This window comes from Glycine max, chromosome 2 (genome assembly GCF_000004515.6).
Source record: "Glycine max cultivar Williams 82 chromosome 2, Glycine_max_v4.0, whole genome shotgun sequence".
Classification (NCBI taxonomy): domain Eukaryota; kingdom Viridiplantae; phylum Streptophyta; class Magnoliopsida; order Fabales; family Fabaceae; genus Glycine; species Glycine max.
This window is the reverse complement of record NC_016089.4, coordinates 33,049,230-33,121,318: the sequence shown is the minus strand read 5'-3', so window position 1 is coordinate 33,121,318 and position 72,089 is coordinate 33,049,230. Positions and strand designations below refer to the sequence as shown.

General features: G+C 33.6%; 2 protein-coding genes and 1 pseudogene across 2 annotated transcripts; 1 reads left to right on the top strand and 2 right to left on the bottom strand.

Annotated features, from left to right (window-relative positions):
* Positions 1–26,723: 26,723 nt before the first annotated feature.
* Positions 26,724–28,189, bottom strand: LOC113000591 (uncharacterized). Its single transcript, XM_026127253.1, has 2 exons — positions 28,132–28,189; positions 26,724–27,619 (listed from the first exon to the last, which is right to left on the bottom strand). Exons 1-2 carry the CDS (start codon positions 28,187–28,189, stop codon positions 26,724–26,726), a joined length of 954 nt encoding a protein of 317 aa, XP_025983038.1.
* A 12,326-nt stretch (positions 28,190–40,515) lies between these two features.
* LOC100813196 (NAD(P)H-dependent 6'-deoxychalcone synthase-like) lies at positions 40,516–51,250 on the bottom strand (annotated as a pseudogene).
* Positions 51,251–54,816: 3,566 nt separating this feature from the next.
* LOC100812658 (guanylate kinase 2) lies at positions 54,817–58,268 on the top strand. Its single transcript, XM_026125884.2, has 11 exons — positions 54,817–54,834; positions 55,222–55,250; positions 55,371–55,478; positions 55,596–55,672; positions 55,758–55,884; positions 56,017–56,379; positions 57,009–57,130; positions 57,225–57,360; positions 57,440–57,482; positions 57,581–57,686; positions 57,946–58,268. The coding sequence occupies exons 2-11, from the start codon at positions 55,248–55,250 to the stop codon at positions 58,058–58,060; spliced, it is 1,200 nt and encodes a 399-aa protein (XP_025981669.1). The 5' UTR covers positions 54,817–54,834; positions 55,222–55,247; the 3' UTR covers positions 58,061–58,268.
* The last annotated feature ends 13,821 nt before the right edge of the window (positions 58,269–72,089 follow it).

Genomic DNA, 72,089 nt, shown 5'->3' with positions numbered 1-72,089 from the left:
ATAAATAGAGTTTTAGAAAAATGATGAGGTTTTTATAAATAAATATATTAAATAAAATAATGGTTTGAAAGAAAAGAAAAAAAAAATATTTTATTTATTCATTTGATAGGAAATAAAATAGAGTCATTGTTATAAAACAAATAAATAAATAAATAGAGTAAATAATATGTTGTGAGTACCCTAGCGATAAATAGAGACATATTAGGTCAGGTTTCAGATTGACAATACATCTCTATGCTTTCTCTTCCTGTCAAATTTCGTTTTCCCTTCTTCCTCTCCCAAAACCCTTTATTTTTCCCGCATACACCCAGACCCGTCTCAGTGAAATGACGATCCCAGACTCGTTAATCGTTGCATCGTCGTGAAATTTAAGCACTAGGTTTGGAACTCACTTTCAAACATCCTTGCCATTGGAATTTTCAAAAAAAATGTCTAAGGTAAGATAAATGCCACTTGTATCGTAGCTTTCATTTTTTCCACATACACCCAAATCTATTCCAATAAAACTACGATCCCAAACTCGTTAACCGTTGGATCTTCGTCAAATTTGGATACCAGGTTCACAATTTATTTCTGCACATATTCACCGTTGGTATTTTCAAAATTAATGTCCGGGGAGGCAGAAATACTCATCGCACTTAGACAATGGAATGAAGGCTTCAATCTCTTCTCCTTCTCTCTAACGCTTGAAAACCCTAGCAGAGCAACCAAAGGAAAAGCTTGAGAAATCTTAGGAAACCGCTACAAATACTGCTATCACTGTCGAAATACACACGTGAGCCTACTTAGAGGTAATGGGTGGGTTTATCGCAATTAGGGTTAGAATAAACATGTGTAGGAATCCTTAGAGGATTAAATTGGGGTTTATTTTGGGATGTTTATTGAAGTATAATTTTCCTTTACAATTATAAATACAATATTGTTGTGTTTGACGAACCAATTGATGTTCTGATGCAAATTGGTTGATAAACTTGAGTGCTCTTGATGTTTTCGTGTTTTTGACCTACGATTTTGATTCATTGACTTTAATATGATTGTATGGAATTGTTTGAGGGCTTTTGATCCCCATGTTGTGAGAAACATTTTGTATAAATTGTTACATTGAGATTATGAAATTGTGATTCAAATTATAAGTGACAAATTGAACCTGTGATGAATGGTGAAATACATGTGTATTGAAATGTGTGTATTGAGTTGTGAGCTATGAACTGTGCAATCACACAATTGTAAGACCCTTTAAGGGGCGACGAGAATTGTGATGGAATCCACTATGGGAACCCGACGAGTTGAATCACTTTGAGGCACAACGAGTTAAAATGATTTTGAAAACAATTGAGTAGTTGTCTATATTGCATAGTTCATAGGTAAAGTATATATGATTCATGAGGTGTGATAACATGTTAAATTGGAATTATAACATTGTGATTGAGACCGAGTGTATGTGATAAATTGAGTACTCATTGACTTGTAATATATATGTACATTGAGATGTTGTGTGCATTGAGTTGTGAGCTATAAATCGTACAATCACACAAATATAAGATCCTTTAAGGGCGACTAGTTAATGCGTGATGAGTATTGTGATAAGAACTACTGTGGGGACCCGACGAGTTTAATCACAAGTACGACGAGATAAAATTATTTTGAGAACAATTGAGGAGTCGTGTGTTTTGTACAGTTCATAGATAGAGTCTGTGTGATAAAATGTTTTTTGGGTTGGACCTGAATCAGGAGGGAAAGGCCTTGACAGACTCTTCAGAGTCTAGGCCTTGGGGGTAAGTACACCTGGTTAGAGTGCTCCTTTAAGCCTGTGCCGATCCTACATGGTTGGAGCATTCTTGCAAAACAGTGTGACCTTGACTGGTCTCCCTATGATTTTACCTAGTGAGAGTGACCTGACTTACTAGTGTGTGGTTTGTCTTATCATGTACTCCTTGGCGCCTGACGAGGTTTTTCACTAACATGGTACCACATTGCATATAAGATTGAGTCTTAGTGTATCTGTTGCATAACGCTTGTGTATTGATCGATATTGATTGATTTAGTGATATTGTGTTTTAATCATTTAGTACGTGAATGATGTGAAAATGAATGAGACGTGTTGTATTGTGATGTGATGTTACGCGATAAAGTGGTGGAATAATGTGAGCTATGTTTAAGTAAGTTGTATTTCGTTTATGTGATATGTATATCTACATGTTGTCTTGTTTCTCTCTATTAGTTAGGAATGTGACAATTCACTCCCAGTGTGTTGTTTGTATTTGGATCTTGTGATAATCTCAAACTTTGTGTTCGTGGAAGCAGATGACTAGGTGAATTGTTTTAAGGAACCTTGTGCTAAAGGACATCGAGACACAATGCTCTGGTAGGATGTGACATTAGGGCTTGAGTTTTGTTTAATTACATGATGTTTTGAGCCAAAAATGTTTTTGACAAGTTTTATTTGGTAATAGTGATATGAATGTGAGCCTTTTACCCTTTTGAAATGGTTTTATTTAAATGTGTTTTAAATTTTTTTAATTAATTCTGATTTCTTATTCTTTTATTATTAGTACATATATGTGTGGGATAGAGGGTATCACAATGACCAATCAAATAAAAACATTAAGTACAAAAACAAATAAAGAACTCAAGATGAAGTATTGAATTGATGGAATTAAAGCGAAATAAGGTTCATCCTCTCCTCTCCTAGGTGGAAGGAATTGTACTCATAAAAATAATATAGTGAAATCTAGAGTGTCTAATGGAATAATGGAAGCATCTAGTAGGTGAAAGTCTAAAATATAATTCTAAGAATTGCTCGGGACTTCTACACCGTTACAATGAATGCCTAGCCTTCTATTTGTAGAATTATAGTTGGGTTTAATTAAGAATATAATCACTATAAATTACAAACAAATAATATCTCTAATTAATTCAAGTAATTATCTTCTTCTTCAGCTGATTTATCATTAGAAAAATATCTTGCTCTTGATTTTCTTAGATTTTATCTTCAATTTTCGTAATTTCTCCTTCCAAAACTTTTTGCTGATTTTAGGCCTCTAGAGATCTTGCCAGAATGACTTGTTTTTCCTACAAAATTATCAAAAGTTCATTAAAAATAACTAAAAGATAAAATTCTACCTAAGATAAAGTAAAAACTAAATTTAAAGCTAATTTATTTCAAAACAAGGTCTAAAGTTAACTAAAATGTCAAATAAACATCACAAAATGCATATGAAAATTCGGTAAATTTGACATTTATCACATAGTTTTGTCTCACTATGTAGGTCAACTTGATAAACTTTCTTAGGTGCTACATAGTATCTGCATAGGCAGCACTACTGAATAGGTTGTGCTCTAGCATTTGTAAGAAAGAATCCATGCTGGAAGTCAAAAGTGACTACTTCTGGTAGCCCAAGCTATAAGATGGGATTAATGTCCCCCATGGTAGGGGTAAGGTAACCCCACGATTTTGTCTCTCTTCACAGAATTTTGCACGAAGTTTTCAGATTAGCTTGTCAATATCAGGTTTGTATGGTAGTGGTGGATTTTGGGACCTAGTTTGCATGCATTACAAAATAGAGTAGAAGATCAAGTGTAATGGGAAATAAAAGAGTAAAATAAAAATAACAGAAAACTAAATAAATAATAAATGAATCTCTATAAGCAAAACTGTTTGGTTTAATCATATTAAACTAGTTGGGAATTCCACTTCTAATCCTTGGCAATGACGTCAAAAAATTGATGCATAAAATATGTTAGGCTCCCATAAGAGCAAGTGTATCCTACGCAATAGTAACAATGGACTCAAATTCTAGATATCGAATCCAATGGGCAAGTTGTATTCCCAATTAGTTAAGTTTATTAAACTAACAATAGAGATGATTAAAATAAGGATTTAAATATTTTTGTGATTTTTATTTTTATAAGAAAACAATTAAATGAATATAAAGAAATGTTTGAGTTATGATAAGAGTGACTAGGGGTTATGATTCACTAGTACCAATTTTCTCCCAATCCTAGTCCAAATGAAATTCCTTCCCCAGTTAATGACCAATTCCCAAAATATTTTTATAAGAAAGCAATTAAATGAATATAAAGAAATGTTTGAGTTATGATAAGAGTGACTAGGGGTTATGATTCCCTAGTATCAATTTTCTCCCAATCCTAGTCCTAATGAAATTCCTTCCCCAACTAATTACCAATTCCCAAAATCAACTAAAGCCTATGATCCAGGTCAGAAGATGCTCTTTGCCTTAAATCAATACTCTAATGATCATGGATCTATCAATTTAAGTTAAAGGATAAGATTAATTATTTAGGTGATGATGTTTTACTTATGTTTGTGTGTGTTTAGTGAGTTTTGGTGAGTTTAGACCTAAGCAAATGGACCTTGGTGTATGCTAAGGGGTGGGTGTGCTTAGAGAAAACCTAGGAGTAGAAAAGGGAATTCTGAGGCCATTAATCATTCCTTAAACCCTCACAATTCATATTTCATTTGCAAGGAGCTCTCTTTCTCTTCTCTTCTTGTTCTCCAATAGAGATCCAAATCCTAGAAGTTTGAGGTTTGGTATTGGTGATCAAAGGGGAACTTTTCCTCCTCCCTACTACAATTTTTATTTGGTTGAACCATGGAACGATAAGCACATCTTCTTCCTCCCTTGGGTTTCATTTTCGTTTTTCTCATAAAGCACCCATAGGAGCTCATGAAAAAGCTTTTTTTTTTTGGTTTTGATTCTGTTTATGGTCGTTTTTGGGTTTGGGGTGAGGTTGTTGTAATTGGCTTGTTGTTGGAGTGGAGGAAAGCTCCTTTTTGGACTCAAAGTTCATTCCTTTCTCCTCCTTCACAAAGTGCTCTTTATGGTTCTATAGAGGAAATGGAGCTTTAATTTGGGTTGTTTAATGCTTTGATGTTTTGCTGTTGTTATATGTTGGATTTGATGGAAAACTATTTGGGTTTGAAGTGAGATTAATGGGCTTTTGAAAAAACTTCAAAAATGGAAGCTTAGGGGGAAGAAGATTAACCAATTAGAAAATATGTTTTGCATAATTCTAGCTAGTGCAACTTTGGCTCGCTGAGCTAGAATTTAGTTTTTGAAAATGTTGTTTCTAGAGCATTTTGGTTGGGCCGCACATTTGTGGGCTCGTTGGCCTAAAGGTTCTAGGTGGGCCGCAATTTTGTTTGGCTGGGCTAGAATCTAGTTATTTTGAAAGTTCTCTTAAAACTCTTCCTTTTTTTATGATTCAATGACTTTAAAATGCTTATGCAAATGTAGTGTGCTTATTTATATGATGATTATGTTATTCTTAAGGTGATTGCATTGTTAAAGTGGTGATATATGCATATGTCTTAATTATTGTAGTAAGAAATACCCTTAATTTTGTATTGATGAATGTCCTGTGTTGTGTTGGTTGATTTCTTGATGATGACATAATTATATTAATTGATGAATGTCCTTAGTTGTGTTGGTTGATTTCTTGATGATCATATGGACATTGTTTGATGAGGTGAATGTGGTGATGTTGATAAGATTATGATAATGGATAATAATCTTGGCTTGTAACCATCCATATTTATTGGAAGGGTTAGAGATGGCCTTTGGGAAGGTTTTGATTGAAATGAAAATTGTATACTTGGGAGGATGAGTTCAATACTAGAACTCTCTGCCTCACTAAAGCAACCCATAGGTCTCGGCTAGTGGGATATCTCGCCAAGTACCACCTCTAGGTTTTGACTTCGAATGGAGTGTAGGAGTGATGAGAACTACTTCTTAAGAGGTTTAGTGACATTTTAGTGTATATGGAATGAATTGTTGTTGATGGTGAAAATTGGATCTTTGAGATAGTCCATGAGCGAGATGGTGAGTACGAAGGTGTCGTACCGCAAACCTCAAGAAATCTAAGTTTAGTTGTTGTTTATGAGTAGGCATGTAAGTTGAGGGTGCTAGGAAGACTCTCAACCTAGTGCTAAAGGTTTTTGTCGTGGCTAATTTCTAAGGGGCTTATAGAATAGATGGGCGGGTGAACTCCTAAAGAGGTTAAGGTTAATGTATACTTTATTGAGGTAAGCCACTACTCACACTCATCTATTTTTGATAAACCACAAATCCTCCACAGGATTAATCTAGGTCTTCCTGAGGAAAGGACTAAACCAAAGTCTAGCTGAGGGAAGGACTAAGAAAATACAGATTGGTCTGAAAGGCAAAGGAGCCGAAGCCGCTTAAGGGAGAGAGATGAGAGACCTCTCGACAAACCGAGACAGGTCATAAACACCATCGCAGAAGGTTTCACTAGGGGATGGGCAACTTCCTTTGCACGAAAAATGCACCTACAACAAGTTTGGTCTATCAATATAGTCTCCTGGCACCGAGTACCCAACATCCTGCCCATAACCTTCACGACAGATGACTTCAAGGCAATCGAACCAGTGCAAGAAGATCCCATGGTTATTAGTGTTGAGATAGCCAAGTGCATAGTCAAGAAGACCCTTGTAGACCCACATGATGACCCACTATTTAGATTTGCTAGAGAATAGGCAGGGACGGAGAGCTATATTTGGCTTTACACCAAGTTCAGGCATGAGGGGCCACTGTAAAAAATTCTAAAAATACGACATGTGATAGAGCATGCTCACATGTCGTACAATATACTCCTCAGACATCCCTCACTCAACACCCTGGGCGTAGTAGTTTCAACCTCTCACCCTGCAATGAAATTCCCCTCGAATGTCAAGACCATCATAACCGTGCACGCTGACTAGAGGACGGCCAGAGAATGCTACATGGCCAGCCTTAAGTTACGTTTGCATGCAGTGGAGGAAGCCCTAGTAGTCGTCCACTGTGTGGAGGCTAGGACGAGAACTGAAGAAGTGGAGGAATTAGACCTCAATTCGAGAACTAACGATGACAACCAGGTGAAGCCAATAAAAAGGACATCTACTTTCAGGCTCAGACGTAAGGAAGGATAGGTCACTTAGTTGGGAAACCAAGTCGTCAATGATGACTGTAGCTAGAAACAACGGATTATCCAAGAGCACGTTGACTTATTTGCATGGTTGTTCAGCTTCCGGCAAGTGCACCGGATCGCACAAATAGTATAAAACGGTAAGAACTGAGTATCGAACACTAGGGGAACTTGTGTTATTTGGTAAGCTATTTCAGCAAATAGGTGTCTGGTGTGTAAAGGTAAGTGTGAATATGAACATGTGTATAAACTATCTGTGCAAAAAGAAAGAAAATCACGTGAGAGAAATGATGTGTAAAAACAAGTAGAGAACACGTTGGCCTTCCTAATAGGTGCCTGATGCTAAAAAGATATTCTTTATCTAACAATGATCATGTGTTCTTATGGTGTCTCCTGAGATACTAAATCTCGATTCCTCATGATAGTTTAGCCTAATCCTAATCAAGCATCATCTGCAGATTCCTCTTGTAAGACTAAACTCAACCAGGACCGCATTAAGACACACATACACAACTAAATTATCGCACCCCGATTCCTCGTGAAAGCACGACAACTCAGCCCTGTACTATCAAGGACTTTAGAGTCAGACCAGTTTCTGCTGTTGAATGACCCTAACACACAGCAAAGTCTTTCAAAACTCTCTGGAACTTGGACCTTTCTCTCTCTAGAAACCCTAGACATTCAAAGCTCTGAATCCTAGTCCAAACTCTCTTCACAAAATCTGATTTCAGGCTTAAATAGGTGGCCTTGTTTGTGCTCGTGCGCTTAGCGCACTTATGGACCGCTTAGCGCGTGCCTTTCTCACTTAGTGGATGAATTGAAGCGGTGCGCTTAGTGAGATGAAGCAGTGCGCTTAACAAACTTGTACAGCTCATCTTCTTCCAGAGTCTTCCTTGCGCTTAGCTCATGAGTGTTGCACTTAGCGGACGCTCGCTAAGCCAGCATATTGGCTTAGCAAGAAGGTGAAAAACATCACTTTCCAAAGCTTTCCTAATTAACCTGAAATTGAGAGAAAATGATTATTAAACACACAAAATGGAAGTACTAAGTATTTATTACCTATACTTAACAAAAAATACTTATAACACTACAAAAAAACCATAAATTGGGAGAGTTTGATACAATTTATACAAGTTTTATACACAAAAGTTAGTCATTTTCACCGACTAACAATGGTCCGCGGCGGACATGCCCGGGATCGATCCAAGCTTTCATTGTCACAAGTTAGTTATATGTAAAGATGCAAAGCCCATTGTTTAGAGAAAAAGAAAGATGGGGAAAGAGAGGTGTCAAATTGTACAACAAGGAGTGGCCAAATTGATGGCCGCCCAGTTCATTAGGGAAATTGACTATTCCACTTGGCTTTCTAACGTGGTTATGGTCAAGAAACCAAATGGAAAGTGGAGGACATATATGAACTACATGGATCAGAATCAAACATGCCCGAAGAATGCCTATCCATTCCTGAACATCGATAACCTTATCAATGGAGTAGCCAGACACAAGTTGAGTTTTCTGGATGCACATTCCGACTAAAATAAGATAATGATGGATCCCAGGGACAAAAAGAAGATGACATTCATCACCAAATCCTCAAACTTTTGTTACAAAGTTATGCGATTTAGACTGAAAATGCCAGAGCAACGTATCAATGTTTGATAGACAAGGTGTTCAAGGGTAAGCTTGTATGAAACCTGGAAGTTTACATAGATGATATGGTGGTTAAATAACGATTTGGCAACCTATGTTGAAGATTTAAAAGAAGTTTTTGGCCAATTCAGAAAGTATAACATGAGGTTGAACTCCAAAAATATGTGTCTTTGGTTGTAAAGAGGGGGAAGCTTTTGGGTTTCATGCTCACCCACCAGGGAATACATGCCAACTTGGACAAGTGTTAGGCCATCCTGGACATGAGGAGTCCCTAGAATGTGAAAGAAACTCAAAGGCTAACCAACATGATAGCCTTCTTGTCGAGATTTTTGCCAAGAATCGTTGAGAGGGCCAGACCCATCATGAACCTCTTCCAAAAGACCAAAAACTTTGTTTGGAATGATGGGTGCAAAGATTCCTTTCAGCAATTAAAAATAATGTTAGCGACACCTCCCGTCCTGTCGAAACCAAATACTAGTAAAAAGTCGGTTGTCTACCTTTCAATCTCGATTGAGCCCATAAGCATAGTACTGGTACAGGAAAAGGGGAGTGAGTTAAGACCAATGTACTTTGTAAGTTGAGTACTATAGGATCTAGAAACGAGGTGCCATATGATGGAAAGGGTAAGCCTCACACTTGTTAATGTTGCTCGCCGTCTCCGTCAATATTTTCAAAGCATAGGCTCATTATTCAAACTAATTGCCATATAGCTAAAATACATGGCAAGCTCGAGCTGGCAGGGCGGACGATGACATGGTCAATCTAGCTTTTAGAATATGAAATTGTCAATGAGCCGAGAGAAACTATTCGGGCTCAAGTGCTGGCCGACTTCATCAACGAGCTCCACCCCCCACCATCACAATTTGAGCAGGAATGCTATAAAATGCATGTGGACGGCTCTTCCAACCGGCATGGAAGTGGAGCTAGGGTTATCCTGGAAGGACTCAATGACATAACCATGGCACAGTCGCTATACTTCGGCTTCAAAGCCACAAGTCGAGTATGAGGCTCTCCTCGCAAAACTAAGACTCGCCAAAAAGGTCAGTGCCAAAGGGTCCGGTGCCGAAGTGATTCCAAAGTCGCCAAAAAAAGATAAACAAAATGTTTTAGATCCTAGACCCCTAACTCCTTAAGTACTAGCATGCATTTGAAAGACTTAGGGGAGGCTTTGAGGAAGTACAGGTGATTCATATAAACTGAGAAGTCAATGACAAGGACGACGAGCTGGCTCGGCTGGCAACTTCCCTTAAACCTAGGCAGTTGAAAGCATTCATTCTCCATTCGATTCCTGAACCTAGTGTCTCAGGTAAAGAATGTTTGCAGGTGGAAGAAGGCCCTCCAGGATGGAAAAAGGAGATACTCAAGTACTTGAAACATGAGACACTCCCAACAAACAAGGGAAAAGCTAGAAAGTTAAGAGTGCAAGCTACCAAGTACAGCTGAGTGGCTGACGAACTATATAGGAAAGGGTTCTCCTCACCTCTGCTCAAATGTCTTGACCAAGACTAGGCTAACTATGTGCTACGAGAACTACATGAGGGTGTTTGCAGTTTGCATTTCGGAGAGTAAACAATGACCACGAGAGTTCTGAGGGTTAGATACTATTGGCCAGCCTTGAGGATGGACTGCTCAAATTTTGCTAAGAAATGTCTCCAATGCCAAAAACATGAATATTTGATACATCGACTAACCAAAGAATTGCATCCAATGGTCTCCCCTTGGTTGTTCACTATTTGGGGAATGGATATTTTTGGGCCCTTTCCCACGGCTCAAGGGCAAAGGAAATTCCTGCTAGTAGCAATTGATTATTTTACAAAATGGGTTGAGACTGAACCACTAGCAAACATCACAAGCCATTCAAAAGTTCTTTTGGAAGAATATCATTACACATTTTGGAATTTCGAATACGCTAGTCATAGACAATGGGCTATAGTTCACAGACCGAAAGCTTCATGAGTTCTTAAGGGGCCTCAAAATCAAGCATAGGCTAACATCGGTGGACCACCCTTAGGCTAATGGACAAGTTGAGGCAGCTAACAAAGTAATTCTGGGCGAGCTGAAGAAGTGACTGGATGGAGCCAAGGGAAGATGGGTCTAAGAGCTTATGGAGGTCCTAGAGGCATATAAATGCTCCCCACATTCTACAACGTAGGAAACTCCTTTCTGGATGACCTATGGGACGAATACGATGTTGCCAATCGAGGTAGGAGAATTCTCTCTCCAAAGACACTACTTCACTAAAGCCAAAAACAACGAAGCACTACAAATAGATTTGGACTTAATTGAACAAGTGCGAGAAGAAGCAGTCATCATAATTGAATCCTACAATCAGTGCCCCTCGGTAGTTTCAAGAAGGGGACCTAGTATGGAAAGCATGTGAAGAAACCTAGAAGGTCCCGTCAAATGAGAATTTGGCAGCCAACTTGGAAGGGCCCTTCAAAGTCCAAAACAATTTGAAGAATAAAGCTTACAAGTTAGAAGAACTCCACACATTTGAAAGTTTATTATAGCTAGGTGCATCTTTGTAACGAGTGTCATACTCTTTTTCCTACCTTGGTTTTTTATCCCTATAGAAATGTGAGAGGATTTTTATGGAGGACGTTTTAACGAGGCACACTTTGGCAACCAACTATTAATTAAAATCCTTTTATCTCTATCATTGATTACAAGTTAGTGTATCCAGACTCACTAATAGTTCCCTCCCGAGAACCCCTATCGGCTAAGGTTGAACTCGAAAACTCACTAATAGTTCCCTCATAAGTACCTTCCTCGACTAAGGTTGAACTTCAATAATTTATTAACAGTTCCTTCCCGAGTATCCCCTCGGCTAAGATTGAACTTCAACAAAATCATCAACAATTCCCTCCCGAGTACCATCCTCAACTAAGGTTGAACTTCAATAAAATCACTAATAGTTCCTTCCCAAGTACTCCCCTTGGCCAAGGTTGAACTTCAATGACTCATCATTAGTTTCCTCCTGAGTACCCTCCTCAGCTAATGTTGAACTTCAACAAAATTATCAATAGTTCCCTCTCGAGTACTTCCTTCGACTAAGGTTGAACTTTGACAAACTTATCAACAGTTCATTCCCGAGTACTTCCTTCGGCTAAGGATGAACTTCAACAAAATCATTAACAATTCCCTCCTGAGTACTCTCCTCAGATAAGGTTCAACTTCAATGAGTCGTCATCAGTTACCTCCCGAGTACTCTCCTCAGATGAGGTTGAACTTGAAGGTTTATTCAAGTTATACGGCTTGTTAAAATTTCTTACATCTAGGTTTAAAAGTAAACTTACACTTTCACATATTACTTTTATCATTCTAACATCAAACACAATATTTGGATGAATACAAAGATAAATAAGCTATTGTCAATAACATTAAAAATCATGACAAGAATTCTTCAAAGGGAAGTTTTCGTTAATATAAGCTGAAGACCAACAATAATGATTACAAAAAAAAAAAGATGCACCAAAAAGTTTTACAAATAAATCTAAAAGATTGGCCACTAGGCCCTACATTGCCTTCATCCTTGACTTTGACATTGTCAGCATTACAATCCTTCGCTGGGGTCATTGGCTTCTCTAGTGTAGGAGCCACCTCTTTAGGGATGCCATCAATCAGCATCAACTCTCCATCATACACATCTTTGTTGATGTCAAGGACACTTGGGTCGGAGACTTCGCAAAGATGCAACACCTACCGAAGGAAATGGTTGAAGTCAGCTTCATATGCATTGTACACGTCATTAAAGGCTTTCTGCTAAATCCTCTCTTTATCAGCAGTAACCTCCTCCTCCTTCTTGTCCACAATGGCCTCCTCCTTCTCCTTGTTCGCAATGGCCAAGGCCAATTGAAGTCTGGCAATCTCCCTATCCTGAGACCTAACCAAAGCCTCGACATTTACAGCATGCATCTCCAACCCCTTGGCCTCGATTGTTAGCGCATGAACTCGATCCTCCAGGTTCTCGTTGTCCCTGGCCAGCTTCATGTTGGCTTGAAGTGCAGAGTTCAAAGAGTCATTGACCTTCAGTAGTTGGTCCTTCAAGGCGTCGCCAATTGAAGACCCATGGAGACGTTGGGCCATGGCCAAATCCCTAGCAAGGAAGGCCTAAAATTTGGCCAGTTGGCAACATCATTACTCTTACTTGACACTTGACGCCTATGCTCGAAGATCATCTCTGGATAGACTAGACGATCCGGCCAAAAGTCATTCATAAACCCTAGTTAGTCAAAGTTGATAAGTCGCCCAAGGTGTCGGCAGTAGCAGGCTGAAATCCAAGGATTTATTGCTTAAGTCTTTTATCCAAGGAGGTACCCTCTCAGTGCCCCGAAGGTTCCCCTGAGCCACTTCGGTGCTCGTGGTGACTTCCTTTCTTGTGCTTCTACTTCCCCTTGGGATCTTTACTGGGAGGAGACACCATATCAACCAAAGCATCCCATGGCCCTGATGTTCGGTTAAGAGGAGAGTTCAGGGAATAACCTCTGCCAATAGTTATTCGTTTCCAACGAACCAACCAAAAGGCATTCATGTCAGCACCAACTTATGTCATGATTCTTGCAAAATAACACAAGTGATAAATCCACAAGTTAGAGCAAGAAATGGGCATACAACCAAAAAGAAACATAACTATCCCTCAAGATCTCAGACAGGATCTGAAGATTGCAGAAGTGACACTAGAGGTCGAGTAGGCAATTGCCGAGGGAGCATTTCGAGGAACTCGAGGTCTCAACGTTCATCGACACTCAGAAGCTCCTTAAGGTACTTGTCATACCGGCGAGGGAATTGTTGCCAATAAAGGGAAAAAGAAGGTTTCTCGTCGAGTTGTAGAAAAAAAAATTCCCGATGACTAGCCTCATTGTTACTTTAAAGTAACTGGTCTTAAAATTATTGTATAAAGAGGTGAAGGGGCGGAATAGAGGACACTTCGGCATCCAAATCAACGATATCCACTGAGCCTTATCTTGGGGATGACTACAAAAATAATGCAAGAAGAGTTCGTGTGTTACTGACATAGAGCTATACAAGCAAAGTGCACGGAATGCTTGCATGGTCGTCCACTTGTTCAAATGAAGTTGCATCGGAGCCACATTTAATATACAGAGCACACACAAAGTGAAGTCATAAAAAAGGACCCTTACGTGCAGATCGCATAACAAATAATTATAGATGTAAAAGAAATCTCTGTTCATCCCCACTCGGTTCATGAACACGAACTCCGTAGGTGGTGACATCCGACCAGACAATGTGGAGAGGAACCAGACAGAGCTCTGGATCTGTTATGGTACTAACCGGCAACCAACTCAAAAGGTTGAGCAAGTCTGACTCATGGTTGTATCTGTAAAAGTAGGTACCTACCTCTCCGTCAACCTACGTGTACCTGGGAAGCGTGATAAGGGGAGGTGAACGCGTCTCCTTTGGCACAGGGTGCTTCTTAGGCCGAGGTGAAGCTCCCATGGAAGTCCCCGTCTTGGCTGTAGCGGCCACCACTAAAGTCGCAACGTGCTCACCCACCCTTTTGGGCAACTAGCTCAAAAATGCCAAAAGGTCACTAGATCCCTTGGTCGCGGAAAGGTCAATTGAACTAGAAAAATCCAACCTCGAGGACCGAGAGTTAGACTACATTTCAAAAATTTCATCGTTGTACCCATGAACCTCATACTCATTTCCAACCGACTCCCTCAATGGCAAACCATCGATTAAAACCATTATTACGTACCTAAAAAAGAATTATCTCACAAACACTATTCGACTTAAAGCAAAGAAATAAATATCGAAGGTAAAAAGTGAAGAGGGATCCCCCCTTATTTATAGGAGTTGGGCCTGCGAAGAGGCCTAACCAACAACCACTACCCACCATTCGATTAGAACGGATCTACGACTGTAATCACGAGACGTTATGGTACCCAATGTGGGAAGTCGAGCCAACATGTGATGTAATCATTACATCACTACATCTACGATGTAACTGTTACATCGTGCCAGTTAAGGCGCATAACTGTTAGAGGAGTTAATAGTAACTGTTTTGAAATGCAGCATAAGGCCCTTCTCTTTGGCTAAGGCCAAAAAGGGCTTACGGGACTAGTATACTGGATAAAGTATTCGATTAGGATGAGAGGATACATGATGCATCAAACCAAGTATCCTCTCGGCCTTATATCAAAATATTTCGTACAACACATCTTGTAGAAGCAAGCTTCATGTTAAATCAAGATTGATTCAAAGAGTTTTGATGATAACAAAGATGATGACAAAAAGCTCAAGATTCAAGAACACTTCTTGATAACAAAGATGATGATCTCAAGAATCAAAGAATGAGTTCAGGATTGAATCAAGTACACTTCAAGGATCAAGAGGAAAGTTGAATTCAAGAATCAAGAATCAAGTTTCAAGATTCAAGATTCCAATAATCAAGATCAAGATTCTGAACTCAAGATTCAAGAATCAAGAGAAGACTCAATCAAGATAAGTATTAAAAAGTTTTTTCAAAAACTGAGTAGCACATGAATTTCTCTCAAAACCTTTTACCATAGAGTTTTTACTCTCTGGTAATCGATTACCAGTAGCAAAATGGTTTTCAAAAAAAACTTTCAAACTGAATTTACAACGTTCCAATTAATTTCAAAATGCTGTAATCGATTACAAGTATTTGGTAATTGATTACCAGTGTGTTTGAACGTTGAAATTCAAATTTAATTGTGAAGAGTCACATCCTTTCACAAAAAAGCTTTGTGTAATCGATTACATTGATTTGGTAATCGATTACCAGTGATAGTTTGTGAACAAAATCAAAAGATGTAACTCTTCTAATAGTTTTCAAGTTTTTCTAAAAGTTATAACTTTTCCAAATGGTTTTTAAGTTTTTTTTCTAAAGGTTAAAACTCTTCTAATGGTCTCTTGACTAGACTTGAAGAGTCTATAAAAGCAAGGCTTTGATTTTCATTTTATACGTTCATTCTTTAGACAAAAAAACTTTTGCCAATTGATTTCTGAATCTCTTTGAACTCCTTCTTCTTCTTCCTTTGCCAAAAGCTTTCTAAAGTTTTCTGGTTTTCCAAACCTTGAAAACAAAACTTGTGCTATTCATCTTTTTCATTCCCTTCTCCCTTTGCCAAAAAGAATTCGCCAAGGACTAACCGCCTGAATTCTTTTTGTGTCTCTCTTCTCTCTTTTCCAAAAGAACAAAGGACTAACCGCCTGAATTCTTTTGTGTCTCCCTTCTCCCTTGTCAAAGAATTCAAAACGACACAGTCTGAGAATTCTTTTGATTCTTCCCTTTCCCATATTCAAAAGATTTCAAAGGACTAACCGCTTGAGAATTCTTTTGTATCCCGATTCACAAAGTTTCAAAGGTTTAACCGCCTAAGAACTTTGTCTTAACACATTGGAGGGTACATCCTTTGTGGTACAAGTAGAGGGTACATCTACTTGGGTTGTTGACTGAGAACAAGAGAGGGTACATCCCTTGTGGATCTTTGCTTGTAAAAGGATTTTTACAAGGTTGAAAAGAAATCTCAAGGACTGCAGGTCGCTTGGGGACTGGATGTAGGCACGGGTTGTTACCAAACCAGTATAAAAACTCTTGTGTGTTTGTCTCCTTCTTTCTACTCTTTTAATTTCCGTTGTGCACTTTAATTCCCGCTTTTAATTTTGGTTAAGTTTCTTTTCTATCCTTCATTTACTTAACAACATAATAAAAAACTTAGAAGAGTAAATTTTTAATTAGTAAAGGTTTAGGAATAATTAATTCAACCCCCTCTTCTTAATTATTCTTAGGCCACTTGATCCAACAAGTGGTATCAGAGCAGGTTTCTTGTAGAAAGTTTAACCACTTCAAGATTAATGGCCTCTTTAGATTCTTTGTTTTTCAAAATCATTTTCAGGAATAGGTTATTCCAAGATCATGATGAAGACCAAGTCAACTTGTGTCTCATGACAAAATCTAATGAAAACAAGAAAGAAGAATCTGTAAGGAAGAAGTGGTACATCGACAGTGGATGTTCCAAGCATATGACGGGAGATGTATCCAAGTTTACAACCATTTCTCCTAAGAAAAGTGGACACGTTACATATGGCAACAACAACAAAGGAAAAATTATTGGAGTCGGTAAAATAGGTACAAGTTCTTCTATTCCTATTGAAAATGTTTTACTTGTATAAGGTTTGAAGCATAGCCTATTAAGTGTTAGTCAATTATGTGATAAAGGATATAAAGTATCTTTTGATTATGAAAAATGTGTTATTAAGCATGAGCATGATAAAGATATTGAACATATAGGTTTCAGAGAAAATAATGTCTACATGATTGATTTAAAACAAAAATCTGAAAATGATAGATGCTTTCTAAGTAAATATTGTGATCCATGATTATGGCATAAGAGAATTGCTCATATTAACAGGGATCATCTAAATAGATTGATTTCAAAAGATCTAGTTATTGGTTTACCTAAATTAAAATTTGAAAAAGATAAGTTATGTGATGCATGCCAAAAAGGTAAACAAACAAAAGTATCTTTTAAATCTAAAAATGTTGTTTCCACCACTCAACCATTGCAATTAATACTCATGGATTTGTTTGGACCATCTAGGGTCATGAGTTTTGGTGGAAGTTACTATGCATTAGTAATTGTTGATGACTATTCTAGGTATACTTGGACTTTATTTCTTACTCATAAAAATGATGCATTTCATGCATTTAGAAGACTTGCCAAAGTCATTCAAAACAAAAAGAATCTCAAAAATTATCTCCATCAGAAGTGATCATGGAGGTGAATTTGAAAACAATGATTTTGAAATGTTTTGTGATGAATATGGCATAGAACACAACTTTTCTGCACCTAGGACACCCCAACCAAATGGAGTAGTAGAAAGGAAAAATAAAGCCCTAGAAGAAATTGCTAGAACTCTTTTAAATGACACACCACTTCCAAAATACTTTTGGGCAGAAGCGGTTAACACCGCATGTTATATTATGAACAGAGCCTTAATCAGACTCATTCTTAAGAAAACCCCATATGAACTTTTTAATAATAGAAAACCAAACATTTCTCATTTACATGTTTTTGGGTGTAAATGTTTTGTCCTAAACAATGGTAAAGAAAGCCTAGGAAAGTTTGATGCTAAGGCAGATGAGGGTATCTTCCTTGGGTATTCCTTACATAGCAAAGCATGTAGAATATACAACAAAAGAACCATGACAATTGAGGAATCAATACATGTCACTTTTGATGAAACTAATATTACCTCCCCGAGAAAGGAGTTTCTTGATGATATTGCAGATTCTTTGGAAGATACACAAAATGAAGAAAGAAATCTAAAAAGGAAGAGAGATGAAGAAAATAAGGATGTTCAAGATGATATAGTCCAAGAAAATGATGATCTTCCCAAAGAATGGAAAACTTCAAGAAATCATCCTCTTGACAACATCATCGGTAATATCTCAAAATGGGTAACAACTAGACACTATCTTAAAGATTTATGCAATAATATGACATTTGTTTCATTAATAGAACCTAAAAACTTTAAGGAAGCTATTATAGATGACCATTGGATAGTAGCTATGCAAGAAGAATTAAATCAATTTGAAAGAAATTATGTATGGGAATTAGTAGAGAAGCCTTCAAATTATCCAATCATAGGAACTAAGTGGGTATTTAGAAATAAATTGGATGAAAATGGTATAGTAATTAGGAATAAAGCTAGACTTGTAGCAAAAGGATATAATCAAGAAGAAGGTATAGACTATGAAGAAACTTTTGCACCTGTAGCTAGATTAGAAGCCATTAGGATGCTATTAGCATATGCATCTATTATGAATTTTAAACTATATCAAATGGATGTCAAGAGTGCTTTCTTAAATGGTCTAATTCAAGAGGAGGTTTATGTGGAACAACCTCCTGGGTTTGAAGATTCACAAAAAATTAGACCATGTGTATAGATTAAAGAAGGCACTTTATGGCTTAAAACAAGCACCTAGGGTTTGGTATGAAAGATTAAGTAAATTCCTATTAGAAAAGAATTTCACTAGAGGGAAAGTAGATACCACCTTATTCATAAAAAAGAAGGATAATGATATCTTGTTAATACAAATTTATGTTGATGATATAATTTTTGGATCTACTAATGAATCTTTATGCAAGGAGTCTTCTATTGATATGCAAAGTGAGTTTGAGATGTCCATGATGGGTGAGTTAAATTACTTTCTTAAACTACAAATCAAACAAACAAATGATGGGATCTTTGTCAACCAAGCAAAATATTGCAAAGAACTCATTAAGATATTTGGAATGGAAAACTCAAAACACTTGGCTACTCCTATGAACACCAGTTGTTATCTTGACAAAGATGAATCCGGTCAACCTGTTGATCCTAAGCAGTACAGAGGTATGATTGGATCTCTACTTTACTTATCTGCAAGTAGGCCATATATTATGTTTAGTGTATGCATGTGTGCAAGATTTCAATCAAATCCAAAGTTTTCTCATTTAATGGCAGTAAAAAGAATCATAAGATATCTATTAGGAACAATTAATTTAGGATTATGGTACCCTAAGAATTCTTTATGCAATCTAGTAGGATACTCAGATTCGGATTTTGCTAGATCAAAAACAGATAGGAAAAGTACTAGTGGCACATGTCAATTCATAGGGTCTGCTCTTGTTTCTTGGAATAGCAAGAAACAAAATAGTGTAGCATTATCCACAGCAGAAGCAGAATATATTTCTGCTGGTAGTTGTTGTGCACAAATTTTGTGGATGAAACAACAACTATCTGATTGTGGAATAGTATTAGATCACATTCCCATAAAATGTGATAACACAAGTGCATTAAACATATCTAAAAATCCAGTTTTTCACTCTAGAACCAAGCATATAGAAATTATGCATCATTTTATTAGAGATCATGTTCAAAAAGGTGATGTTGTTTTAGAATTTGTAGATACTAAAAATCAACTTGCAGACATTTTTACAAAACCACTAAGATACCTTCTACAACATTAGAAGAGAATTAGGACTACTAGATGCCAGTGGCTTATCCAAATAATCTATATTATTATGACATTAGAACAATTTAGTATTTCTTTATTTGCATGATGTGTTTGAACAATTATGAATTATGTTATATGACTATGCGATTTTTCTATATATTTGATATAGTCATGTTTCTTGCTTCATGATTAGTTTATATTTTTTCATGATTGTTGTATGAATGATTAGTTGTATTTGTATGTTGCATACTTGTTACGCACTTTGGCTTTTTGTTGATGCCAAAGGGGGAGAGAAATAAGGATTAAATCAAGAACTCACATGAGTAATAAACATAATTTTAAGAGAAGCATAAATTCAAAAATGAAGGGGGAGAATGGAAATTTATGTGAGTGATCGACTAGGAAAAAATGTTTGTGTGTGTTTCTTGATTTCAAAAGTTGTCATCATCAAAAAGGGGGAGATTGTAGACGCAAGCTTCATGTTAAATCAAGATTGATTCAAAGAGTTTTGATGATAACAAAGATGATGACAAAAAGCTCAAGAGTCAAGAACACTTCATGATAACAAAGATGATGATCTCAAGAATCAAAGAATGAGTTCAAGATTGAATCAAGTACACTTCAAGGATCAAGAGGAAAATTGAATTCAAGAATCAAGAATCAAGTTTCAAGATTCAAGATTCCAAGAATCAAGATCAAGATTCAAAACTCAAGATTCAAGAATCAAGAGAAGACTCAATCAAGATAAGTATTACAAAGTTTTTCCAAAAACTGAGTAGCACATGAATTTTTCTCAAAACCTTATACCAAAGAGTTTTTACTCTCTGGTAATCGATTACCAGATTATTCTAATCGATTACCAGTAGCAAAATGGTTTTCAAAAAAAACTTTCAAACTGAATTTACAACGTTCCAATTAATTTCAAAATGCTGTAATCGATTACAAGTATTTGGTAATTGATTACCAGTGTGTTTGAACGTTGAAATTCAAATTTAATTGTGAAGAGTCACATCCTTTCACAAAAAAGCTTTGTGTAATCGATTACATTGATTTGGTAATCGATTACCAGTGATAGTTTGTGAACAAAATCAAAAGATGTAACTCTTCTAATAGTTTTCAAGTTTTTCTAAAAGTTATAACTTTTCCAAATGGTTTTTAAGTTTTTTTTCTAAAGGTTAAAACTCTTCTAATGGTCTCTTGACTAGACTTGAAGAGTCTATAAAAGCAAGGCTTTGATTTTCATTTTATACGTTCATTCTTTAGACAAAAAAACTTTTGCCAATTGATTTCTGAATCTCTTTGAACTCCTTCTTCTTCTTCCTTTGCCAAAAGCTTTCTAAAGTTTTCTGGTTTTCCAAACCTTGAAAACAAAACTTGTGCTATTCATCTTTTTCATTCCCTTCTCCCTTTGCCAAAAAGAATTCGCCAAGGACTAACCGCCTAAATTCTTTTTGTGTCTCTCTTCTCTCTTTTCCAAAAGAACAAAGGACTAACCGCCTGAATTCTTTTGTGTCTCCCTTCTCCCTTGTCAAAGAATTCAAAACGACACAGTCTGAGAATTATTTTGATTCTTCCCTTTCCTATATACAAAAGATTTCAAAGGACTAACCGCCTGAGAATTCTTTTGTATCCCCATTCACAAAGTTTCAAAGGTTTAACCGCCTGAGAACTTTGTCTTAACACATTGGAGGGTACACCCTTTGTGGTACAAGTAGAGGGTACATCAACTTGGGTTGTTGACTGACAACAAGAAAAGGTACATCTCTTGTGGATCAGTTCTAGTGGAGGGTACATCCACTAGGTTGTTCAAAGAGAACAAGGGAGGGTACATCCCTTGTGGATCTTTGCTTGTAAAAGGATTTTTACAAGGTTGAAAAGAAATCTCAAGGACTGCAAGTTGCTTGGGGACTGGATGTAGGCACGGGTTGTTGTCGAACCAGTATAAAAACTCTTGTGTGTTTGTCTCCTTCTTCCCTACTCTTTTAATTTCCGCTATGCACTTTAATTCCCGCTTTTACTTTTGGTTAAGTTTCTTTTCTATCCTTCATTTACTTAACACCATAGTAAAAGCCTTAGAAGAGTAAATTTTTAATTAGTAAAGGTTTAGGAATAATTAATTCAACCCCCCTTCTTAATTATTCTGAGGCCACTTGATCCAACACTCGACCTTCATCATATGCAAGTGACAAGTACCATTTGGCCATGATTATCGCCAATAAACCTACTTAAGGATAATTACTTGATTAAAAGTACGTACAATGCATCTCGACCTTCAACATATTCAAGTGGCAAGTACCATTCGACCATGATTATCGCTATTAAACTCACATAAGGGTAATTACTTAACTAGAAGTACCTAAGCAGGATTAAGGGACATATTACTTAACTGATAATCAGGATGTGTAGGCCCATAGACCCTACGCCCAGTAAGGTCAAGATAAAAAGGGGAGAACCCCCTAGGTAAAAGCACTAATTCATTCTTGAATATTCATTAAATATTATCAATAGCTTTGAGTCGAATCTTTACTTGGGCTTTGGAGTACCTTTTGCAGGTACCCCCTTCGCTCTGTCGAACTCGCACATACCAAAGACTTCAACAAGGAATCATCAGAGAAGATCCTTCGACACAACATAAGACCCCTCAACACAACAGAAAACCCTTTGATATAAGAATAAGTGTCTAATCTATTTGTGACAGGAACACTTAGATTTTGGGAACTTGATCATCAACAGTTTTATTGAGTACAATCAACTCTTAAGCAAAACATTTCCAACTGAAAATTGAGTCCAATCGCCTAGGGAATAACACGGATTTTTTTTTAGAGGCAAAAAAGATTTATTAATAAAATGCCATGATAGTGCACAAGATGTACCCATCACATGCTAAAGGGGAACGTGCAAACCATCTGCTGCACTTTAAACAAGAATATCATGCATCCTCCCCCTATAGAATGACCATTCTATTTTCAACTTCCTTCCTAGGAAGAGTTATTTATGTTCACATGTAACTGATCAAAATAAAATATAATCGCAGGGTCCAAAATTTTCATTAAAGTTAAAAAAATTGAAGAATTAACTGAGAAATTTAAGTCAATTGGTTGAGCAATACAATATATTGAATTATTTTTTTTTTATAAGCTAAATTTACTGATAATAATTTAGTAGATCACAAGATGTATCCTACTCATAAGTAACACAAGTAAACAAGAAAGCTTTTGTTAATGCTGCCAAAAAACCAGCAAACAAGTAATAGTAATATCTTCAAGGACTAATTTAATATTTATTCTAATTTTATGCATATTCTAATATTAATCATTAATATTATCCTAGACCCAATTCCTTACATGAAGTTAAATCAAATTTAATTATAAGCATACATTTTGATATCTATTTATTTTTTTTCTCTCTTTCCACCGTCCCAAAATGGGATGGATCTTCGATATTTACGATTTCCCTTAAATTAACTCAAAACAGATCGCAGCCCGCATCAAATTCCAAAAGCACAAAGTGTTACCGAGAAAGAAAAACAAATCTAAGAGCAGAAACAGAGTTATCAACTTCTTTATTCAGAGAAGAGAAGAGAATGGAATTTGATTTTTTTTTTTCTTTTCCTTTTTGCGGGGTCTACACCTTCAAATAGAGTTTTTAGGTAAAATTGTGCATGAACAGGATTTGGCTATCTAACATTTCTCAGTTCCGTTCTATGCATACTGCCAGACAAAATATACATTTTCTAGCTTTGGTTTTGTTGTATGTAATTGCTTTCATAACATGCTCTTGTCGGTTTCTTCCCACCTCATGATGTTTCGTGTTAGCTTAAGGATGAGTATTTAATTTCTGTGCTCAACACACAATGTTTTTTCCCCTGATGTTTCTGGTGTCCATGCAACAGTACAATTGCTTGTCTCAGTTCCCTATGGCTAAACAGGGAAAAAAACATTTTAAGGAAATAATAAATAAGAAGGAAAAATTTACCCAGCATGGTTAGCATCTCTCAAACGTAAAGTATTTCATCTATACACTCTCTGACACAAACTCCTACCCCACCCCAGAACATGTTATAAAATGTATCAAACAATCAAATGCTTAAATGCACCACCGGGACCTTGCACCCCAGATATTGTAAGCACCGAACAGAACACAAGATCAGAAAAAAGTCATTAGAATAACATTTGCTTCATAACTTAATTACTTACTTTTCTGATTGATTTTTTTTTTGCTTGTTTGTTGCGTCAGAATCTGTAAACCGCTATTTAAGATATTGTAAACCTACTAGTACTGGAGTTCGATTTCTTCCGTTTTGATGATGATGCACTAAAATTTAATTTAATTTAATTATAAAAAAAAACCCCACAAATGAATTTTTATTCCCAAAATATATTATACTATGAAGCACCGACACTGACACAGATACCGGACACGATACGGACACGGACAGGAACACATGAACACCTGTAATGTCCAAAATATAGGACACGGACATGGCTATATATATACATATAATTATATAAAATAAAATTACATAAAATTAAATATGAGCGATATGCATAAAAGATCTAAATTGAAAATCAAGATTATATATATTCATCATCATCTCAAAAGAATTTTTCCTATGATAATGAATCTCACAAAAAATACTAAGAGACCTCATTATACAATTTGTACGTTTTGTTTCTTTACAAAAAAAAAATTATAAAGCAAGATGATGAATTAGTAACTTCAAGTCTTCAAGAATTCCACAATCTAAGGCCTTTCATCCCCTAGGTGATCATCATCATTGAAAAAGACACCCTCTAACTCTGGTTCATCTAAAGACAAACTAACAATTTCAAGAATACCACAATCATCAAGTGATCCAAAATCATCTCCAGCTACATCCCACATTTTAGTTTCCTCTTGATGATATTGTGGAGTATTCCTTGAGAGAAGTCGTAGGTTGCTATGAACAAATACTAAATCTTCAGCCCTATGTGGTGCCATCTTGTTTCTCTTTAAAGAATGGATAAATGAATATGTACTCCAATTCCTTTCACAACATGAAGATGAACAAGGTTGCGCAAGTAGCTTAAGGACAACCTCTTGAAGTATTGGAGCATTAACGCCATGAATTAGCCATAAGGGTGGGAATAGGCTAGGCCGGCCTACAGGGACCTACGACCTGGCCTACATAAAGCCTGGCCTGGCCTATTTAATTAAAAGGCTAGGCTCAGACTTTTTTAAAAGCCTATTAAATTAAATAGGCTAGGCTTAGGCTTATTAAAAAGCCTTATAAGCCTGATAGGCCGGCCTATATATATATATATTATTTTTTGGGTACAATTAATATTATTTTTTAAAAAAACTAGCAGATTCTATTCCTATAATTAAGTAAAATTTTAATTGCAAGGTGTGAGTTTCTTTATATTTCTCATTATTTTTATTAGTTTTCTTATTTCTGTTAATAATTCCTTTTTCTATTCCTATTAGGTTTCCTTTTTCTTTTATTACGTTACTATATTCTAGAGCAAATAAAAATCATATCCTACGTTCCTATACAAAAATCATATCTTATCATATCCTATTATGTTCCTATACAAAAATCATATCTTATCATATCTTATTACGTTCATATACAAAAATCAATCATATCCTATCATATCTTATCTTATGGTGAATATGGAGGAGCTAATGATGAAATGACGTTACTATTAATTTTATTGGTAGATATTTTATGCACCGGTTCTGTTCAAATAGAATGGAGATGTAGGCTTTATTTTTTTGTTGTAATAATTAATATGTTGGTTTGATAGACTTGGATGATACTACCTCAAGTATGAGGTTTTCTTTTGTTTTAGATTATTTTATATCATTTGGTGATTTCTGTTTATATTATTAATATATTTTTAGGACTACCAACTAAATTAACGTTAGATTAAAAATTAAGGCAAATTATATATTAAGGCCTTGTTTAGCCTATTATAGAAGGTGTGTTATTTTTTTTTGGTAAAAACAACTAGGAATATTAAAGATTTAATGTGAAGAAGATTTTTAAATAGGCTACCAGGCCAAGCTAGGCTTTTAAAAAGGTCAGGCCGAGCCAAAATAAAAGCCTTTGATAGGCTATAGGCCAGGCTCAGGCCTCAAAAATTAATCGTAGGCTAGGCTCAGGCCTTTTAAAGCCTGGTCTGGCCTGGCCTATTCCCACCCCTAATTAGCCACCAAGCTTTTGGATCCATTTGACCTCTATCATTTAAAGAATCAAGATCATCAAAACCTTCTCTTCCATCGGAGAAGTTGGCAAACTCAATATTCACTTTCCTCTTTACATCCTCATCAAGAAAGAACCTCTTGAAGCATTTTACTCTTTCACGAGTGAGTTCCATGTCTTGATGTAGAGGAACTCGATTAGAATCTTCACTTAGCCATTCATTACTATAATATCTACAATTAAAAAGAAATATATATATGATTAAAATTTATGTAATTCTAAAAAAAATGTAAGTAAAAAAGTATAGAGTTAATTACCTTGGATTTAAGGAATGAGCTAAACAATGGAGATGAGCGTTACTCTTAGTCCAACGATCAATTAATATGGAGTGCACTACCTCATAAAAGGTTGATGCTTCACTCTCCTCCTTTCCCTCATAGTGATATATGGCATTCTTCACCTTTTCAATCATTGAATCTCACATCTCATATACTAGATGGAGAGATGAAGCTTTCGTATTAGTTCTTCTAAGAACATCATAGATAGGGCTAGTGAAAGAAAGAATATAATCAACCTTATCCCACCAATTATCATCCAACAAAGTATCTTTCACAAATTTAGCCTTTGCAACATCATCTTCCTTGTAAGAAGACCATTGGTCACTAATGACCATCTCTTAGAGTCCTTTCTTCAATTGCTTGAATCTCTTGAGCATTACAATAGTGGACGAAAATCTTGTTGGAGCAATGGATAGCAATTTCAGTGAATTAAATGAATTGAAAATTGATAGTCTCGTAGAGTGACTCATGACAAAGTTTTTCATAAACATTGCATGCTCCGCAATTTGGGTGATCCAAGAACATTCTTGATAAACAACATTGTTTTTTCTATATTCTTGGCTACACATATGTTCTTCAAAGCAAGATTTAATGTATGGACCACACATGGAGTCCACTAGATAGAAGGAAACTGAGCCTCAATTATTAAACCTGTTGCTTTACAAACGACTGCATTATTCGTCACTATTTGCACAATATTTGAGGGCCCAACCTCCATAATTACCTCCCTCATATGTTTGACAATGAAATCCTTGTCTTTTATCTCATCTGAACAATTGATGGCCTTTAAAAACATAGGTCCACTCTCCGTGACAACCATGAAATTAATAAGGGATCTTCTTTGCGGGTCACTCCATCCATCACTAACAATGCTCACACCCTCCCGGCTCCATGATTTTTTAATTGGTTGTAACAAGTTCTCCACATGTCTCCTCTCATTTTGAAGTAATGTTGTCCTTAATTTATTATAACCTGGAGGTTGGTAACCACCGATATAATTGTTGGCAGCATAGGCAAAAGCCTTCCTATAATGAGGATTTCTTGCTAAATGAAAAGGCAGCCCCGAAGAGTAAAACATCCTAGCAATTTCATGATCAAGTGTATCTCTAGCTTGCAAATTAAAGACACTTTCTACAGTTAATGTCTTTCTCTTTTTTGGATCAACACCAAGAGTGTTTGTATTCATTTGGTGTTGAGTAGAAACCGGAGGCAATGACACAGGTTTTGTTTTTGACTTCTCCACCCTCAATGTAGCCTCATTGTCTATCTTCTTCAAATCTATAAGTTTGGCATTTTTTATCTTTTGACAACCTCTGACTCCCTTTCCAGTAATCTTCAACAAGTGTGCCCTCACTCTAGTGTAAGACCTATTAAAGCTAACATCACAAATATTGCATTTTATCTCATAATTTCCACCACCACCTACACTTTTTATCTTTGTAACATAGGTCCATAAAGGTTTGGTATCATCATCTTGTTCTTTAGCTTGACTATGACTAGAAGCACTCATCTCTACAACAATTTAAAAAAAAAATATACCAGAAGTGAAAAACAAGAAAGCGCAGCGCATACGAAAAACAAACAAAAAGCAATATACCAGAAGAAAAAAAGAGAAACGGGGAGCAATATACAAAAAGCAATACTTGTGGTATATTTTTTTCAAAAACCAATATACCAAAAGCAATACTAGAAAGGGCAACGCATACGAAAAACAAACAAAAAGCAATAACACTTTTGTATCTCCATTCTCCATAGAAGAAAAAAAGTGAAACATGGAGCAGCTGAGCAAATTAGAAAAGAGAAGCAAGGGCCTACCTGCACGGGGAAACGGAGGTGACGACGTGTAGTAAAGGAGGAGTTTGGTTCGCTTGTGGGAAACGACAAGGAGAAGACGAAGAAGAAGGTGCAATAGAATGAGAACGGTTCGTATTTGGTAAGCATTTTTTTAATAAATAATAAAAATAGATGAGGTGTCCGCATCCACTTGTTGGGCCGCGTCCAATTGCGCGTGGTGGCTGTCCAACCATGTCTGGTGACGGCGGAAGCACCTGACACCGCGTCGCACCGGAGTCGTGTTCGCATTCGTGTTCGGTGCGAGTCTGACGCGAGACACGCCACTGATGTGCCACGCCCGTGCTTCTTAGATATTATACCATAAAAATTACTAATTAAATAGCCATAATAACAAATGAAAACTTTAATTTAAATTACTAATTGATGTGATAAAGGATGAAATTTTTCTTACTGGAGTGATTTCTACAGAGCAAGAAGAACAAGATGAGGAAAATTGTCTGTGAGCTAGAGCTTAGAGGTGATGAAGAGCTCCTCTCTAGACTTGATGAGGCCAAGTTGAAGAGCTTCAGCTATGGCTTCTCCCATAGCCTCTTCAGATCCATAGAATGATGTAGTATCAAAGTGTTTGTAGCCAAGTTTGATAGCTTCTATTATTGCCATTTTGAAGGTTTCTTCACTGCCTTTGTTTGTATCAGCTGCAGCTCCCAATGCTATCATTGTATACGGAATTGGTTGGAGGAGGATTTGAACACAACTTGGGGGATTTTGGTAGCAGACATGATGCTATTGCTTTCACACTCACTGTTTGCTTTACCTTCAAAAAATTGAATATATGGTTGGTGAGCAAAATGGGCACTTTGCAAGAAGGACATTATTTTTTAGCGTATAAACCAAAGATAAGAGCAGAAAAAAAAAGTGATTGGTATTTTTTTACACATAACTTGGTCAGAGAGATAATTCTATTTAAGTTTGCTAAAATCACTATAGATAATAATTTTTTTTATTATTTAATACAACTGGATATCAGTACTTGATTCCAAAACTTAGTTAAGCTGAAACAACAATTCCTGTCAATTGATGCACTCACTGTTGATGTATGCTGTAATTCAGTTAGTTAGTTAGTGATTCATTTTGAAGTTATTTTGGCAACTATAAAGTATGTTATAGCTACATGTGCAGTGTGTATAAAAATAATAGTGATCATCAATGAGAAGTATGAGAGTGCAAAAGTTTTTTCAGAATTCTAAGTCTCCTCTATTTTCTCTCAATCAATTCCTTCATCATCTTCTCTTATTCTCTAACATAGAGTGACAGTGAGTGCATAGTGTGAGTGCGTGTGAGAACTTTATTGTTCCAACAAACTAGTATTTAGAGTTGAGGTTCAAGATCCCTGGATACTGAAATTAAGATGACTTCCTCAAATGGAAATTTTCCAGCATCTATACATGTTCTCATAGGCAAGAACTATGATGATTGGTGTGCTCAGATGAAGGTAATCTTTCGATTTCAAGATGTGACAGAAGTGGTGCAAGAAGGGGTTCAAGAACCTGAAAAGAACCCAACTGATGCATAGAAGGTGGCTCGCTATGATTTGATGAAAAGAGATGCAAAGGCATTGTTCATTATTCATTAATGTGTAGATGCATATAATTTCCAGAAAATTAGATCTGCTGATATGAAAAGGAGGCATGGGATATTCAAGACAAATCCTATGCAGGGGATAGCAAACTCAAGAAGGTGAAGTTGCAGACCTTGAGAAGGCAGTATGAACTTCTACAAATGAGTGATCAAGAAAGCATTGGTGAGTTCTTTTCATGAATCTTGGCAATTACAAATCAAATGAATGCTTATGGTGACAAGCAATCAGACTTGGGAATCATTGACAAGGTATTAAGAACCTTGACGCCAAGATTCGATCATATAGTGGTGGCAATTGAGCAAGGCTAGGATCTTGAAGAAATGAAGATTGAAGAACTGTAAGGAATACTTGAAGTTCAAGAGATGAGGCTCAATGATAGAAACTCAAAAGATTAGCTGAGCAAGCTATGCAAGCCCAAACAACCAAATGGAACAACTATGATGGTGGCAAGAATAAGAAGGGAAAGGGAAAATGGAAGAACAATAAGTGGAAGGGGTCAGGTGAGGGCCCCAGCAGTTCTGGAAATCATAACTAGAATGAAGAAACTAACAAGAAAAGTAGAGGGAATCACAAAGTGGGCAAGAAGAAATTTAACAAGAAAGGGATTTGGTGTTATAACTGTCAGAAATGGGAACATTTTGCAGATGAATGCAGAAATAAAAGGGTTCCAAGAAATGCAGATGAGGCTCAATTGGCATAAGATGAGGATTCTGACTCTGATAAAGTGTTACTAATGGCAACAACAAACTTAGAAGAAGACAGTGTTAATCTATGGTATCTTGACACAGGTTGTTCTAATCACATGACTGGACATAGAGAGTGGTTTGTAAACATTGATGATAAGGTGAAGAGGAAGATCAAGTTTGCAAATAATAGCTCTATAACTGTAGAAGGCATTAGAAAGGTGATGATTCAGAGGAAGGATGGACAACACTCATTTATCAATGATGTGCTATATGTTCCCAATATGAAGAATAATTTGTTGAGTTTGGGACAGTTGCTAGAAAAGGGCTACTCAATGCAGATGGAGGATAGTCAATTGAAGATGCTGGATAGCAATAGGAGGTTAATTTTAAAGGCCCCTTTGTCAAGAAACAGAATATTCAAGATTGGAATTCAGATTGTAGAATTTCAATGCTTGGCTGCTTCTATAAGTGATGAAAGCTGGATGTGGCATCACATGTTTGGTCATCTAAATTTCAGGAGTTTAAGTGAATTAAAAAGTAAGAAAATGGTTCATAGTCTCCCTCAAATTGAGTTGCCAAAATAGTTGTGTGTTGAGTTTTGTGTGTCAAAGCAACCAAGGAATTCTTTCAAGTCAGAAATTTCAATCAAATCCAAAAGAAAGCTTGAAGTGATCTATTCTGATGTGTGTGGTCCTTTTGAAGTAAAATCCCTAGGAGGTAACAATTGCTTTGTATCATTCATTGATGAATTTACTAGAAAAATATGGATCTATCTCGTTAAGCCGAAAAGTGAAGTGTTTAACATCTTTAAGAAGTTTAAGTTGTTGAGTGAAAAGCAGAGTGATAAGGTAATTAAAGTGCTTAAAACATATGGGGGTGGTGAGTATAACTCACATGAATTTCAAGTATTTTATGATGAAGAGGGAATAATTCATGAAGTGACATCTCCCTATACACCTCAACATAATGGTGTTGTTGAGAGAAGAAACAGAACCATTTTGAACATGGCCAGGAGCATGATGAAAGGGAAGGGAATGCCTCATTACTTCTGGGGAGAGGCAACTTCTACTACTATGTATATTCTGAACAGATGTCCCACTAAGAGATTGCAGGGATACACATCTGAAGAAACATGGTAAGAAAAGAAGCCTAGTGTGAGTCATTTCAGAATATTTGGTTCTCTGTGTTTTAAGCATGTGTCTGAGCAAATCAGAAAGAAACTTGATGACAAGGCTGAACCAATAATACTAATTGGATATCATCCAACCGGTGCCTACAAGTTGTATGATCCTAAAATGAGGAAGATTGTGATTAGTAGAGATGTCTTGATAGATGAAACCAAGGGCTGGAATTGGGAAATAAATGTTGCTGACAATGGTGAAAGAAAGGTGATTGTGAACCTTGAAGACAAACAAAGTGAAGATGATGTACCATCAGGTGAAGAGCAACTCAAAAGGTCACAAAGAGGGAGACAAGTACCACAAACACTTAGAGAGTATGAATTGTATCCTGATACATCAATCACTGCAGAAGAGGATTTTGTGCACTTTTCTCTACTTGCTGAATCACAACCAATGAGTCATGATGAAGCCTCACAAAGTTCACATTGGAGAGCAGCTACGGAAGAAGAATTGAGATCAATTGAGAAGAACCAGACTTAGGAGTTAGTCCACTTACCTCAAGGAAAAAGACCAATTGATGTGAAGTGGGTCTATAAGATAAAAGTAAAGCCTAATAGAGATGTATCCAAGTATAAGGCAAGATTAGTAGCAAGGGGATTTCTACATAAACATGGCTTGGACTACAATGAGGTTTTCGCTCTAGTTGCAAGACTTGAAATTGTTAGGCTCATTGTGGCAGCTGCTAGCAACAAAAACTAGTCTATATATCAACTTGATGTGAAGTCAGCATTTTTTAATGGGCCACTTGAAGAAGAAGTCTACATAACTCAAGCACCTGGTTATGTAGTGGCAGGTCAAGAGGATAAAGTTTACAAGTTGAATAAGGCACTATATGGTCTTAAGCAGGCTCCTAGAGCCTGGAATATGATAATTGATAGCTTCCTAGTCCAACAGAATTTCACCAAGTGCACTATTGAGCATGGAGTTTATGCCAGAAACACAGATTCTGGTGAGTTTTTGATAATATGTCTTTATGTAGATGATTTGCTAGTGACTGGCAGTAGTAAAGAAGATATGAGAGTGTTCAAAGGAAGAATAATGGAAGAATTTTAGATGTCAATATGATGGAGTGCAATTCTGTGATCACACCAACTGAAATTGGAATCAAGCTGCAAATAGATGGGGATGAGAAAAAAGTTGATCTTACCTTGTACAAGCAAATTGTAGGCTCACTGAGGTACATATGTAACACCAGACCTGGCATTGCCTATTGTGTTAGGTTGATAAGCAGGTTTATGGAGAAACCAAAGACACCTCACTTCCTGGCAGCAAAGAAAATTCTAAGGTATGTAAAAGGAACATTGGATCTTGGCATTTTGTATACTTACAGTCAGAAGAATATAGATGGAGAATTGTTTGGTTATAGTGATTCAGATTGGTGTGGTGATAAGGATGATAGGAAAAACATTGTTGGGTATGTTTTCAAATTTGGAACATCACCAATCTCATGGTGCTCAAAGAAGTAGAGTGCAGTTGCTTTGCCAACATGTGAAGCAGAATATATTGTTGCTGCTATGGCAACTTGTCAAGCTCTATGCCTAGAAGCTTTAATGGAAGAACTAAACTTGAGAGATTGTAGTCCTATGAGGTTGTTGATTGATAACAAATCAGCAATTGATTTAGCCAAGCATCTTGTGGCACATGGTAGGAGTAAACATATTGAAACCAAGTTTCATTTCTTGCGTGATCAAGTGAGTAAGGAGAAGCTTGAATTGGAGTTTTGTAGGTCTGAAGATCAAGTTGCAGACATACTAACTAAGCCATTGAAGTCTATCAAGTTCAAGGAATTGAGAGACAAGTTAGGAGTGACATCCTTGACAAATCTAAATTAAGGAGAGATGTTGATGTATATTATAATTCAGTTAGTTAGTGATTCATTTTGAAGTTAGTTTGACAACTATGAAGTTTGTTATAACTACATATGCAGTGTGTATAAAAATAATGGTGATCATTAATGAGAAGTAGGAGGGTACAAAAGTTTTTTCAGAATTCTAAATCCCCTCTATTTTCACTCAATCAATTCCTTCATCATCTTCTCTTATTCTCTATTATAAAGTTATAGCATGCGTGTAAGAATTTTATTGTTACACCACTCACTTTGTAATAAATAAGTGTGGTTAATATGATATAATAAAAATAAATACTAAGTAGTGCCAAAACAAAATTCGTAATTTGATTGGTCTTTGAATTTTCTCCCTGATGTTAATTAAGTCAAACCCATACTTTGATTGATCAAAGCTATCTTTTAATTGGTTAAAAAAACTTCATGCAGATTCGTACTCAAATTTCCCATTAAAAATCGCACTACTGTAACAAGAAAAGAGAAAAAAAAAAAAGTAGTAATATCAATGGAGAGACTGACATGATATAATAATTAATATTTACAGAAAAGAAAAAAATCGTGATAAAATTATAGGTTTTTTTATAAGACGTTTTAACAAATTTATATTATTTATTAAAATTATTGATATTTTATTTTGAAGGTAACGCCGTCTCTGATCCCAACAGATGGAGCTCAGCTTGTAGCTTTGTACTGTACTTGGCAGTCATGCATCGAAGTAGCTCTGCACATGGCATTCGGGGAAATCTCTCCATTCAACTTTTCACACATTTCATGCATGCATTCCGCAGTTTGAAATGAGACAAGATCCTATCCATCATTCTTTTCATGTCTTCCGTTATTTTAGTTTTGAAAAAAAAAATAAAAAATCAGAGACGTGTCATAACATAATGGAGAGTATCATTTATTTTCTTTAAAAAAGGCAATTAAAGAAAGAGAGAGGATCACTTCTTTGTTTGAAATAGTCAAATAGGGGCGTGCTATGTTTAACCTGATCCGAAGTTAAGTTTGATGATTCCAAATTTTAGAAAATAGATTTGTTGTATTTTAAATGAATTTGGGTTATTATGCTTTGGAATATGGTTTGAACTCGGTTATATTCTTTTATAAAGTCCATTTTTAAAAATAAATATAATGATTCTATAGATAATACTTTGTATGGCATGGTATTGTTTTTATAATGATATTATTTAGTTTGAAATATACATTGTACAATATATCTTAATTTGAATATTATACTTCTTTTATTTTTCGATTTAACTATTCACATTATTAAGATTGATTTACTATGATAATAAGTTTTGATCGCGGATAGGTTTAGGTTCAAGCAAATGACCCTAAATAAATTTTTAGATTTGTTTAGAATCAGAGATAAACTGGTTTCGTGTTCACCATTATTTTAAAATTGTTTGACGAAGGTTAGACAATTCATATTTTATCTTAATAAATTAATGTTAAAACATGTATTTAGGTTTTGTTTGACCCAACTCTTCGTCAATTTTCATTTTTTTAGCTTAAAAACTTCTTTAAGTTAAAAGTTGTTTGGTTGAAATTTTAAAAGTTCTATTTACTTAAAACTAGTTATCATATCAAATGAAAAGTATATTTGTAAAATAAAAAGTCATTATGTAAAATTAACTTAATTTACATAAAATAATTTCAATGATAATAACGATGAAAAAATATATTAAAGTGAAGATATTTATAGCCTTTATTCTCAAAAAAGTCAAAATTAATTTAATTAATAAATTTTTATTTTAATAGATTTAGAAATAACATGTATAATATTAATCAAATAAATTAAATGTTATAATAAATGATAAATAATTAAGTTATGTATTTTATTGTTCTAAAATAATAAATAAAGTGTTTAAGTAATTGACAATTAATATTAACGTTCATCTTTCAATTGTATATAGAAATTATAATAAATATACCAATTTTTAAATAAGATTTTATTATGTCATACATAATTGAGTAAAAAAAATTATTATTTTTGTCTCCCATAGCTAACGAGTAAAGTAAATATTCAAATGTTGATACAAGAAATTTGACATTTAGAAGCTTTTCTTAACGACAAGTTATATGATTGACTTGATAGTAACTAGAGAAGAGAAGGGAAAGCCATGGTGGACAAAAATTAATAACTAACAAACTAAGTTTGTTGGAAAAAAAATCATTCTCGATGCAAGTTGCATAAATATACTGAAAAGTGAAAACCTAAAAAAAGAGAAAAAAAAACAATACAGAAAATTGCCCAACTACCTATTCGAAGAGAGTTATTTGCTTAAAAGCTCCACACAAGTAGACAAATGCTACCTTTTTGTCTAAATATTCTTTTGTCTAACTTTTCCTTTTAAGGAGAAAAAAAACTAATAATAAGCTAGCCCAAATTAATTGTAACTCAAACTTGATTGTGATTGTAACTTATGAGTAGACATGTGCATTCGGCCTATTTTATGAGTTAGGATTGGTACCACATGGCATACAAAGTAGAGTCAAGAGGAAATATTGCATTACATCTGCATCAAGATATTGAATTGATGGTTGTGTAGTCAATGTGTGATTCTATGTGCATGTAAAACCCATGATGTCCCTATATTGTTATATTGTTGTTATATTTTGCATGTGTTGCAAGAATGATTCTCACTCCCTTTGTTGTTGTTTTGTTGTATGTGTTTGATTTGATTACCACCCACATGTTAGGATCATCGAGGCATTGAGCCTGATGTCGGGGACAAGGCTGATACTCATAAGTTAATTATATTTTTGAGGTATAAGACTTTTATTATGATAGTTGTGAAATTGAGGTAGGGTAATATACTTATGTTTCTTTCTTTACCATTTGATACTTTATGATGCATTGCCTTTGAAGTGTCAATATGTTGAGTAATAATTCAAATAAAGACCCTTAATAATTTTGATTAGATGTAAATAATTACAAAGTTTAAAAGTTGTGTCTTATATTTCATCAGATGGATGCATTGTGTCTGCATATGAAAGATCTCATATAAAAGCAAACAAATGTTACACTTTGGTAAAACATTTAAGACTTCATTCAATATTCTGTGTGTCTGAGATTCATTTTGCAAGAAATGTCTTGAAACATTCTTCCTAGGATCTGTCAAAGGCCAAGGTATTGGATATGGATGATCCAATATGTTATATCTGGACAATCCAAGTTACCCAGTATTTTGATGATAATACAAATATAAATTTGTTGGTGAACTAATGAGTTATGTTAAGTGAAACATGACAAACTTGGTACAAGCTCAAATGGTAGTATATTTTGTAACATCCTAATTGAATTACACCAAAATGAGAGGGATCTAGATGTCATGTAGGTATGAGACTGTACAACTGAGGATGACTTAAAAAAATTAATTGGTACTACCTATACCAACAAGAGACATCTACTTTTTGGTAGTCCATCACTTAAGAACTGCATAGTTAAGCATATTTGGCTTAGAGTAGTTATGGGAAGAGTGACCTTCTAGAAAGTTTCCTGAAAAGAGTGTGAGTAAGGACAAAGTAGTTGAAAAGTCTCATGTTGGTTTGTGGGGTCAATCATTGATCCTAGAAGTAGGCAGAGCTAATTTTTGAGGTCTCAGAAAGAGCTACTAACCGGTGAAGGATTCTGACCAACAAGAATGTTGAGTGAAGTGACACTATGTGTAGTGTTATAGTGTGAGAGCCGCTGAGAAGTCGAAAATCAGGGATGTTACATATTTCAATCCTTATGCTTCTACGAGTAATCGTCCAAAGGCAATTGCAACCTTTTTTTATTAATACTTTAATTTAGCGTCTGACGCATTATTATAAAACAAGCATCCAACCTTTTATGAAAACTAGTGTCAATACACTGAGTCATGCTTTGCGCATCCAAAGGACATATTTGTTGAACTATTGGCAAGTGCACCAAAATGTCCCAAGTAGTAAAGTTAAAACAAAAGTCCGAGTGTCGAATCCATAAGGACTTTGTTTGTACTTCAGTAAGTGAATATATAATTTCCAAGAAATAAATAAATTGGTTTAAAAGGTTGTGAAGAAAACAGTAAAATAAATTGCATAAATTAAATTAAAATAAACAAGAGAGAAAAACAAACATAAAAGAGAATTAATTAAAACAAAAAAGAAGAGAAAATTCAATCTTATTATAGAAGTTAAATTTAGAAGATGAGAATGTTGGGAACTTAGCCTACCAAAGCTACTCTTGATGTAATATTAATGATTTTTCTTTATTAGTGATTATTCCAATTTACACCTGCATCTACTCATATATTTTAACCAAGATCCCTCGAGTGAAAAAGCCTAACTTATTTATCTTTTCTCCCAAATCCCTTTAAGAGATAAAATAGTTAAATTGCATTAAGAATGGAGATGTATAACAGGCTAAACAAAATCAACCTATCCTTAGTGATGAATTGTTTAAACGCTCTTTCCCAGTTCTATTAAAAAATAACATTTTCCAATGCTATCCCTAAACTTACCATGCAAATGGGTGATTGAGAAAGGGAATGGAGGAAAGGAATAACTCATAATGTTTGCTTCTCCTTCTTCTAGCCTTTTGCCTTCTATAGGGAATTGTATTCTCTTGGAATTTTTGTTTTTTTTTCTTCTTCTCTCTCCTTCTTTTATAGGTGCAGGCAGATCAACTTAATTTTTACGCAACCTTTGCACTAAGCGGGCTTGCTGCGCTTAGCGAGTATGGCAATAATCTCATGCTCAGCTCGTGACTCACGCTAAGTGCCCCTTCACAATCCAGACTTCTCTATACTTCTTGGCGCTAAGCATGCTTTGCTCGCTAAGCGACTACGTCGCACTGGGTGCTTGAGACGCGCTAAGTGAGCAGCTTTAGATCTTCAATTTTTCTTCTTTAGGCTTTACTTTGTTTTTCTATGCCAATTAGTCACCAAGCACTACAAATTCATAAACTTTTAGCACTTTCTGCACAAAAACTTAAATGATGTTAAAATTCCGATTATTCACACAAAAAAGGAAGAAATAAGAGAGAAAAGATAACTATTCCTACATAATTTAATCCCAAAATATACCTATACATAGTGGTTACAATATTCACTTTCACCAAGTGTTTTACAATTAAGAAAAATTAACGTCTAACGACTCATGTTAGCTTACACAAGGCTGATATCCTTATTCATATCTTGATGGTTTCATTTTGCCTCTTATATTTTGAAATGCTAACATTTGAATTTCAAGTGTACTAAGGTAGAGACAAAATAGAAGAATATCACAATAGACAAGAATCAAATAGTACAAGTAGTGGAGTAGAGAAACCGTAAATGCAATGCATTGTTGTCCCCTCTCTCTCCTCACCAAGTTGTCACGTAGCAAAAATGACAAGTTGTTGAGAACGGAAAATTTTGAGGAAGGCTCCAATCCCACAACAAAAAATGTTCTAAAGCCTAATAAAAAAAAACCCCAAGCTTAAGAGTGAAAAACAAATAAATATATGAAACTATAAAATTCACTCAAGTGCTATTACTTTGTTGAATTCATTGGACAATACCTACAAAAACTTAATTTAGCTATCTTTTGCTTTGCAAAGTTATTCTATATAATTTGTTATACATTGTTATATCCTTTATTTGAAAGTTGAATATGTGTATTCATTTAAACCTTTGTTGTTTGTGAAAGTCATGAGTGACTTAATGTTAAACAATACTTGGGTGTTCTTAAACTCAAGAGGAGTTTAAGAACATGTCAAAAGTAGCCCTAAGAATATTGTTGTAACTAAGAGTGACGAGAAAGAATATTTGTTTGCAATCAAGTTTTGATTAGTGAAATCCTTCATAGAATACATATCTCAAGTTGAGTGAACCAGTATAAACTACGTGCTTCTACTTATCTCTTTAGCTATTTAACTTATATTCTCTTAATTGAGCATATTTCTACACACTTGGACACACAAGTTTACATTTGAAACCCCTTGAGAAAACTCTTTATAAGATAGTGGATGACAATCCCAAATCATGGTTTTATTAAAATTATTTTGGACAATCCATCGATCAAAAGCTTTGTTTTCAGCATTATATTTGAATCTCTTTGTGAAAACAACATCTATTTCAAAAAAAGGTTCATCTTTTAATCTAACACACTATTCAACCCCTCCTTATAGTGTGATATTTGATATTTCACAAGGAAGTAAGAGAATATTCAAAGACATAAAAGAACAACGCATCTCTTTATCTTAAAAGACAAGCTTGCTACACCTATTGTGGACAAACTACTCTATACGCAAAAACACTTTTGATTTCTACTGAAGTGTGACTCAAGAAACCTAAAGAGAGTGATGATTCAGCATGGAGAAAACATGAATTTAATGCTTTCATTCAATGCATCAATGGAAGCTCTCATTAAAGAAAATGGAGTCATTTAGAGACAATCGACACTTTTTGAAGACTGCTTATGAATACAAGAAGCTTTGAAGAGTTGAAGTTACAAACTTGCAAGCTATATTTGAAATTTTCTTTTCCCTCTTCTTCAAGCTTTAACATTTTATATTCATAAGTTGTAAATCTCTCAAAACACTTTGTATATTCTAAGAGAAAAAACTAAGTGCTTCATTTGTATTCTCGTCTTTAAGACATTAAGAACTAGTTAGTGAGTAAACCAACATCAACAAATCTTTTGATTTGTTTAGATCCAGTAAAGGCTTGGTAGAACAAAGAATACTAGGTGTGTTTTAAGCTTTGAGATAAACTTTGTTTGTAAGAGACAAAAGTGGTTTTGAAGAATACTTATAACTTTGTAAAGTTAATGAAACTTGGTGGGTTGCCAAGAACTAGAGGATGTAGTCTCAATGATAGAGACGAATCAATATAAAACTCGCTGCATCTTATATCTTTATCTCTCTTGCTTTAACTGACTAAGGGTTCAAATTTGATTTTGTTTTTGAAAAGTGTTATCACAAAATCTGTTGAGATTGTTTGACCGAGGTTATTTGTGCAAATCATGTTATCTATCTTTCAAAGACGATAGTTTTGGTTTTTCAAAAGGTTTACAAATTTTTTAAAATTACAATTCTATCCATTCTTGTAATATTTGTCTTTACACAACCTTTACCATATATGTATGGATGTTTATTTGACATGGTTTTAAGAATATGAACCTTTACTTGCAAAAAGTTTTGGAAAGCCAATATTTTCGCATGTATGTTTTCTTTATTTCCAAAGCCTTATTTTAATAGTTTTTGGGGTAAAAAATGTCACATGACGGGGTCAACTCGCCATGCCTTGCTAGTGCCCATCGAGTTGGCAGGCTAGACGTGGTAAGTTGAAGAACTTATCTTGTCCCGCCATTTTACAATAGGTTGGGCGGGGTGACTCACAAGCCTAACCCTCAATGCTACTCCTACAAAACAACTATCTGGCATAGAGATTCTGAATTTCAGTTTTATATATTAAATAGATAGGTATGAAACCAGATTATTTATAATATGGACAACAAAAACAAGCAAAGTTGGTGGTAAGCAATAACGATCTCCACTTATTATTCCAAGACCTATTGATGATTGTTGTTCATTATTGTATTGCCCCACACCAAGCCACTAGAACAAAACTGAAACGTTCATGACCCATTGGCAATATAACAACGTATTAAACAAAATATCAAACCTAAGTCTACCCGTCCCAAAGGTTAGCAACGAACACAACTGGCCCATTGTTGATGCGAATATGAGGGATTTGGTTAATCTTTTCATGGTCATCTCTTGTAAGTGACCAATCAAATATTTCTAAGTTTTGTTTCATTTTGTCCTTATTATAGCTCTTTGCAGCGATAGTCACACCTTGCTCATACAAACCATCTAGGGCACACCTACACAATTAATGTTGGTTCATTCGATATTTAAAGAATCGAAATCTAAGCTATAACTTGAGTAAAAATAGAGTATTGATATTTCAAAATTACTGGTGTTTAAGGTTAGTTCACATCGCTTAAGGATATTTAGTCTAAAATACCTACATATAATATAAAATATAAATGTGGCTTGTTGTTTGTTGAATTGTTTTTTAATTAGGTTCTAAGTTCGTAAAATCAAGTCTACCTATCACTTTTAGTTCAAAACTATTGATGTGTAATATTAATGTACACATATTAATAAGCATTTAATATATGTAGAATTAATGCATTTAGTCTAAAATCAGCTCATTTAATATAAGATGTAAACGTGATTTCTTATTTTTGAAATGTTTTTAAAATAGAAAGCATTACAAAAATAATATGGATACCGCACTTACAATCTATTTTAAATAAATGTATATCACACCAATTTATAATAAATTTTAATCAACAATAGAAAATATGTTAAAAAAATGTCAACGCAAATTAAGTATGAAAGTGAGATTCCAATAATTTGAGCACAACACCAAAGACCAAAGATGCCTAAATTTTTATTCTTTAAAGTAAGGGTATATATAAGAGTATATATGAAAACAATAATTAACAAAATTTAAATTTTATAAAACATTAATAATTTTAGAATGAAAAGAAAAGTCAAAACATCAACAGCTTTTATGTACACACAGGGGCGGAAGGCACCCCTCATTTTTTCTAATTCTATTTTTTTGTACACAATATTTTATTACTTGATTAATTTTATTTTTTATTTTAAAAGTTAATTTGTTTATAAAATAATAATATTTAAGTACTATTTATCTTTTTATTTATTTTTCGGTAAAATATTTTATTTTCCTTTTATATCTTTATTGTCAAGATAATGATATTATTTTTTTCTTTTAACGAATATATCATTTTCGTTTCTATAGTTTTTATCCTAGAAATAATTATACTTTTCATTTAATAATCTATTATTATTTAAAGACTATAAATAAATGATTGCATTTACAAATAAATAATTTTGTTATCCTTCCTTTTATATTGATTTGGTTATAATAATTGGTAAATTAAAAGCTATATATTATTAACCTTTGTTGAATGGAATAAACTTATAAATTCTACATACAAGAATGACAACTTAAACTTTAAGACATACCAACAAATATTATCTTTTTTTTATTATTGTTTGAGACTTTAACATCTTTGAGTGTACAAATGCAAATGTCATTGTGTAAACATTGGAAAAACAAATCAGATATCAAATAGTATTATAAGTTTTTGTCGAATTTTACTTTTTTTAAGATAGTAGTCATTGATAGAATATAAAATTCTTATCATACTTTTATAGCATGTAAAACCCATGATTAACATTTGCATTTTTTTTTCATTTTTTAAAAATAGATATTTAATTGATCTTATATATAAACATATTTTATATTTTAGTTACTGGTCTCCCCTGTTATCTTCCTCTCTGGATCTGCCCCTGTGTACACACTTTTCTTTTTATCACGTTGTTAGTCAAAAACCCAAGTGAAGATTGAAGTTAAATACCCAATTGAATTATTGAAGTTAAATAATTATATTCTTAGGTACGTAAATTTTTTTAAACATTTTTCTTTCACTTGCTGACATACATAAAAGGATGTAATTAATGAGAGTTTACTAGATGAATAGATTAATCTTAACCATGAACTTACGTGAATTTAATCTTTAATTATTTAGTTTATTTTATGGTTAGATTGATTTACCGGCCTCTACATCATATGCTTCTTATATATATAAACATATAAATTCAATTAATTGAATATGAGAATTTTAAAACCTGAGCAATAGTTCTGCCATGTGCCTCTGCAATTTCCTTGAGTATTTCACTGCCCATGACTACATTGGAACCCCAACTAGCCCCCTTGGCTCCCAGAGGAGAAAATGCAGTTATGATTATACCCTTTGCATCATAGATTTCCTTTAGCTTCTTCTGATGCCAAGCAGGATTCATCTCCACCTATTAGGTGTGGCAGTGTCAAAAATAGAGTATTTGGTCAACACTGGTCAAATTAAATTAATATAAGTAGAAAAATGACCAAGATGAGTTCATGGACCAACTTGATTGACAGAAGGGGGAATGGTAGCAAATGAGAGTAGATCTTCAAGTTTCTTGCAAGTGAAGTTGCTGACACCTATTGATTTTGCGAGGCCTAGTTTCTGGCATTCTTCCATTCCTTTCCAAACACCCCTTAAGTCAAATGTAGTTATTAGATCTTCAGTGTATGGAGTTTCCCAATCTACAGGCTTCACACTGATGGGCCAGTGGATCAAATAAAGTTCCAAATATTCTCAATTAATTTCAGCCTCCTGCATTATGTCACCAACGCTTGGATTTGGGAACTGGATCTTCACCAGTTCCATTTTGCACTGCACCTCTTACAGTTAAGGTGCAAGCATTAAATTTTCTTCACCACGTTTTAGGCTTTTCTACTTCAACATAACAAAAGAACCAGAAAAAGTTAAGGGTAAGGATCCCCTGCAGTTATTTTAAGACTGCAGAGGCCTTTGGCTTGGGCTTGTGGCCTCTTTCATCAATAATAAAACATTAAAAGTTTGTATATGTAGCTATCCTTAGGTCTCTTTCATATACAAGACTACAACAAAACATTAAAAGTTTGTATATGAATTATGTAGATACTCTTAAGGGTATCTCCAATGACATTTGCATTTTAAATAGTAACTCTGAGCGATGCAATAATTTTGCGGGGCATCCTATTTTTACAATATTAAGAGTCCATGTTGTTAGGAAGACAACATCGGCCTTTTAATTTTGGTGGTCCCACAATTTTTTTAATTTGTATTTATAGTCCTACAAATACCAAAGATTGACATGTAGGTTGTGAAGTTTATAATTTATTTTTGCAGTTGCCGGATTGGAGTAAAAAATTAGCTAAGTTGCTTAAAGAACTTTAAGAAAAGATACATGTAACCCTGAACATTCATCATAAAGTTCAAAATATAGAAAACGGGTACCATAAAATATCGTTGTGTTGATCGATTGAACAAGATGATGAAACACTAGTAGTGAAAATATATTTATGGGATCCAGCAAAGATTGTCACATGAAAGCTAGAGAACAAATCTAACAAACTAGTCATTCACAACTACATGCTGTGTCGTCCAGCTAAATAACTTACTCAATCATTAGGTGCATACACAACATGTTCTGCACAACATACTTTGACCATGGAATTCTTAATATCTATGTTTCTTTTAATTAATGAAATAAAGTGTTTATATTCGCATGTAACTGATCTAAACAAAACATATTCTTATGAACCAAATTCTCTAAAACCGTAGGTAGAGTTAGAAATTGAAGAATTGATTGCATAATTTGCATCTGACACATTTTTGGGTTTGAATCACAAATAAACAATAACCAACTTGATGATGATGCAGTGAAATTTAATTTAATTATAAAACTAAAAAAAACCCACATGATTTTTTTTTATTTCCAAAACATATATACCTTAAAAATTTATAATTAGAATAACCATAACTACAATCAAAACGAAAATCTTCCTGATTTATGATTTTAATGTGAAGACTGAAGAAGGATGGAATCAATTTTGCTTACTGAAGTGATTTCTGCAGAGCAGGAAGAACAAGATGGGGGAAATTGTTTGTAGGCCAGAGCTTAGAGGTGATGAAGAGCTCCTCTATAGACTTGACGAGGCCAAGTTGAAGATCCTCAGCTATGGCTTCTCCCAAAGCCTCTTCAGATCCATATATAGACTGATGCAGTGTCAAAGTGTCTGTAGCCAAGTTTGATAGCTTCTATTACTGCCACTTCGGTGGTTTCTTCACTGCTTTTGTTTGTATCAGCTGCAGTTCCCAGTGCTATAACTGGCATGCTGCATTGGTTGGAGGAGGATTTCAGCACAACTTGGGGAATTTTGCTGTCACACACTCACACCTTACAGTATTTGCTTTACCTTGAAATTGAACATAAGTTTTGTGAGCAACATGGATACTTTGCATCTCCTTATATAGGAGAGAGGATTTTGTCATTTATATTTTTTGTCTAACCGTGTTATCGGTATGGAGTATCAGTTGGTTTTGTCATGACAAATCTCTCCATAGAAAAACCTAACCGACCAGCTTTTTAGTAGACTTTTCTCCTCTCAATAACATTTTTTTCACAAAGTTTAAATTCAAGATCTTAGTTAAGAGAACTGAATCCAATATTACTTGAACCAACGACTTTTTGGTAATTTTCTCATCTATATGACAATAATGTAACTGACATGATGATGATAGTATCACAATTAATTGACATCATAAATATCAATTTATAATATAAAAATCATAAATATAGAATTAATATTTATGAAAAAGAAAAATCATGATAAAATGAAATAAAAATAAATGTGAGAAAAATAGTTAATCTTTTTGGTAAACTAATATTATTTATTTAATAAAAGTTGTTAAATTTTGTTTTTAAAATAATGTTGTTGATGAATAAAAAAATATTTTAAAAGTCAAATAAAAATTTTAAGTTGTTTAAATAGCACCACCTACTTTTAAAGGTGATGTCATGTTAGAGTAGTAGAAGCTACACTATTATTAGTCCTAAGAAAACACTACAAAAGACTAGAGAAAAATTATGAAGAAGATAAAATAACAATTTTGATTTTTAATTGATGTTGAATACATTGCAAACCATACATTAAATAGGAAACCTAATGAATGACAACCATACATATGTCAACATCTAGTATTTTAGGGCATATAAAAATGAAACTAAATATCATAATAAAAGGATAATATCTAAGGTATTTAATTCGTAAGTCACTTATTTGGGTCTCTCAAGACTCATTCTATCATTACCAACAAGTTCATTTGGATCTTGTCCTCAAGGTCTTTAACCAAATTTGACTTGGACTTGAACCTTTTTTTTATGAAGAATGGAATGATGGGTTTGAAAAAAAATATATAAATTAGATTGGGGTTGGTGGGGTTGCTAAGTCAACTGAGATGTTGGTAGGAGGTTTGGAGAAATAAAAATGGTTAAAAAAATGTTGGTAGTAAATGGAATTTGAATAGCATGGAGGAGACAATTGGTGTTGAAAAGTCAAGAATGAAAATTAAATTGCGGAAGTTATGAGAGGTAACTGATAAATCACTTTTTGAGTGGTAATGTGAGTTTTGTGTCATTTTGTATGTATTTTCTTGGAAGAACTTATGTTTGAATACTAGTTGTATATGAAAGAAATACAGTTACTTAATTGAGTGAAAGATTTGAAATTGCACAAATTTATAAAGACTTAAAGATCTTACACTTGATCATGGTCGTGGTCATCAACACGACCATAGTCAAATGATAACAATCCTCCTAGAACATCATCAATGATCTGATGACGACCATGGTAAACTCACCACGGTTGTGGTTAATTCATGAGCATCATAGACAACCAAGAGGGTCATAGTCAATCCATAATGGCATAGGGCTTCAGCGTCACTTTCAACCATGGCCATGATGGATTCACCACGATCATAGTGTGTCTTTTTGTGCAATTATCTTTTGGAAGCTACATATAGAGGTCTCTCTCTTTATAAAAAGTAATCTTCAGTTTTTATTCATATCTTTTATGAATTTGAGAGAATCTTGAGGGTTTTCTGAGAGTTGAAGAGCGTGGACAATACAACCAGGACAGATCATGATTATCGTTCTTGCCTATTGGTATGTCTATGTCTATTTTATCTAGGATTGCTAATTTTGCTCTAATCATGAGTGGTCAGTCCCCCTAGTTTGGGGGTTATGTTGTAACTATCCATTTGTACTATTCTCCTTGTTTTTAATGGAGTTCCTCGTTATTTTGTGTCAATTAATTATCTTCCTTATTTTAATGATTATTTGGAATCAGTCATTCTAATACTCAATCAAGTACACAGTAGTGATCATCTGCATGTAATTGGTAGATCTAGGTAGAGAATATTTTGTACCAAATTGAATGATCAAAATGTTTGAATAATCTTTGGTAGATTAGTTAATCTTTAATTAACCATCACTAGAATATCCTTTAATTAATCTAATTAAAATTTCATTCTAATTAATCTTAGTAGAGTTATTCCATTTAATAATTTTATATATAATCCAATAATTAAATTAAATTTTTATTGAATAGATCAAATCTATAATTTTTTATAAAATGTTAAAACTATTTGATACTTTATTAAATAAATTCAATTTAATATATAATATTTTTGTTAAAATATAAGTAAATGTTAAGTATATAATTAACTAACTATAAATGTTTGATTTATCTAACATGTAGTCTATATAATAAAAAATAAGGCTTAATTAAGTTTTTCATATCTAGAATATAGGTCGTTTTCAGATTACTACTTAATATTTATTTTTTCAACCAAGTACCTAAAATTTTTTATAGTTTCATTTTACTACCTATCGTTAGTCCCCTTTCGTTAAGTGGTAACGTGACAGATGAAGTGTCACGTCATCACACATTGTCATGGACATCTCATTGCCCATGTCATCATGCCTTCAATGACGTGGCACTGACGTGTTGGTGATTGGACATGATGGCATGACATTTTGTTTGTCATGTAATCACTTAACAAAAGACGACTAATGACAAATAGTAAAATAAAACTGAAAATTTTTTCAGGTAGGTATTTGACAAAAAATGAATTTTTAAGTAGTAATCTGAAAACAACCTATTTTTCAGGTACATGTATGAAAAAATTATTTAATATATGACATGAAAAACTTATATAAACCATATATAATTGGTGTTTTGCTGTCTATTATCAATGTACACATGTAACATGTTGTGTCTTCCCTCACTCTTCTTTCACTATTCTCTGGACTCAAACTATATATCTCATCATTTGATCTTGTTGGATTCTCTTTTAGTTGTTCTCTTTTAGCTTTGTCCAAATATTAAATGCACACATCTTAACTCTTTAATTTCATCTTTAATACTATCTTATTAATCTAGTTCAGTTAATTAAACAAGATAAATTGATAGGTGAGTTATTATAAATTTCAAATAGTATTTTTTTATTCCTACCAATAAAAAAATATCTTATTAATTTAATGTATTTCTTATTTTGAATGAGAAATTATCTTAAAAAAATAAATAGGATAAAGTTTCTTAATGAGGAAGATGTGATCGAGATGATGTTGTTTTATGATTAGAGTTGAATTTATGTTGAGATCATGAGATTCACATTCATATGAGTTTTTGGTGAGTTGCTTGCAAAAATTCAAGGTGTTGGAATGTCTTGCTATGCTAATTAAACTATAGGTGGGTTCATGAGTGTGATGAGCATATGAATGGTGAATCTATGATATTATAAACTCTTGTGGTGTTGAGATTGGTGAATGAATTTGTAATGACATATAATGTTTAATTTTGAATTATCATAACATACATTCATTGATGAATGACATTGCATGTAAGTAGACACGTAAGTTGGAGGTGTTAAGAAAGCCTTTAACCTAGTACTGGAGGTTTCGATGGTGGCTAATAGTGAAATGGCCTATAGAATGGAAGCGTGGGTGAATCCCTAAATAGGTTAAGATCGTTGCAAGCTTTACCGAAGGTAATCCACTACCCACAATCATCCATTTTTTATATAAAAAAAAAAACCACACTTTCTCTGTAAGGTTAATTAGAGTCTTCCAGAATGGTTAAGGTGTGATTATCTTAAGGAATGTGTTTGGGCTAATTACTCAAGGTGAAAAAACTTATGATTGTAAAGAGTTAGCATGATATAACATGATAGTTAGACATGTGCATTGATAATTGTGACTTGAAAATGAGGTATTACTTAATGAGTCATGAAAATACAGTGATATTTGATGACTAATGGACTGATGATGACATTGGTGTATGATTATAGAACCTGCATGTAATGGTTGATGAAATGATGATTATTATGAGATGCTCTGTTATGAGAATTCTAAGAGCTATGTTTTATATATGATTTTTGCATGTTATAATATATATATATATATATATATATATATATATATATATATATATATATATATATATATATATATATATATATATATATATATATATATATATATATATATATATATATATATATATATATATATATATATATATATATATGATGGTATGTTATTACGTTAAATTCATAAGTTCTAGTTGGTTTAGTATGCTTATTTTTGGTAAGCTTACCCTTGCGTTGTTGTACATGTGATTTGTGTCTGTGATGATTCCGTATTCGATATACGTGGAGAGCATATAGCTAAGAGAGGACCCCATGTCTTTGAAGACTTCGTGAAAAGTTTATAAGTATTTTCATAATTAAATCAATGAAAGAGTTTTAAATATTAAAATAAAATCTTTTGCTTGAGATAGTTCATAGTTTCATGTAAACGACAATGGATCATTACAGAAATGTTGAAACAACTTTTAATAACTGAATTGAACTGTTCATTGGAGATAAATAATTTAGTTTAGTTCTTAATAATGGTTTAGTTCTTCAATTAACTACATTCTCCACCATAAGTTTGAGAGTATGTATAAAATTTCTAGCATGGTTGGTCTCATGGACTACAAGGTTAGTAATATATGTTTTCAATGATATATGATGTTAAACCTAAGTTGAATATGTAATGACTCACTGCTGCTACATTTTAACTTAAAAATAACAAAGTGAAATGCTTATTTAAATTTATTATAACTCTTGAGTTAATTTATTTATGAAAATACTTGTGAAATTTTTTTATTTATTTTTTTTTTGCATTTTCATAAGCCAAAAGCTAAAATCAACAACTTCAAGATAACATGTTCACACACACACACACACACACACACACACTTTTTATCAACTGATTAACATATATCATAACATACAACTCTTAGAAATATACACATTCTAAACTCCTCAGATGGTCAACTCTTTATATAAAACTAAACAAGGAAAATGAAAGACAGAATCACATCTTCATGTCCATGCATGCCAGTCCATGAAACCTTCAAAAGAAAGATCCAACTTTCAATCATTTGCTCCCACAAATACAAAGTTCTAGATTATCATAGTCACGATCACATGTGTCATAATGCAAGGGTAAACTTACCAAAAACAAACATACTCAAAAGAATTTAAACTTCAACAAACAACAATTAATTAAACCTCATTGTCTTTAAAACATGACATTTGAATTTCAATAACAATAATAATAATAAAGGTTAATTAAATTTTTAGTCCTCAAACTATGAGATTTTGAATTTTTAGTCCCTAAACTATTTTCTAAAAAAAATTGTCCTTAAACAATTTGTCGTTATTAAAAATAGTCCCTATCGTTAGTATCCTTTGTTAAGTAATAAAGTGTCATGAAATAAGACAGATTAAATTTCACGTGTATTTTATATACATGCCACATAGTTTTATTATATTTAGTTAAATAATTATACTATTATGTTATTAAAATACAAAAGGGAAAGAGAAGAGTCATTGTTGAACCCTAACGCTCCAAGCACCCATGAACGTAAAACAACCATCCATGAGGAGATCTGCGACGTGAAGCAACAATTCATCCTTCTCATCTACAATCTATGGTGACACTCGTGGTCACTTAAGTAGACAAATCAACACTTAACATAAATTATTAACAGTAGGGTCTATTTATAATAACAGAAAATTCTTTAGGGACCAGATTTAACAAAAAATAGTTTAGGGACCAAAAATTCAAAACCCCCATAGTTTGAAGACTAAAAACTTAATTAACCCTAATAATAATAGGAACATGAAACTCATATAAAAAACATCTCATGTACAATTATAACCATGAATCATAATCAATTATTAGCATCATAAGTCAACCACCGAACATCATCATCATCGCAAGTCTATCAATCATCAACACTAAGTACATTGAACACGGCCACCAAAGATAGAATTTACTCCATGGAGATTTACACCACATGAGAGATTAACCTAAGTACATAACCTAAGTACATTCCTTAACATCATTGTTTGTCTCTCTAACCATGCAGGAAGACTTAGATCAACCCTACGGAGAAAGTGTGGGTAGTGACTTACCTCATTAATGTATGCATTAACCTTAAACTCTATAGGAGTTTGCCCACCCATTTATTCTATAAGCCCATCTGGTGTTGGTCACCATGAAAACTTTAAACACTAGGTTGAAGGTTCACTAAGTACCCACAACTTATTTGCCTACTCACAACAACAACAATTAAATTTGGATAGATACAAAACCTCCGTACCCATCATCTCACTCATACCATACCATCTACCTTAGACTGATCTAGTATTTGGATTAGGTGCCTGACCAACCAACTCAAGGCTAAACTAGATAAGATATTGGTGATAAATATAGAAAGGTTTGGTGTTTTATTTTCCCCTTTGATTGTTGTATCATGTTTTGCCTCGTCATATCTCTAAAAGATAAAGTATATCTTAATCATATTTTGATAAAATCCTATCATATCTTATTCCTTTATCTTAGGAGCAAGATATTATATGATTAGTAAAAAAAGGAATAAGATATGATATGATTATAATTCATGACCTCTATATAAGTCAAGCCGAATTCAAGGTCAAGGCAGAATACACTTTTATGCTCTGACTAGACACTCTAAAACCCTAAACCTTAGACGAGAACAAAATTAAAATTTTCTCTTTTAAATTATCAACCATTTAATCATGGATTAGCATAAAATTGGTCTTACACAAAGGCTTGGCTGACAAACAGGGGCAAAAGTAGGAGGAAGGCTAAGGGGGCAACCGCCCTTGCTAAAAAACATAAACCTCTTGATATTTTCAGTTTGAAACAAAAAATGGCTCCCTCTAAAATTATTCATGAATGAATTAGTAACTTTGTTTCTATTTAGTTTAACAAGTTTTTATACTCTTTTTACACTTTTCTGATGTTAAGGTCATTCCTCCTTATATTATTATTGCAATGTTAGAATTACTTATTCTAATTTTGAAGTTTGAAACATATATATATCTTTTGGTAGAAAATAATCATTTCTATGATTGTTTGTAAATAAAATAGTTCTAAAATACTAATAAAATAAAATAAAATAAAAACCATGTTATCAAGTAAAAATATAATTGATATTATTTCCATTCTTTTTATTATCTTCTTCTTGATTTTTTACTAAACCGTAATATTGTTTCACCCCACCTTCAACAATAGGAGTTTTTACTCCTAGATCCTCATCTGTTAGAGGGTTTGAACATCTTCTCAATTTTTTGGCTAACCACGACACAAGCATTGGTATTGTGGTGTGCATGGTGAGCTGGTGAGTTGAGAACAAAATGTCTCAAAGCTTGTTAAAGTATATTATTTGAATTTTCTGGTCTATCCACCATTTTTTAGTTGTTTAACTATTCCTCCCGCTTGGAAGACAATAAATAGTCTTAGATTTATTTTTTTGAGTCAAAGAAGAAATTAACCTAAAGGAGAAAGAAAAAAAAATGCAACTTCCCCACTTTGAATATGCTTGTCTCAGGGTGGGCAATTGTTAGACAAGACATAACAATTTGGAAAATCATGTTTTTATTCATAAGCCTATCAAAATTATTTTTAACGTGTTATTTGACTATTGTAGTGGTTTGATTAGCAAAAAAATATTAGGAAGAAGATAACAAAAGTTAGGATGTGAGTTGGAGACAACACAACACTTATTTTCCTCTTATTGGAGGGCTGCATGATTTTCTACGATGCTATCCTTGTCTTAGAATGTCAGGATTCAAAGACAGTTTTTACTGAAAATCGTCTTATATTTTATAGATTCTAAGATAGTTTTTCAGAAATCGTCTTAGAATATTGACATTTTTAATATTTTTTAAACAATAAATAAAATTATCTAAGACTATTTCTAAAAGAATCGATGTAGAAACTGACATACTAAGACAATTAGAAAACCGTCATGGAAAGTGTTCACTTTCTATGACAACGACTTCAAAGGTGGTTTTAGAACCATCATGGAATGTGCTAAAGAACTAATGTGAATTTTTTTTTTCTAGTAATGTGTGTAGAGCAATAGGACAACCAAGGAGGTATGAAATGGTGGCAGGGGAGGGAGGGGAGGGACTGGGTGAAACTAGTGGCGGTAAGGACAAAACCAGTGAGAGAGGTGACAAAGAGACAAAACTGGTGAAGGGGAAATAAAGAGGGATGGCGAGGGAGAAGGAAGGAGAAAAAATGAACAAGACCAAATAGATGGTAACATGTAACTAATGCACGAAATTGTTTTGAAATATCTTCAACAAAGTGTTGACCGAAGTCAATGCTAACTTATAGCTAGTCTAGAATAGTCAAATCACCTAATCACATTAAATGTTAGGTTGTGTTGGCTTGGTTGTGTACTTTAAATATTATTGTTTGTGAACAATATGACATAACTTGACAATCGAAATAACTTGTTAGTTTTAAAATAATTTATAAAATATACTTATGTTAGCTTTGTACTTGGTCGATGCAATTAACATTGATGTCAGGGCTAACACAACTCTTAATTGCTCTGTTTAATCTTAAACAAATTACAATATTTACAATTTTCCCAAACCAATATTTAAATTATATTATCAACAATTAAAAATAATTTTATTTCACAGTTCAAATTATTTAGTATAAATAAAGATATTCATTTATTATAAATTGTAATTATAATATAATTTATATATTCATTTGGTTCTCATAATTATCTCCATTTTAATTTTTAATTCCTATACAAGAAAATTGTAAATTTTAATTCCTACACATGCATAAAAATTAGATTTTGGTCTCCGGTGCTAACATCAAAGAAGGATGTTTGGTGCTTTAAAATCACCACAAAAATGTATGTAGGACTAAAATCAGAACAATTATAAAATCAAATAAATAAGTTAACTAAAAAATATTTACTTATCATAAATTCTAATTATATAAAATAAACATTTATCATACTAAAATACTTTTAATAATTAAAAATGATAACTTTCAAATATTTTATCTCTCAATTATTATCAATTTTTTTTATAAGAAAATTAAAGATATAGGAAGATACCACATTCCATCTTCACCCAATTGATTCAAGATGAAGCACCGAAAGTTAAGATAAAGTTTGTTGAGATTTCGTTGATAAAACTCAATCATCAATCAATGAGATAATAAATATTTAAAAAAGCAAACCATTATTATCCTTAATCAACAAACCAAATTTAAAAGAGATGGACGGAAGAAGCTTCACACGCACCTCAAAGATAAAACGAAAGCCGGTCTTCCCGGTCCGTGAAACAAACGCGACCGAAAGAGAAAATAAAAATAAAAAACCGAACCCCTTTTTTTTTATTCTTTTTCACTATTTGCGCCTACAAATATGAAAATCCGTTCCCTGATTTTTGTTGCACCTTCTTCTGCCGCCTCTCTCTCTCTTTCTGTGCGACCCAAACAAAACCACTTTTGATGTTGTTTTGGTTTGGTTTTTAAAAAATCCGAAAGTTGAAAAGGTTGTCAACAAGGGAAGACACATAGTTGAACCTCCAACACACACACACACACACACACATATACTGCCACCACCCCTCGAAATACACCAAACAAAAGTTTGTTCTTTTCTGCACACAGAAACCTGCTTGCTATTACTGTAAGGTAACATTAACATCAACATTGTCGGTTTCAATCTCTTAAAGGCTTCGACTTTTTTGGCAATGCGATCTGGGTCGTCCTCTGTTCGATTGATCCACCATTGTTTCGTTGTTCTTTCTTTCTTTCCTTTTTTCTTATTTTCCTTTCTTTCTATGAAGATTGTTTTGTTATTGTTTTTGCAACTTGGTTTTTCTCTTTTCACTTTTCTCAGCCTTTTTTCTTATAGGTTAATCTTCCTAGAATTTTATAATGTGGGATCGGATAGATATTGAATAGAAGCCAAGTTTGGTTAATTCTTTTAATGTATGTGTGGGATCAGAAAGTTATTGATTACAAACCTTGTATTTGTTGATTAAATGTATCAAAATCACATTGGATTGTGTTTATTAGAATGCTAGTTTTTTTTTATGTATGGTTAGATCCTTCCTGGGATTAATTCCTGTTTATGGATTTTGATCAGGATTGGATTCTGGCAAGGATTTCTATATGGTAAGTACTAAAGACCCTTTTTCCTTTCGCGGATTCGAATGAATGGTTACAAAATGAGGAATGTGGTTTGATTAGGATATTGGATCAAAATGGGGTTTTGATTTGGTGTGTGATCAATAGGGAGAAGCACCTACATTCATACCTCAAGACCTGCAGAATGGAACATGCAATGGGTTTGAATTAAAAAGTGGGACTTTTGAAACTGATACTATTGTTGGCAATAAAAAGGTATTTGATCATACAGTATGCTATGAGCATCATCTTTCAATTTGTTGCTAATTGCTATTTACTAATTTGATTTCTGCTGAGTCAATCAAAACATTGACCTCCATTTGTTTGACACAGTATGTCATTGGTGGAACCTATGGTGAAACCTTTTCGGTTAAAGATCAAATTCTTGACAACAATGGTCTAGGGGAATGGTAAGTTTTAAGGTTCCTTAACTGACTTAGCTCATAGTTCTGTCTCTGCCTTTGTTTTGTTGCTGATATCCATTTTAATGTGCAGGGTTGATCTCATTCAGCTAGGTACCAAACCCATTTCATGCAATGGCCACTCAGCCGTGCTTTTGAAAGACCGAATACTAATTCTTAAGAAAAATGCCAAGCCAGATGATTGTATATGGTTTCTGGAGGTTGGTGTTTTCAGATCCTCTTCCTTAATCTAATGCTAAAGTACTATTATTGTATGGAAATTGAAACAATATTAGATTCCCAAAATGGCTTAATAGAGGTGTTTGATGTTTCCCTTTGATTATTCTTGGCAGGTGGACACTCCATATGTCAGGCAGCAGAAAAAAATTTTGGGGATTGATGTTGTTGCATGGAGTAACGGTGTGATAGGAAATGCTGAGAAACCTGTTGTTATCAGTGGTCCTTCTGGAGTAGGTAAAGGAACATTGATATCTATGCTGATGACGGAATTCCCCTCTATGTTTGGTTTCTCTGTGAGCCACACAACCCGTGCCGCAAGAGGCATGGAGAAAGATGGGGTCCATTACCATTTTACAGAGAAGAATGTTATGGAGAAAGAAATTAAAGATGGAAAGTTTCTGGAGTTTGCTTCTGTCCATGGTAATTTATACGGGACCAGTGTTGAGGCTGTGGAGATGGTATCAGATGCAGGGAAAGTAAGTTCCTCATAGGCCTTGATATTTAGATTGTTAAACTTAACATGCCTATTCTAGTAAATTTCTGCAAATCAATTTCTTTCTGAAGATGCCTGGCTTTTATTGGTTCCTATTTAAATCAAGGTTCTTAAATAATAATTAGGTTTCATAAAAGTATTCTTACTAATCTATTGATTTTTACTAGCACTTTTAAGATCTGAAATGTTAGGCTGAGTTGCAATTGCTGCAGCATGTAAAATACATCCATGTCAAAAACATAGCAGAGTGTCATGTTGCATTGCCACTGATATATTTTAATTTGACATTGTTGAAAGGAAGATAATTTCTATTCTATCAAATAGAACACCCTTTTGCCCTTTTTCTTTCCTCTTCTAAATTTTAATCTTAATGGCATATATTGGATCTTACAAAATATCCTTGATCTACTCAAGTAAAATTGATCTTTTAAAATGCATCAGTGTTTTGTGGTCTTGACTTGTGATGGTAATGAAATTAAATAAATTCTCTGTTTGATGATTGTGCGTGCAATCATATCAAACCAACCTTGTTGTGGGCATTACTTTCCTTCAGATATGACTTTAACTTTTTCTCATGAGATATTTAATTTTTTTTTTTTACATTTTGTTCAGAGATGTATTCTTGATATTGATGTTCAAGGAGCAAGATCTGTGAGGGCTAGTTCTCTAGAAGCCATGTTCATCTTTATCTGCCCCCCATCAATGGAAGAGCTGGAGAAACGACTTCGTGACCGGTGAGTAATCACTTCTTGCGTGTGCCTCTTTAACTCTCAAAACCCTCCCACAATGTTGCTCTCTAAAGACATCAAACCTCAATTTTTCTCACAGAGGGACAGAGACAGAAGAACAGGTCCTAAAGCGGTTACGAAATGCTCAGGCTGAGATTGAGCAAGGGAAGTCATCAGGCATATTTGATCACATCTTATATAATGGCAAACTTGAAGAGTGTTACGAGAATCTGAAGGTAACTACTTAGTTGCTAAAAACCAACTGCCTTACATGAACTCAGTTTTAAGAATGATATATAACATCCATTGGTGCAGAAATTATTGGGACTTGATGGATATGTCACTCCTCCCAAGTCAGGTAAGAGGTTTCCTAAAGCAGATAAATTTGATCTTAGTTTCACATAATGTTTTATAACCATGAAGTTAAATTGGTGTGTTTAATTTTTGTCAATCCAGCACCAAAAAAGATGAATCTCCCAAGGGATCATTCAGTGTCAAAAATTGATGACAAAATCATCATAGGCTGCATCTCTTCAGGACTAGAAAAGGAATCAAAGAACTTGTAAGCCTTGTGATACTTATAGACTGCTCCTAAGGATAAAAAGTGATTAATCTCAGTTATTTGTGAGAAAATCAACAATTTATATAGCAACTCATGCATGATTTGTTATGCATGTGCACACAACATTAACCGTTCATAATTGATTTTCTTATCAACAACTGAGATTACTCACTTACTCCTTTTAGAGGAGCCAGATTCTTTACATATTTAGCCACCAATGGTGATATTAAGTGCTGACTTTGTATTTTTGGCTGAACAGGATCATGTTAGATGTCTCCTCACTTAAAGGGGGCGCGCCTGGACGGACAAGAGGGCTAGATTTTCAAGTCATTGACTCGTTTTCAGATGGCTTCAATGGCAATGAACCATTTTGACATTCAATGAACTTGGTCAAACTAACTTGGTTTCTCTCCATTCATATACAATTATTTGAGAAAATAGGTCACAGGAAGAGGCACTAGGTTCATTTCTTGATATGTTTTTTTTCATTTGTTGTTGTTGGTTAGTCGTTATGGCAGTTGAAATTGACTTGACGTGTTTGGAACAATTATTTTATCCTACAGTCAATGAGAAATTGTGTGATTTTTGCGGCTATAGTATATTCATTCCATCATCAACCAAGGGAAAGGTTTTTATCCGCATATACTTGTGTATATTCATCAGTACACAAACTAATTGATATCTCAACAAATCACGTGGAGGAGCAATGCCCTATAATTGGAGGTCCATATCTAGCTAGCTTCAGATATATTCACATGTATGAGTACACAAAATTTGTAGGCCATTAATAAACGATATCCTACATATAAAATCTTGAGGAAAATATTCATAATTATCTTTGTTACAGTTATTTTTTAAAAGATTAATTAATTTTAGAGCAAGCTATGTTTAATCTATGACATGCTTAAGGAATACAAAGTAGATTTTTATTAAAATATTACCCTCGCTATAATTTTAATGCATCACTAACATAAATTTTCATAAAATCTTTCTATAATTGATTTCTTAACTAGTGCATAATTTAAATACATACTAGTAATCTACTAACAGAGTTCCATTTTTTATCATGTGTATTGAAAAAGCTTGATTGAGAGAAATAATACCTACTTCAGTAATCTTGAAATTATCTTTTGGCTAAAAGAAATCCTAAAGCATAAACAAACATACAAAAAATGTTAAATGCCACACCTTTTAGTAAATTCCTCTAGTGTTCATTTTCTAACCTTGTGAATTGCGATGGCTAATAATAAAACTATAAATCTTTTCCTTTTTTATTTGCAATTCTTAATTCTTTAAAATCAAACTTAAGAACTAAAATAGGATAATAACTATAATTTACACGTAATAAAATACTTCCTCCGATTCATTATGATTATCATCATAGTTTTTTTTAGATAGACTAAAAAAAACTAATAAATAAATGAGAAAGAATAACAATTTTACTAAATTAACCTTATAACTATTCATCTTCTTTATTGAAAACAATGTAACAATAACACAATTATAGCTCTTATCAGGGGTAAAAATGGACAATTGTAATTAATATTATCTTTAAAAATTAAAATAATTATTATTTTGGGATAACTTTTTTTTACATAAACATTTTGAGAGGAAGGGAGTAATGCATATTTCATTCCATAATGTACAAAGTTATTACTTGTGAAATATCGAAGTGTTTGGATTACTAGTAGAAGCCTCCAAAATGGAGAAGTTAACAAGTTGTGTCCTTGAGGTGAACGTCAGTTTACATTGAAATCGAAACACACTCACTATACTTATTTCTTGCTGTTATTTATTATGGTCTATGTATTTATTGTTATTTTACTCGTCTTTGATAGAGAAATGCTATTACACATTTGATATGGCCTTCTTTCACCACGCCTCTAACAGTCGACACTAATTAGTTAATCCTGAGCTGGCAGAGTCCGCACCTCTACTTATGTTTTACAGTACAATTAGCCTCTCTTTTTTTCTTTTATACATTTGGTCCATAATTTGCTAGGTCAGTGTTTTCCTTCCCAGCCCCACTTAACGTGACATTCATGCCAATTTTTGAGGATTAGTGGCTCACAATCAACGTGAGCATCAGAACTAGAGCAAACAGCAATATACATTTTAACACTTTTTTCCTAGTACACTTATTATTATTATTATTATTATTATTATTATTATTTTAAATCTATTTTAAATTACCAAATCATAAGTGGCACAGAAGAAAACAGACCCAAAAAATTGTATAATTAAAAATAAAAAATATATTGAAAAAGAGTATTAGAAAACATGGTAGTCACATTTAATTATGTCCACGTGAAAAGGTGAAAAGGTGAAAATGAGAGAGCTTCACATCAGACAGCATAGTGAGAAGGGTGCTGAGGCTGCAACTTGCCATCTCCCCACCGAATTTGCGGGACCCAGAAACTGCTTCACAGAAACAAGTTGGAAACTGGAAAGTATGAATTGTCCTTCCCTGCTAACTTCTGTGGTGGGCTGTTCAGGCTTCACAACTCATATCTCTCCTAACATTTGTTGTGGGTTCTACAGTTCACATGCTACTTTAGGCATAGGATGACTTCGTACTTTAATCATATAACTGGTTTTTAGAGAGAGAAAAAAAATGAAAGAAAAGAAAAAAAAAAGGAAGAAAGAAAAGACAAAGAATGAAAATTGACATAATATCTAAGTTATTTAGAGCAAAAAATAAAATGGAAAAGTGTGTTTTTTTCCATCAAGGATCTCCTTTGAAGGTAGTCATATTCAAGGAATGATTAGACACTACATATAAATATATTTTTTAATGATAAAAAATTATTGGTTTGTTATACCGTGAGAACTTAATCCATTTTACTAAGCTCAACTCCTTTTGTCATTAGTTAAGTGCATATATGTTTGATTTTTAGGTGAAAAAATATTTTTGAAGCAAAGATAATTTTGTCAAAAGAATCAGGATTCTTAATTATTATTTTTTTATTTGTTGGATTTATATTGGAAGATATTTCTAACTTCAATTCAAACATACACTGAGTCTTCATACAAAATGGCATAAATACATTTTTAATAATTTTTTTTTTAAATTATGTTGAAGGAAGCTAATATTGAAGCTTTGAAAGGCTAAGCAGCACAACTAGGCAAACCAAAGTAGGGAACAACAAATCATCCGATGAATGGTATTTTTTTATTTTAAAACTAAAAGAGTTTTGACATAATGACATTTTTTTCTTCTTAATTAGTTAGTGTAATGAAATAAATGAGTAAAGGAATAAGAGAACAAACAAAATATTTGTACAAAGCTTCATCTAAAATACTAGGATTGCATCAATCCTAGGCTCACCACCATGATTTCACTCAAAATAAATAAATTTACTATGTAAATAGTTCCACACTACACGAGTATTATTTTGATTCACTTGGTTCTTCAAGCACTAACCAAAACATTCTTTAACTTGTCTTTCCACAGATAATCTTAAGTATGAAGTGGACCAATGGATCATTAGAAGCTTGATTGAGTAGTGACTGATTTTGACCTTTTATGCACAATAAACATTTCTTCCAATATATCTTCCCATGCTTCTTACTAGGATACCAAAAGATATGTTTTTCCTCCTTGTATAGATTGTTTCGGTATAGGTTTCATTTTTAGGGTTACAATTGCCTACCCAAAACATCTAAGTGAGTCATGTACCTTACTTCTAGGTCTAATATGTCTTATATAGCGATTCCTATAATTAAGAGATAATATTATCATATCTCATTTCCTTAACTTTTGGGAATAAGATATGATGATAAATGATCAGATATGTAATTGCAATATGATTAAGATATGATGAGATAATATGATCTCATAAGAGATGCACATCTTTCGCTCCAATGTGGCGCCAAGATATTCATTTTGTAAGTGGGTCAAGTTGACCGGTTGTTCGGCCTTTAGGGTGATTGAACCAAAGAAGACCAAAGGGTACAAAGATATTCAATAATAGATTATAATAAATTAAATATCTTAAAAAGATTCTTCTCAAAGAATCCAAAATTTGAGTTGTTTTTTATAATCTGATTTTTATGTTTCAAAGCAAGTATTGCTTTTGAAGCTAAGACCTTTTTGAAAAACATTTCTTAATTGTAAATAAATTCAACTTGGTTAAATTTTAAAGACTTTTCAAAATCTATGATGAAAATACAACAAACAAATGCATGGGGAGCATAAGAAAAAAGGAAGAAGGGACACACAAAGTTCATATTGGTTCACCCACAACCTTGGATTATGTCTAGATCCTACAATTATACGATTTTCATTAACACAAGCACCACACCAGGTATTCTTTTTCTTCAAGCCTCCCCAAGCTTTCACGGTATTCTCTACAACTTTGTAGGCTTTCTCAAGTATACTTTCGAAAAGTCTCCTTAGGTTCTAGTCAAAGTATTATTTTCTAAAACCTCTTTAGGCTTCACCCAAATATTCTTTCGAAAATCCCCTCTAGGTTTTACCTCAATATTTTCTAAATCTTTGCAGGCTTTACCCAATTATTCTTTCAAAAAGCATCTCCAAGCTTCACACCCAAAGTAGTTGCTGCTACTTGACTCACATAGCAATTGTTGTGTTAACTTAAACTCTTGAAGCAACAATCCCTTGATTGATATTATGAGTTTTTGCTCCATTCCTAAAGGAGTTCAATCTGTTTAAGGATGGAATCATATGAGACCTTTGGGATGTTTTCTTTAGTAAAGCTCCTCGAGTGTTGGTGTTTATAGAAACTCTTTGGGTTTGAAGAATTTAGCTTTCTATTCCTAATCCTATAATGTTTATGCTAAGGAATACTAATATCAAAAGCAAGATAGTTTCTCTGTACAACTCAACTTGTTCATGTGACACCCTCTACCCCTCACATATATATTAATAAAGGAATAAAAATTCAAATATTAATTAAAAGTATTTTTAAAACATTTTTAAATACAAGCTTTTCAAATGGGTAAAAGGCTCACATTCACTTTCTTCTACATCATATTCAAACTTGTCCAAATAAATAATAAAGTCATCTCGACTCAAAGAAAGTCATATAAGTCTCATACAATTAATATAGAACCTATATCCTAATGTCACATCCTATAAGAGCGTGGTGTTCCCGTGTCCTCTAGCATGAGGTTCTTCATAGTCATCCACCTATTCATCTACTCCCCCGAACACAAAGTTCAAGATCATCACAGGATCCAAACACAAACAGCAAACCGGGAGTGAGTTATCACATTGCTAACTACTAGAGAGAAACAACACAACATATAGTAGCCAAATACAATTTACTTAGCATATCTCACATTATTTCATCACTTTGTCATTCATCAATCACACCTTTCAATCATCAATCATTATACACAGGAATCACACACTCCGATCAAGACATAATAACACATCAATTTCATAATAAACAATTAGCAAGCGTATGCGACAGTTATACTAAGACTCAAGCCTATATGCAATGTGGTACCATGTCAGTGAAAAACCACCCTGGGGCGCTTAGGAGTACATAACAAGACACACCACACAATGGGTTTGTCAGGTCACTCTCACTAAGTAAGATCATAGGGAGACCAGTCAGGGTCACGATGTTTTGCGAGAATGCTCCAACCATATGGGATCAACATAGGCTTAAAGGAGCATCCAAACCCGGTGACCCCCAAGGCCTACACTCCGAAGAGTCCGTCAGGGCCTCTCCCTCCTGATTCAGGTCCAACCCCTAAAATTATTTTAGCACACAGACTCTATCTATGAACTGTACAAAACACACGACTCCTCAATTGTTCTCAAAATAATTTTAACTCGTCGCCCTTTAAGGGTCTTATCATTAACTCGTCGCCCTTAAAGGGACTTAACATTAACTCGTCGCCCAAAAAGGGACTTAGCATCAACTCGTCACCCTAAAAGGGACTTAACATCAACTCGTCGCCCTAAAAGGGACTTAGCATTAACTCGTCGCCCTTAAAGGGACTTATGATCATGTGATTGTACAATTCATAGTTCACAACTCGATGCACATATATATCTCAATCATATACATACTCAATTTATCACATACACTTAATCCCAATCACAATGGTATAATCTCAATTTAACATGTTATCACACCTCATGAATCATGTACACTTTACCTATGAACTATGTAATACACACATCTACTCAATTGTTTTCAAAATCATTTTAACTCGTCGGATTCCCACAGTGGATCCCATCACAATACTCGTCGCCCTTAAAGGGTCTTACAATTGTGTGATTGCACAGTTCATAGTTCACAACTCAATACACACATCTCATCTCAACACACATGTATTTCATCATCCATCACATGTTCAATTTATCACATACTCACAGTTTGAATCATCATTTCATAACCTCAACATAACAATTTATACAAAAGATTTCATCACAACATGGGGTGTAAAATCCCTGAAATAGTTTCTCACAATTATATCACAATCAATTAATCAAATTCATGGGTTAAACACAAAGACATCAAGAGCACTCAAGTTTATCAATCAATTCTCATCAGGACATCAATTGGTACATAGAACACAATAATATTATATTTATAATCATAAAGAGAAAATTATAATTCAATAAACATCCCAAAATAAACCCAAATTTAGTTCTCTAAGGATCCCTACACATGTTCATTCTAATCCCCAATTACGATAAACTCATCCCTTACCTCTAAGCGGGCTCACGTGTCTTCAGCCAGCGATAGCAACATCTCTAGCGGTTCCCAGAAATTCTTTCAATTATTCATCCGACTGCTCCGATAGAATTCCCAAACGTCAGAGAGACGGAGAAGAGATTGAAACCTCCACTTGTACTGTCTTCATATGATTCCTTTTTCTCCCTCCACGAATATTATCTCGCAAATCCCAACGGTGGAAGCGTGCGGAATTTAATTTCGAACAACATATCCAAATTTCACAATAGTCCAACGGTTAACGAAACCGGGATCGTAGTTTTACCAAGACAGCTCTGGGTTTCTGCGGGAAAGAAAAAGGCTACAATACGAAGGGTGTTTCTCTCAGTTCATACATGATATCGAAATTCCCAACGGTGAGAATGCTCGGAATTGTGTTGTGAACATGATACTCAAATTTCACGACGATCCAACGGTGAACGGGTTCGAGATCGTCGTTTTTCTGAGACTGGTTTGGTGGACCGCGGGAAAAAGAAAGGGTTTTGAAAGGAGAAGGGGAAAAACGAAAATGAGGCAAAAAGGAGGCAGCTGACTTAACATAACTATTTATACCTAGGGTACTCAGCCTATTATTTGCTCTATATTTATTTATTTATTTATTTTTTACTAAAAAGCTTTTTAAATTTATTTACGAAAAATTGGGATGTTACAGTTCATCTTGCCATTTCTATCCTAATTTCTTTCCTAGCAATGAGCTTAAGCAATTTTAGGTTCTTTTATAAGCCTTGAGATGATTGTTGCTAGTTTCTAGAAAAAAGATTAGAGAACGAGTAAATTTGTTATGAGTTGTCTTCTTCACACGATTGGTTGTTGACTATTCCCATAATTTTTTCTAATGATTTTGAATTTCATGTGTTGACACCTCTACTTCCTTAGTTTGACTACAACTTGCATAATTTGAGTTTTGAAATTTGTTTCCTTGGTGCTTGTTGTTGTTAGTGCATTATGACTTCTTCTTTAGCTCAGTCATGAGACACTACTTGAGAAGATTGTTTCTTTTGCAGAAAGATGTTGCACTATTTCTTTTGATCCATTACAGCATTGATGTAACAATCTTCCTTACTTCTGGTTACTTTCTCTTGGTCAAGACTTAATGTTATCTACAAGTTCAGTGCTTTTGAACTTCTTCATGTCTTTTGGAAATCTTGCAGCTTCTAATTTAGTGCTTAAGTACACTAAAGTTGTTGAAGCAGAACCCTTTTTTTGCAAAATAATTTTAATGATAACAAACTTTTAAGAAGCAAATTCTAAGTCCTATATACTTATGTACCAATGGTTTTCCTTGAGTGCTTTTAAAAGACGAGACTTAATCAAGAAGGCATGGAGATAGGAGTGAAGCATTAGCCTATAATGAAGGTGTCTCATATCTTAACAGTGTCCAACTTTAGAAGCATGATACCGAAAGCAAAAGGGTAATCATGAGTTCTATGTCAAAGTGAAAATATCGGAAGTTGCATATGACTAAAAGCATGACTCTAGAAAAATAGAGTCGTGCTTACAAATGTGTCTACATAGTTCAAAAACACTTACTAGAAGCTATAAGAAAGATGTCATGCAATAGTGTACTAAGGCACTATCATCTGGAATGACAAGCTCTTCTGAAGATATGAATAATCTTGAAGAAGAGAGTTAATCACTAATTGCAAGTCCCATACAAGCAAGGCAACTAGGAACAAGAAAATGAGTCATGACAAAATTGTAACTATTTGAAGAAGGAAGAAGACAAACCTACAAAAAAACTCACTTTCGAGAAGTAGCGAAACTCAAGATTATGTTGGAGAAAGGAGAATTCACTAGCCACTTACAATAGCAAGTGTCAACAATCATAATTTTAAATTTAAATTGTGTGCAAGATGGTCCAACTAAGGAAGAAAGAGGAACCAATTGTATTGATAGAGAAAACTCACAATGAATCTCCTAGACCTCCAAGCGTCTCAAGAAAAGGAGAAATAGTCATCTTCAAGCCCAATTTAAGGACGAAAAAGTGATGTTGAAGTTCTTTTTTAGGAACAAAATTGGGATAGAGAAGGTATAGATTAAGAAGCCACATTACACACACATGTATATCATTTGCTTTTGATACTAGTTTTTCTTAGCCTAGACTTTCTAGGACTTTAGAGCCAAATCCACTTAGCCATTGAGTTCCTACAAACATTTTCTCAAGGGAAGCTTATTGATGAGTTTTCCCTGAAAGGTGTATTAGGTACTTGTCCTCAAATAGAACCCATTTAGGATTGGGAACCTTAGAAGAACAATTAGGCGATTGTTGCTTTTGAAGGTTGTGAGTGAGCACAACAAAGTGTTATGTGAGTCAAGTAACAATTTCTACTTTGGATTCAAAGCTTGGAAAGGTTATTTGAAATAATAATTGTGTAGATGATGCATAAAATATGTTCGCTCGGGGCAAGTATACCCTACACACAATAACAATGGAACTAAGTTTGGATATCGTACCCAAAAGACTTGTCGTGTTCCTAAAATAATTTAATTTTTAATAAACTAAATAACTTGTATTTTTATCAAAATTTGTTGAATGAATTGTATTCAATTATTTGGAAGAAAACAATACTCTAGAGCAATTAGAAACAATGCAATGAATATATCAGATAAGAAGGCATAAGGCTATCATTAAATCTCACAATTAAATTCCCCCAATTCTATAGTAATCGAATTTCTCAATGTTTATCAATTATTGACTTCTCTTAAGATTGTTAAAAGGTTTTGCCCAAACTCTTTCAATAGTATTTCTTTTAATTCAGTTCTAACTTGGTCAATTGAGAAATAAATTATGAAAAAGCACAAGAGCATAAAGAATGACAATCAGAAATCCATAAAAGATGTTTGATAAATTGTTATTATAAAGGATTCAGTTCTATAATTTCATTATTCATGATAAGTTGATCACAAACGCACAAATAACTTAAATATAGATTGATCAATTCTAATAAGAAATTAAACACAACAAAACAATATAATTGACTAAATAAAGACAACTTCAATTAAATAAAATTGGGGTTCATCTACAATTTACAACATAACCCTAGAAAATAGGGATTTAGCTAGCCATAAGCACATGAAAAGCATAAACATAAACTCAAATACATAAGAAAGATAGAAAGGATTACACTTTGAAGCCTTCGTGATCCTTCTCAAGTACTCTCCATTCCAATAGAGTTCTCACTCTATGCTTAGCTCACTCCAGAGTAAAATATTCATAAACAAAATAAGATGGTCCACCTAAAATTCATTCCTATTTCTTATATATAATTCAAAAAGATGTTACTTGAATGGAAAGGAGCATGGCCATGCTACAGGGAGCACAACCATTCTCATTAGGCAAGTCTTCTTCCAAATTTAAATTTTGAAGGCAGCATGGCCATGCTCTTTATGAACATGGATGTACAGGGAGCACAACCATTCTCACGAGCATGATCACGCTCATAAAGAGAATGGTTGTGCTCTTCATTAGAGCATTTTTTTTTTACCTCTTTCCTATTTTTTTATCCAAGATTTCTACATTTGCAAATCATTCCTTGCTTGTATCACACTTAACATAATTCCATGAGTTTTGCCAACATATTTAATTAAAAACAACTCAAAACAAGAATAAAACTCATGTTCAGAAACACACAGATTCTAATTTATTAGTAGAGCATAGAGACTTAGATAATATTGGGGTGAATCCTAAAGAGAACTTTTGAAAGAATACTTAAGTGAAACATAGATAGGCTTTTCAAAAGAATACTTAGGTTGAAGCCTGGAGAGGTTTTTCAAAAGAATACTCATGGGAAGCTTGAAGAGGCTTAGACAATACTGGTTGTAGAAGCCTGAAGATGCTTCAGGGAAGAAAGAATACCATAATTAGTACTTGTGTGAGTTGAAATCCTACAAGTGTAGGCACTACACATAGCCCAAGGTTGTGGATTAACTGGTAAAATTATGTGTGCTTTATCCTTCTCTACTACTTCTAATTTGTTGCTTTCATATTTTCTTGTTTAGAAAACATATTTTACAGTACTATATCATTCATATAAGTCGTAAAAAAATTTCTTAAATGACTTTTCAAAGATCAGAAGAAACTTCTACTTTTCTAAAGAGACAAAAATAAAATCTATACTAGCTAGAATCTAATATTTTCAAGAAGCTTCTGAAGCAATACTTATTAGAATCTTTGAAGCTTTTAATAGTAAATTATCTTTATACAAAGTATAATAGAAGGATAAGTTGTGCTCCAAACAAGGCTTTTGAAATCCAAATTGACAACTAATTTTGAAACTTCATAAGTTGTGTGATTTTTTTGCAAAGAAAGTCATAATTAGTCAGGTGTTATTATTCAACCCATTTTAGTGACCTTCTGATCCATTTCAGAAGCATGGTTTTTATCCTTATAGTCCCTAGTGTGTGCTTTTAAATAGTGTAGATTTTAGTGTCTTCATTCTTCTACTCAATAATACATTTTTTTATGATCCTTTAGTCATGTGTAGCTTTTGATATTACCACTCAGTTAAAGTTACCCCTAAAATCATGCTTCTATTCATATACAACTTCTAGTATTTATAATTTGATCTCGAAAACATGAGTGCTCTTCATGCTTCTTCTTAATCAAGCCATGTCCAAATTCAAGCACCCATATCAAACCATTAGTAGCATAAATCTATAAAACTTAATGTTTGCTTCTTAAAAGTTTGTGGCCGTTAAAAAATTTATTTTCAAAAAATGGTTCATCTTCAACAAAATATTCTTTCCGTACTTGTTTCTTCAAACACAATTTCAAGTATTATTTGATCAAACTTTTTGCTCAAATAACAAACCAAAGATTTTAAGAAAAACACAAAGCTTAAACTAGTTTCTATATGTACATAAACAATAAATGATACTCTACACTCAAAGTATCTTCAATATAAAATAGGGGATGTTTGTTCATTGATTGGGAGTAAACTAGTGCAATAAATATTTAACCTTGAAATATGTATAACTTTGAGGATTACGTGACTTTAGTATACATCATACCATATAATTATTGAAGGATCTTTCTCTTTACAAATATGAATATTGACATGCATTTGATGTTTTTCCTATTCTACTGAGATTATTAAAATAAATGTATGTTCTTATCTTTTTTTAGTACGATAGCTCCATAGTAGGTTGAAATTTTCATTTGAAAGAAATTGTTTACTTATTTCTCTAAAAACATGTCTTATCCATTTTTACTTTTGTTCTAAACATTTTCTTCATGGCATAGGATGTTGTAAAAGTATTGATCTTTGTGTTTCTTAAAGTAGGACAAAAGGATTTTTTTTAAAAAAAAACTTATGAGGTACATTAATTGACTTAACTTAGTTAAATTTCTTAAAGTCATTTACTAGATGAACTAGATAGCCAGCAAAATTGGCTTCTTTGTTATAATTAGACAAAACAATCAATGTTTGCATATTGCAAAAACTTCCATGAAATAGTTTATTCTTATGCTTTGTTTGTTATCATTAGAACATAGGGTTGTATTTTCTTTCTTAATAATTGATACCCTAACATATTATTCCCTAACAACATAGGGTTGTATAAATTAATACCTCTAATCAAACAAAGTAATCAATGTTTCCTTACCTACTAAAAATAGCTTTAATGCAATAATGTATTGGTAGGTATTGTTATCATTATAAAGGTTGGATTACTTTAAACCTACCAACCAATATTTTGTGAAAAAAAGATATTAAATTCTTAAGTTGAACTCAATGAAAATGTTTGTGAGTGTAGGCAAAATAAAACTGTATTGTTGTGACTCTTGATTTGGAATTGCTTTAAAAACAACCCAAACAAATAATTTAAATTTGAACAAATATATCAAACATGACTATTGTAGAAACAAAATATATTATAGCATTTCACACAATAAAAAAACAATTTAAAGATTTGAGTAACCAGCCTAAAGAGAACTTTTCTATATAGAATGTACTCAATTCACTCAAATCATTTTAGGATTTAATTGGAATAGATAACAAATTCTTTTTTTCATTGTTAACAAATCCTAATTTTTCATATCATAAAAAATGTCAATCTTTTGTAATTTTACTTCAATATCTAAGTTTTTTTTAATTGGCAATGCAATCTAGTAATCTTTATTACAATAAGAAGATGTCTAAATAAAATATATCTTATTATAATTGTATAGTAAGGAAATAATTGGTTATAGCACATTGATGACATCAATGCATGTTGTTACAAACAACTTGATTGTTGGAAACATATTGACCATTAGAAAAGGTCTATATGTTGGCCTAATATTGACTTTTCTTTTTTAGGAAGAAAGACTTATATCTTTTCATTTAAAATAAGAGATTCAATGCACAATGATAAGAAATAAAAAAAACTTAGTGACTAACATGAAACCTAGCAAGATTATGAGTGACTTGGTTAGCTTGCCTCATAATAAAACGAACCATGACGTTTTGACAAAAATGAAACAATTGTCTACATTAAGAAAAAAAAATCCAACTTTGCAATATTTGGACTAATGTTTGATAAACCATCCACAACTTGCTTGTAGTCCAAATTTTTTATCCATATGATTGCATGAAGTAAAGTTATCGCTTCAACCTCGGTAGCTAGTGGAGAACCCTTGTTACCATCTATTTTTGCTAGAATAAACCTACACCATTTCCATGAAGGAACGTGCCAGGATTGAAATTGGAATCCTCATTAAAAACTGATATGTCCATGTTACATTTTATGTAACCTACACCAAGCTTACTCCATTGAGAATGATTGCAATGGGAATAAAAAACATTCAACGAATGTGTAGAACGAATTGCTCTCCATTGACTTATTCTCTCTTTGGCTAGATTGAAAGATATAAGTGAAAGATTTTCATTGTTTTCCCAAACCTTCTCATTTCTTCGCCACCGTGAACACCAAAGAAGAGTAGAAAATTCAATATTATTAGAAAATAGCAACAACTCTATGAAGTGCCATACCTTTTTTGCATGATAATCAAAGAAACTATGCAAGTCATTTTCAAAACCAGATTCATAAAAAGGACATAACTCGAGACTTGTAGTTAATGACTAGCTCCCTTCTTGAAAATGATTTATGTCTTCAGAAAAGTTGGTCACTTCATATGAGTGTCTTAGTACAATGTTGCATGGTGTCTTCCTTAATAAGGTTGAACATCAGTTGATTAGGATTGGATTTGGGCCCAAAATGGTCAATCCAACCAAAACCAACCATTGTGATTAGGATTAGGATTGGATTTGGACCCAAAATTTGAACTATGTAGACACATTTGTCTTCACTATTCTGTCCTACAATGCCTCTTTTGATGATTCCTTAGTCATGTACAACTTGTATCTACCCGTTGACTAAAGTTACTTTCAGGATTATGCTTCTAGTCATATACACATTCTGATATTTGCACTTTGACATAGAACCCGTGATTGGCTTTCTGCTTCTAGTATCTTGCTTCTTAAGAGCTTCATATTTGAAATACCTTCATTGTAGGAAAATGTTTCACACCTTTCTCTATGCTTCTTGATTAAGTCATGTCTTTAAAAAGAACTCAAGGAAAACCGTTAATAGTACAAGTCTAAAGAACTAAGAATTTGCTTCTTGAAAATTTGTTATCATTAAAATATTTTAACTCAAAGGGTTTTTCTTCACCAATAACAAATCCATATTTTTTTTTTCATATTTT

Bases quoted from the DNA above. Each gene is read 5' to 3' on its own strand.
- LOC113000591 (XM_026127253.1), bottom strand. From the start codon at position 28,189: ATGCGAACACGACTCCGGTGCGACGCGGTGTCAGGTGCTTCCGCCGTC. The intron at 27,620-28,131 runs GTTGGACAGCCA...AAATTGTTGTAG, and splicing joins TTCCGCCGTCACCAGACATG to AGATGAGTGCTTCTAGTCAT.
- LOC100812658 (XM_026125884.2), top strand. The intron at 55,885-56,016 runs GTTGGTGTTTTC...TATTCTTGGCAG, and splicing joins ATTGTATATGGTTTCTGGAG to GTGGACACTCCATATGTCAG. The intron at 57,687-57,945 runs GTAAGCCTTGTG...TTGGCTGAACAG, and splicing joins GAAAAGGAATCAAAGAACTT to GATCATGTTAGATGTCTCCT.